Source organism: Cetorhinus maximus, chromosome 19 (assembly GCF_964194155.1).
Source record: "Cetorhinus maximus chromosome 19, sCetMax3.hap1.1, whole genome shotgun sequence".
NCBI classification, from domain to species: Eukaryota; Metazoa; Chordata; class Chondrichthyes; order Lamniformes; family Cetorhinidae; genus Cetorhinus; species Cetorhinus maximus.
The window spans coordinates 68,855,703-68,927,791 of record NC_135897.1 but is presented as its reverse complement, the minus strand read 5'-3'; the positions used below and the strand labels follow the sequence as shown (position 1 = coordinate 68,927,791).

Genomic DNA, 72,089 nt, shown 5'->3' with positions numbered 1-72,089 from the left:
GGTTGCATACTGAGCTCTCCACAATCTGGCACTGGCAAGGGGGGACCCACTGGAGGAAGAGGATCTTGACACAGCTGCACAGGCCACAGATGATGAGTCAGAAGAGGAGCACGGTGAGGAGACTGTTGAGGGCTTGGAGCCAGACCTTGGTAACCTGCAAGGAGGGAGGGACACCAGGGATGCCTTGATCCAACGCTCCTTCAACTAGGCTGCCAAAGATGAGTGTTAACCGTATGCCAGGGCTGCCGCCTCCATCCTGGATGTCTGAAAGGACTCTTTCATTTGAACACAAAGAACACTCAATGCCTGTGCAGTAAAGTTCAGAGCCACTTACAGCCAGCATTACATACTGGTGTACCCTGCACCAATAAAATAAAAAGGTGAAGCATACTCAGGCCATGACGACAAAAGCAAAATTTATCACATTTTGTCAATTCCAAACTATTTACATAAACTTCTCTGGTCTTCACCCCTAGACCAGTATAGATAAAGTAAACATAAATTAATTAAAAATCACCTGTCCCACTTGTGTTCATGGTGCCTTCAACTTACATTTATGAGTGCCATGTCTAGGTGCTCCCTGCTCGCTGACACTGACATTGGAGACAGCCTGCTGACTCTGCTGTCCTGTTGGCCTTGATGACCTTGGCGGGTGTCCTCTGGCCAGTGGGGCCTGTGCTGGCCCCACCTGGGAGGGAGTAGCCAGTGCCATGGTTGGCATGTCCCCATTTGCCGCATCCTCATCAGATGCCACAGTCACTGGCAGAGGGGTGGAGGAGCTGCTGCTGTCATTCAGAGTGCCCTGAGAGGAGCCCTCAGAGATGACAGGCAGCTTGTGTGCCTCCATGATGTCGCTGTGGACCCCCTTGTAAACCACTGATGGACGGACATCTAGCTGGGACACTGAGTGCCTCATCCATCTCCCACACCGACACTGACCACCTGAGGTCAGTGCCTGTGTGAGGGCTTGCAGATCTGAGCACAACTCCAGGAACCCCTCATTCTGTCCCTGGAGCTGCCTGTCCATGAGAGTCGCCACTCTCTCAATGGAGGAGGCAGTGTGCGCTCGACTATGACGGTCAACACAGTGCTCATTCTCTGCATGGACTCCTCCACTACAGAAACCATGGCACGCATACCCTCATGGATCTCTGGCAGATCCTCCCGCACATGTCACTGGACATCCAGTATCTGCTACCTAATGGACGACTCCAGAGGCTCATCATCAGCCTTCGAGTGAGCATTGTCCCGATCCCCAGCAGTCTTCTGACTGCCAGCGCCCTGGGCACTCTCTGCCTCCGCTTGCACCTCAAGCGACTGTGAAGTGCCCTCCCCAGTGTGCACTGAGATACTAGCCGCCGTTCAAATGCCCACCAAGGTGAAGGTATCTGCGCTGGTGCCTGCTTCAGAGAACGGGTGTGATGCAGGTGCACATAATGCCCGGTGGTCCTCCGGTGTCAAGGGTGGCCTTGGGGTCCGGAGAGCGAACGCCTGCTGGCGCACCTAAAAGGGAGAACCAGGACATGTCATTAGTTAAAATCATCACACTGTCACTGTGCATGCCAGGTACCCTGGTGAGACAATGGAGATCTGTATCACGGTGCCATTGTCATCCAATGATCAATGGGGACTCCAGGTTCGAGGCTCACATCAATGACTAGACTACACTAGGATGGTTGCACAAGCCGAAAGTGTCACCTCTGTGCACTGCACTCTTACCTTTGTCTGGCACCCCTGCCTCTCCACGCCCGGTTGCACATGGGACTCGTGAGTTCCAGGGCATCTTGCTCGTATCTCGAGAGGATTAGGACGCCAGTCCGCGACCTTTCTATTTTGTTGTGGGCCGTCTTCTTCTGAAAAACAGAGGAGCATTGATTAGTCCGCTCTGTACCTGCAGCACCATTGCAGCCTGGCCAACCCCAGCTGAGGAGCACCTGGCAGAGCACTTCCAAGTTGTGGCCCTCGCGCCACAAGGCACTCAGTCCAAGCAGCCAGGGCTCCGGTGTGATTGACAGTTGGCACTCAGACTCTAGCGCCCCTGAGATCCACGGGGGGGATGGTCAGACCTTAACACATCTGCACACTGACCCAACATGGTACTCACTCTTCCTGAGCGCAGTGGGTCATTGAAGCACTCATGGCACTGCACGCATGTGCGCCGCACCACGCTACGGCTGCTCACCATTGCTGCCACCTCCTCCTTCCCCTCCTGGTGAGATGTGGTGGCCTCCACCTCCCATCCCTAGGGACTAGGGCGTTCCTCCAGGTTGCCACCTCCTCCAGCAGGACAGCGAGGCGCTCATCGGAAAAGCGGGGGGCCGAGTGTCCACCCAACCTGCCCTCCCACCTGCTGTGTCCAGCTGCACTTGGGTCCATCACAAAGGTTCAGGGAATGTCCTCTGTGGCAGCCTTCCAAGGGCTGCCTGGGCTGCTTTTAAACCGGCTGCCGGGTCGCCATTGAGCCCAGCGGCCGACAGGCCCTCGCCCCCGCTCAGCCGCTCCCGGCCAGTATGGAGCCACTTTTCACGCCCGCCCAGCATGAAATCATGGTTGGCACCCGGTCAGTCTGTTTCGCAGCTGTTCCCAGGCCCACCCTCTGCGCCTGCCCGAGGAGAGGGAAATCCTACCCCTGATTTTCATTCCCACCAGGAATTCATCAAGAGTCAGGGACACAAGAGACCTGTGGACGGCAACCCCTCCACTATAGTTAGTGTCAGCAAGCATGCTGCAGCTGTAGATGTTGCAGGTTTTTGTGTGCTTTCTCAAAAAGGGGACACATCTTTATGTATCCTTTCTTGAAAGGTGTGCGAAAATTTAAACATCCTCTCTCCTTGCCAAACTTCTAACATCCTTATGAACTAAAATTTCTGTTGGAAAAAATGTTCCTGGTTAGTAGGTCAGTAAATTTGGGCTCTTACAGTTAATCAGTCATATGTCTTTGGCATTATGATATTATTGTATGGGTATTACATGCTATCATATTCATTATAAATACTGTTAAGCCTCCTACAGTGAAAAATACTGCAATTTGAGCAACCTCACATGCTAAGTATTGAGGAGATAGTGGCGTAATGATAATCTCACAGGACTAGAAATCCCAAAAGCCAAACTAATGCTCTGGGGCCATTGGTTCAAATCCCACTATGGTAGGTGATGGAATGACAACTCAATTAATAAAATCTGAATTGAAAGCTCGTCCCAGATATCATCAATTGTTGTAAAAACCCATCTGGTTCACTAATACCCTTTAGTGAAGGAAGACTGTCATCCTTATCTGCTCTGGCCTACATGTGACTCCAGACCCACAGCAATGTGGTTGGCCTTTAACTGCCCTCTTAAATGGCCTAGCAAGCCAGTTCAAGGACAATTAGGGAAGGGCAGCAAATGATGCCACATCCCATGAAAAAATAAATTAAAGCAGGGTAATGAAAGATTCATATAAAAATGTTCCATAATTACTAAAAGAAAAAAATGTTTTTATGGAAGTAAAATCCTTGTGCTTCTCTGGGTTATTGTTGCTGAAAGAAGGAGACTATTCAAGATAGTTAGTCCAGCTTTCATTCCATAATGTTATTCTGAAGGTTGTCTGGATCTTGTTATGTCTTGCAGAAAATATCCTTGAGTTCACTGAAAGAATCTAAACATCAGATAGCTAACTCCTTTCCTATCTGTCATAAAAAAGGACTGGTGCAAGGTTTTAACAACAAACTAAATGCAGTAATGTATATCTAGCTTTAGTGTATTAAAGCGGTGTGTGGATCATTTCATTCTATCGCAAAATGCGTTGAAAATTCCGATGTCAATCTTTCTATATGGTAGACATCATTTTAAAACTGTCCTCCAGATGGCCTTGTAATTGATGTTTTCAATATTAATAAAGTTGGCCTTTCACATTACTTGGCCCGGAACTTGTGTTAAAAATAATGGTGAGGCTAACGATGTTCACTGTTATTAAAGAGTTAATTGGACAGCAACTTCTGGAGACCACAGGTACATAGTTAAACGCATAAATCCAACCCATGTTCCTTTGTAGCCAGGTGAGGTGTCAGCCAGAGTCTTCAACATTTTCCCTATCCATGGGATTCTAGACTTAATTATATTTTTTTAAAGACAGCAGTGGCAAGGCGAGTCTACCTGGCTGGAGATAAATCCGGATTCAGTGGGTCACCAGCACGTCTTCTGCGTCTTGTCGAGCTCTACACGTTCTACAACACGGTGCTGATCTGCCTACCAAACCTTTGAACCTTAGACTGGTCTCATCCACCCTGTCCACAGGAACCAGTCCGTGTATGCCAGGAATAGACAAATCCCTAAGCAGGTGAGGTAGGAGATCCAATGGCTACCCGTCTGAGGTCACCACATTCACCACACTCAGCTGCTGCTGCTCCTCTGGCATCAGTCCTGCAGGAGAGGACATATCAGTTACTCACCCTCCTAACTCTTAGCAGCTGCTTCATTAGACATCTGGCAGCACATCAAATGAGAATGAATAGATATGGCTGCGCAAGTTAGGAAGTTGCTCCAAGGAGCATTGAATAAGCTTTCACTCTCTCTGTGCTGTAGACCCATCTTGCCATCACCAACCACCTCCACTGTGAGGGTAATGCTCTGGGAACCAGGGTTCGAATCCCACCTTGGCAGATGGTGGAATTTGAAATCAATAAAAATATGGAATTAAATGAAAGCATTGTTGAGTGTTGTGAAGACCCATCTGGTTCACTAAGGTCCTTTAGGGAAGGAGATCTGTCATCCTTACCTGGCCTACATGTGACTCTAGACCCACAGCGATGTGGTTGGCTCTTAAATGCCCTCTAAAATGGCCTAGCAAGCCACTCAGTTGTAACAAACCGCTACAAAGTCACAAAAAAGGAATGAAACTGGATGGACCACCTGGTTGCAACCTAGGCACCGGAAACAACACCGGCAATCTCAGCCCTGCCAACCCTGCTAAGTCCTCCTTACTAATATCTGGGGGCTAATGCTAAAATTGGGGAGCTGACTCACATACTAGTCAAACAACAGCCTGACATAGTCATCCTCACAGAATCATATCGTACAGATAATGCCCAAGACACCGCCATCACCAGCAGGACAGACCCAGCAGAGGTGGCGGCACAGTGCTAAACACTAGGGAGGGAGTTGCCTTGGGAGTCCTCAACATCGACTCCAGACCCCATCAAGTCTCATGGCATCAGGTCAAACATGAGCAAGGAACCTCCTGCTGATTACCATGTACTGCCCTCCCTCAGCTGATGAATCAGTGCTCCTCCATGTTGAACATCACTTGGAGGAAGTACTGAGGGTGGCAAGGGCACCGAATGTACTCTGGGTGGGGGACTTCAATGTCCATCACCAAGAGTGGCTAGGTAGCACCACTACTGATCTAATTAGCCCAGTCCTAAATGACATAGCTGTTAGACTAGGTCTGCGGCAGGTGGTGAGGAAACCAACAAGAGGGAAAAACATACTTGACCTCATCCTCACCAACCTGCCTGCTGCAGATGCAACTGTCCATGGTAGTATTGGTGGGAGTGACCACCTCACAGCCTCACAGTCATTGTGGAGATGAAGTCCTGCCTTCACATTGAGGATACCCTCCATTGTGTTGTGTGCTGCTACCATCATGCTAAATGGGATAGATTTTGAACTGATCTAGCAACTCAAGACTGGGTATCCATGATACACTATGGGCCATCAACAGCAGCAAAATTGTACTCGAACATTATCTGTAACCTCATGGTCCAGCATGTCCCCCGCCCTACCATTAACATCAAGCCAGAGGATCAACCCTGGTTCAATGAAGAGTGCAGGAGGGCATGCCAGGAGCAGCATCAGGCATACCTAAAAATGAGGCGGGTGTCAACCTGGTGAAGCTATAACACAGGACTACTTACGTGCCAAACAGCATAAGCAGCAAGTGATAGACAAAGCTAAGCGATCCCACAACCAACAGATCAGATCTAAGCTCTGCAGTCCTGTCCAATCGTGAATTGTGGTAGGCAATTAAACAACTCACTGGAGTAGGAGGCTCTACAAATATCTCCATTCTCAATGATGGAGGAGCCCAGCACATCAGTGCAAAAGATAAGGCTGAAGTATTTGCTACAATCTCCAGAAGTGCCAAGTGGATGATCCATCTTGGCCTCCTCCAGAGGTCCCCAGCATCACAGGTGCCAGTCTTCAGCCAATTCGATTTACTCCACGTGATATCAAGAAGGCACTGGATATTACAAAGGATATGGGCCCTGACAATATTCCGGCAATAGCACTAAAGACTTGTACTCCAGAACTTGCCGTGTCCCAGCCAAGCTGTTCCAGTACAGCTACAACACTGGCATCTACCTGGCTATGTGGAAAATTGCAACCCAGCCAATTACCACCCCATCAGTCTACTCTCAATCATCAGTAAAGTAATGGAAGGGGTCACCAACTGTGCTATCAAGCGGCACTTGCTTAGCAATAACCTGCTCACTGATGCCCAGTTTGTGTTCCACCAGGGCAACTCAGCTCCTGACCTCATTACAGCCTTGGTTCAATCATGGACAAAAGAGCTGAACTCCTGAGGTGAGGTGAGAGTGACTGCTCTTGACATCAAGGGCGCAGTTGACCCAGTGTGGCATCAAGGAGCCGTAGCCAAACTGGAGTCAATGGGAATCAAGGGGAAAACTGTCCGCTGGTTGGATTCATACCTAGCACAAAAGAAGATGATTGTGGTTGTTGGAGGTCAGTCATCTCAGCTCCAGGACATCACTGCAGGGGTTCCTCAGGGTAGTGTCCTCGGCCCAACCATCTTCAGCTGCTTCATCAATGACATTCCTTCCATCATAAGGTCAGAAGGGGGAATGTTTGCACAGTAGCAGCAGCATGTACCATCTACAAGATGCACTGCAGGAACTCACCAAGGCTCCTTCAACAGCATCTTCCAAAGCCACAACCACTACCATCTAGAAGGACAAAAGCAGCAGATAGATGGGAACACCACCACTTGGAAGTTCCCCTCCAAGTCACTCACCATTCTGACTTGGAAATAAATCGCCGTTCCTTTACTATTGCTGGGTCAAAATCCTGGAACTCCCTACCTAACAGCGCTGTGGGTGCACCTACGCCACAGGGACTGCAACGGTTCAAGAAGGCAGCTCACAACCACCTTCTCAGGGGCAACTAGGGATGGCAATAAATGCTAGCCCAGCCAGCAAAGCTTTCATCTTGCTAACGAATAAAAATAAAAGGAACAGGTCTGAACCTTGTGGATTTGTTTGGATAGTCAGGATACCCTTTTGGAGAGGACTTTGGATATTGTCCCAGGATACCTTTTGGAGAGGTCACATGCCCTTTGGTGGAGGTAAGGTATCCTTTGGGAGAGGTCATGAATGTACATTTAAAAAAGTGCATAAACCTATTAGAATTGTCAAGCTGTCAAAGACTGTCAAGCTGTCTAACAACCGTCAAACTTACTGGAGCTGTCAAAATTCATTGGAACTTTGAAAGCAGTTAAGGGATTTAACTCAGCTGGGTTTAAAGCTTTAAATTTTTTTTAAAAACTGTGGCAGTTAAAAAAATCAGTGCTGGCTATTTCACTCTGCCTGTTGACAGAAATCTGAGGGCTATCATTTTTGAATTTGTGCTGCAGGAGTGATTTTCATTGGCTGGAAATTGTGTGGGCAACTCACTAACTGGTCAACTCCTGCAAAATTCAGATGGACACCACAAAACGAACTTGTGCGGTGCGGGCACTGGTAATGGTCCTGACATATGGGATCTGGGGTGATCTCATCAAAAGTCAGCCCAAGTAAGTTAGAATATTTAATTCAATGAAAATTCATGTAAGAAAAGTGAAGTAAAGAGAGGTAAAGGAAAACAGAATTAAAAATTGAACAATAATTAAAATCTTAAGTTATGAGACTCCACGCTTGATTGACTAACAAATGCATTGCATTTGTTATGGCCAGAATTTTGATGTCGTCATGTGGGGACGGGCCCGGCACACCAACGTGTAAAATGATTATCAGAGAAGTATGACTTCGGGTGTGCGTCCCAACATCAGCGCGTGTCATTTAGATGTTATGTTCGGCAGGCGCGCGCCGGAGGTGGCTGCACGCCCGCCGAACTGTCAACGGCCTATTAAGGCCATTAAAAACCCAATTATATTAGTTATCAACGCTGCCTGTCCAACCTTAAGGTCTTCGTGTTTTTCTGGAAACCTCATCCACTGGCGGGATGAGGTTTCCTGAAGGTTTTATTAAATAAATAAATAAATAATGTTTTGCACAATTCATAAACATGTCCCAGTTCATGTGACACCGTCACATGAGGGGACATGTCTAAATAATTTTTAACTTTATTATTTCTGAACTATTATTATGTAATCTCCCTGAAGCAGCTCCATGCCTCAGGGAGGTTTCTGCACTCTTTCACGCACATGCACGGAAGAGCACAGGCCCTGACTCTCCCTCCTCCCCCTGCCCACACAGGTAGCGCTGAGCGCTACCAGCCGTGCCTCACGCTGGGTGGGCCTTAATTGGCCCGCCCATGTAAAATGGCGAAGCGCAGCTGATTGCGGGTGGTGCGCTCCTGACCGGCCCACCCAACATGCAGAAAATTCTCCCCCATGTGTTTGGGGCTGTCGCCATTTTAGCTGCTGGGTTTCTAGCACTGTCAGAGCTGTAGCTGCAGGCAGGCGGGGACATCAACAATATTTAAATGTTTGGGTCCAATTAAGTAATTCGTACCCAACATGTCTTTAACTGCCATTCATGGTACTGATGTGCACTGCTGGAGGCACCAGTGAACATAATAACATAAGAAATAAGAACTTATTCAGCCCCTTGAGTCTGCTCCAGTATTCAATAAGATCATGGCTGATCAAATCGTGGCCTCAACTCCACTTCCTTCCTCATTTACCCTTGACTCTCTTGTAGATCAAAAATATGTCTAAATTAGCCTTGAATACTCTCAATGATCCAGCCTTCAATTTTGAAGATTAACAACCCTCCAAGAGAAGAAATTCCTCCTCATCTCCATCTTATGCGAGACCCCTTATTCTGACACAATGTTCCCTAATTCTAAATTGCCCCACAAGTGGAAACATCTTCTCAGCCTCTACCCTGTCGAGCCCCCTCAGACTCTTATATATTTTAATAATATGGCAGTAAGTAGTATCGTAGCTGGAAGGGGCCCAGGTAGGTGTAAATGTAAAATGTATTTTTTGCTATTTCCTTGTAGATCTGGAAGAGCAGGATTCTCACCTGCTTATAGCACAATCCACAGGCACCCAGTGCCAAAAGTGTGTGTGTGCAGAAAGCAGAGGCCGCCCATCAAGCTCAAAGTAAGTTGATGATGGGAATTCCAGGGCAATCAGGCTGGTTAGTCTGGGATAGTGCAGTCCACATTTCCTTATTTTGTGGCACGAATGAACACTCCTGATCCTCCTAGCCCATGAAAGGAAAGTTTTAAACTTAATTTGCAGGCCCCGTTCAGTTATCAGACCAGGATCTTGCTGTAGCTGTTATTCTGGGTACATGGTGCGGGGTCCTGAGGTAAACAACGAATGAGGCTCCTTGCTGACTCAGGTTGACTCCCACGTGCCCTTAAAATCAGGTATGTTAACATTTGAACAGTGCAGAAACAGATAGTGTATATGTCATCTACTCCACTTTAACTGTCCACCCACTTTGTTTCTGCAACGCAGGCAGAGATTTTTTTTTGGTAAATTTATTCATGAAATATCTGAAATAACATTACAAAACATTTCAAAATGGCCATCACAAAAAGTGCAATCATATTCAACTTCTATACATGGATAACGAGGTGCAATCATGAGTATTACAGTCATTTCAATATGGCCATTACAGAGAGTCACAAAGTGCAATGGTATTGGAGTTATCGGCATGCATCATGTTGCACTCTGAGGTGCTTCAATACAATTATGGTACATTTAGTATTCACTACGTACAATCTTTGTGACTCATACAATACAATTCCCAGCCCCTCGGTGCACTGTGGCAGAAAGGTCTTAGACAGCAACCTTTCCCCATTTCGCCTTTGCGGCGGCTGCCACAAGCTTTAGTGCGTCCCTCAGCACGTAGTCCTGGACCTTGGAATGTGCCAGTCTGCAACACTCGGTCAGGGACAACTCTTTGCACTGGAAGACCAACAAATTTCAGGCAGACCAAAGAGAGTTTTTCACCAAGTTGATGATCCTCCAGCTGCAGTTGATGTTTGTCTCGGTGTGCTTCCCTGGGAACACAGAGATGAAGATTCCATAGCTGAGAAAAATGTTAGCACAGTCTAACAGCTTATGAAACTCTCCTGACAGCTTTTACGTCAAAACACTCTTTAGTACAGTTTGGCAATTCCCACATTTATTCAGATTTTTCTGTTCATTAAGTACAAACCAATCTGGTCATACTGACTGTGTTTCAATAAGGAAGAACTATTCAGCAGGTTAAAAGCTCATTTTATGAGATTAGAATTATGCTTTCCTCACAAACACAAATGGCATGCAGACATTTAAAAGCTGTACTGCCCTGTCAGATGGTGGGATATATCTCCTTATTTGCAGTTTAAACTCTTTTCAATGATGATAACGCGTACAGGATATCACCCATCAAGCTATGTATACAGCGAGTATTGCACAAATCTTATATGATTCTGTGTAAACTGGTGTTTGTGATATTTTTTGGGGGGATTTTTGTTGAAGTGTTTTAATTTGAAAGGTATTGGCTTCTTGTCAATCTGTCGCACACCCTCAGTTTGGCATTTCATGATAACGCGTGGGCTGACAACTTCACTTTTGCTGAGTCAGAAAACGAAAATGGCTCATTTTCAAAAAATGAATAATGGCGGGGAGTCCCTTCATCCATTAACATGGAATATAAATTTATCAATGTGCATGAGAACCATTGCAGTAACATTGTTCTTCTTGTAAAACTATTTTTATGAAAATGTGATTAAGCTTGCTTCAGGTCTTGAACTATTTATTTGTGTGATTAGGAATAAATACATTTTGAAAATAAGCCATGGCCCATTTGTCATGTTCAAAAGTGCTTGTGAAAACATTCTTTCAGGGATTGGTTTCTCCAGTTGCCTTCGTGATACACATAATACACTTAACTTCCTTTAAAATGCCATTTCTCTATGCTCAAGGTCTATTACTGTTTATTAGCTCAATAAATTCTATAGATTAGAATGTTCATTAAGTACAAACCAATCTGGTCATACTGACTGTGTTTCAATAAGGAAGAACTATTCAGCAGGTTAAAAGCTCATTTTATGAAATTAGAATTATGCTTTCCTCACAAACACAAATGGCATGCAGACCTTTAAAAGCTGTACTGCTCTGTCAGATGGTGGGATATATCTCCTTATTTGCAATTTAAACTCTTTTCAATGATGATAACGTGTACAGGACATCACCCTATGTATACAGCGAGTATTGCACAAGTCTTATATGATTCTGTGTAAACTGGCGTTTGTGATATTCTTTGGGGAATTTTTGTTGAAGTTAGAATTACATTATTATAACAATGTACATTCATAGTGTGCCTTTGATGTTGAAGATCAAATCAAGGCACATCACATAGGCAAAATTAAAAATAACACACTTTGACTCAACTACTGTGTTGCTGTTTATCCTCCATATTATACAGTAAGTCCTAATCACATGTTCCTGCTGTATTCTCATATCCCTGTGTTCCCTTTTCTTTCAGCTACCTTTCTAAATTATTCATAAATGTTAACATGGTCTCTGCTTCAATCACTAACTCCAGTTATGCACTCCACAGCCTCACAACCAACCGTTTAACTGTATATTCTACTCTCTATCCTAAATCTCCTGGATTTAATTTTATGGCTATGTTCTATTTTTCTAGAATGCTCAAAAACTGAAAACGAGGCATAGGCCAAAATCTTCGGGTCAGCGAGTGGGGGCGGGCCCCACTCGCTGACACATAAAATGATGCACGGTGACATCGGGTGTGCGTCTCGACATCACCGCGCATCATTCAGATCCTCAGTTCAGCGGGCACACAGCAGAGACAGATGCGCGCCCGCCGAACTGTCAAAGGCCTATTAAGGCCATTTAAGGTCCAATAAAATTGACTAACTGAGCTATCCATCCAACCTTAAGGTTGGCGAGCAGGCGAAGAGCCCAGGCAGCCTTCGCATTTATCATGAAACCTCATCCACGGGCGGGATGAGGTTTCATGAAGCCTTTTAAAGTTTACTAAAAATTTTTAATAAAATTCATTGACATGTCCCAGCTCAAGTGACACTGACACGTGAGGGGACATGTCTTAAAACATTTTTTTCTTTATTAAAATTTTTAAAAACCAAACTAATCTCCCTGAGGCAGCTCTACACAAAAGAGCGCAGGCCCCAACTCTCCCTCCTCGCCCTGCCCACACAAGGAGCGCTCAGCCTTAATTGGCCCGCCCACATAAAATGGTGGCACACAGCTGATCACGGGTGGCGATTGGCTGTGCGCCCACCCACGCCCGCTCCTGACCAAACCCCCCCCCTCCCCTCACCCCCACCACATGGAAAAATCCTCCCCATAATTTTGACTGTGCGAGTGTAAAACAAGTGATATTGGGTCAGTCACCCCTTCATTTCTTCCCTTTTCAAAAGGGAAGTTTAATGGGTGACTGAATCAACATTATCCACTTTACACTATAACACAAAGTCAAAGTGACCTCAAGTCTGGTCTATCTACCCTCTCCAATCCCATCATAATTTTAAACTATCTGGCATGACCTCACTACTTCCATCACGTCAATCACTGATAAGGCCATCTGTGATCACTTACTTGTATCACTCTCCATCCCCTTTTCCCCTTCCAATCCATCTTCTGACTATGCCCGCTGCTCCTCCCCACCACCCCGCCAAAGAAAAAGCTTATTTCCATGTCACATACAATGGCACTTTCAAATTCCCAACTATCTAGCATTTGGCTCTCCATTCGCTACAACATTTCTGCAGGTACTGGTCTGCTCACTCACACGCCCACCTCCATCTTTGATGTCTTTGCCCTCATTTAAACCATTACTGTCTCTCACTATTACTTCCCCTGGTACAGCCTCATCTATGCTTCCATAAGTCCAAGTGGTACAGACTTGAGTGTCTGTGATGGACAACTGATTTAGCCAGTTGTTGCCAGATCTCAGTGAGCCACAAAAAGCATAATTGGGTCTGCTGACTTCTGTAAGAGGTGCTCATTGTTTCCAGACAATCCTTGAATGCAAAGATAACCCAAGGCTTCTCTTTTCCACAACAAACCATCTTCTTTATTCCCTCCAGGGAAGAAAAGTAGGAGGAGCTCATGGACTTTTTTGACACTAAGGTTGAAACCATCAGCTCAGCTGCCTCTGTCATGTCCTTTCCTTCCCCTAGCCCACCTTGATCCCCATGTTATCTGATATTGTAGTACAGTTGTTTCTTTTTAATGGGTCATGACATATTTTCACCGTGTAATTGTGCCTAGTCGCTCAAATAAATAGTTGAAGACCTGATGCATGCTTAATCACATTGTTTTAAAAATAGTTTTACAAGGATACAAATGTTACTGCAATGGTTCTCATGCACATTGATAAACTTATATTCCACATTCATGAATATAGGGAGACCCTGACGTTTTCAGATTAAAAAATTTTTTTTTTTCATTTTCTGATTCAGCAAAATTGAAGCTGACAATCTACTCATTATCATGAATACCAAACTCAGGGTGTGAAATAGACTGGCAAGAAGCCATTAGTTTTCAAATTAACATGTTTACTTAACTTCTTTTAAGTAGCTTTTTTATTAATACAGTAGCCTCCCACCCTCAGGTAAAGCCCCCTTCCCCTTCACCACCATTTACCACCATTTCATCTCCCTTCCTCAAAAATTGCCCCCTTGTTGACCCCTCTGTCCTTGAATAATACCATCCTATACCAAAACTCCTTTTCCTCTTCAAAGTCCTTGAATGCATTGTTACCTCCAAAATCTGTGCCTATCTTTCCCACAATTCCATGTTTGAATCCCTCCAATCAAGTTTCTGTTTCTGCCATAGTGCTGAAACAGCCCTTATTATAATCGCAAATGACATCCTATGTGACTGTGACCATGTGACTATCCCGCCTCATCCTTCTCAACTTGTATGCAACCTTTGACATGGTTGAAAACACCATTCTCTTCCAATGCCTTTCCTCTGTCATCAAGCAGGGTGGGATTGCCCGTACCTGGTTCCATGCTTTTCTAATTTGTAGTCAGCGAATCATCTTCCCTTCCTGCTCCTGCTCGTTACTTCCAATGTCTCCCAAGGATCTATCTTTGGCCCCTTCCTACTTCTCATCTAAATGCTGGCTCACGGCCACATAATCCAAAAGCACAGCATCAATTTCCACATATATGCTGCTGCCACCCAGCCTCTTTACCCTGCCACAGTTTCTGATTTGTCACAGTTTATCTGACATCCATTCTTTAATGAGCAGAAATTTCCTCCAACTCAATACTGGGGAGGCCAAAGCCATTGTCTCCAGTACACACCACAAATTCCATTCTCTAGCCACTGACTCTATTTCTCTCCTTAGCAACTACCTAAGGCTGAAACAGACCATTTTCAGCCTTGATGTCACATTTATGTCATGAGATAGGTTTCTGACCACATATTCACTTGACCTCTAAGACAGTCTTCTTCCACCTCCACATCAGTGATCTCCACCCCTGCTTCATCTCATCTGCTGCTGAAACCTCATCCATGTCTTTCTTACCTTTAGACTTGACTATTCCAATGTTTTCACAAAACCAAAATAATGCAGATGCTAGAAATCTGAAATAAAAACAGAAAATGCTGGAAATACTCTGCAGGTCTGGCAGCATCTGTGGATAGCGAAAAAGAATTAATGTTTCAGACAATGACCTAACTCTGTTTCACTCTCCACAGATGCTACCTGACCTGCTGAGTATTTCCAACAATTTATTTTTTTATCCCAATGATCTCCTGGCTAGCCCCCATTTTCTACCCTCCATAAGTTTAAGCTCACCAAAACTCCACTGTCCATACCCTAACTTGCACCAAGTCCCGTTCAGCCATAACTCCTTTGCTCACTGACTGTATTGACACCTGGTCCAGCAACACATAGATTTTAAAAATTCTCACACCTGTTTTCAAGTTGCTCCATGGTCTCACTCCTTCCTATCTCTGTAACCACCTCCTGATCTACAACTAAAAGCTGGCCTTTTGCACATTCTGTCTTTCATTGCTCCACCATTAATGGTCATGCCTTCAGCTGCCTATCCCTAAGCTCTGGAATTCCTTCCCTAAACCTTTCCTCCTCTCTACCTCTCTCTTCTCCTTCTTCTACTCCTTAAAAACTAATTTTGATCAATTTTTTGTTCACTTGTCCTAATGTCTCTTTATGTGGTTTTCTGTCGAATTTTTGTTTGATAATTGCTCCTGTGAAGCGCTTACATTGAAGGCACTAAATGAATTCAAGTTGTTGTTAGAAACAGCTCTATTAAATCACTATTAATCTCTATTTTAGCAAAAAAACAGTCTCTGATATAACTTGAAAGGGTGGGGGGAGGTGTTAAGAAAAGTGGATAGGCAAAGACGAGTGCAGGCAGGATGAAACATTTTGAGAATTTTGTCCAAAAGTATCTGCAAATGTAATTAGCTAGCAAAAATTCATACAAGATTTATTGCATTTCAAATGATTTTAAAAATTGGCATACTTCATAATAAGTACTTTTATTTAGAGAAGTACCATTGAACACATGGTAATGCAATAGTCATGATAATTATGATGTAACAATTGATGTGCACAAATCATTGAATTTTGATGTAGATTACATTATTATAAATTGGCAAATAATCTTGGGGGGATCATATTCTCCCCTTTCATAAATGATGAATCATGCAGAAAACTATAAAATTTCCAGCAATCATTGCAAAAGAAAATCAAAAAGTACATTTTGCATTCAATAGCAAAAGTTCCATTTTTTGAGTTAATATATTGAGGTTTTGCTAGTTTGACTTGCTCCAAAAACACAATCAGATTTTAATAAAATGTTCAGTAGATTGGTTTCTCCATTAAATAGAAAATATATGAGTTACACCACTTTGCACATTTTCCATATGCTCTCCCCAATCGGGAAAACTGTAAATTTACTTTGAGTACGTGAAGTGCAATGCGTGGGTTATAATCAATAAAATTTTATTGCTGAGAAGGTCGAGACACAAAGTCTGAGGAAAAGCTTTCAATATTTACCGGCTCTTTTTAAATCTTCGATGAATTTAACAGACATAACATGATGATTCCTGGCTTATCTATTGTTCGTATTGGAATGTTTGTCAGTTTAGCTTTCTTAATTTCAAACAAGAAAACTGGTGGTTATGGGGTGTATTGAAAGCCTTGCTTTTTCATTTTGGTTCCATAATGTAAGTGTCTGAACTATAATGATAATGATATTGTTATTGATAGGAAGGGAGAACAGGAACAGTAGCACTTCATTATCATCAGAAAGATAGGGGATGTGCAAGCAGTACAATGTCGACACAATGCAATAGCATGTTTCAGTATGAATTATTCCAATGCATTGTGCATCTGTCCCATTGGAAATTGGTACAATTGTCATTAAAACACTTTTGTACAATAACTGTGCCTCCTAAACTATTTAAATTTCTTCCCATCCACCACTTCTTCACGCCCTTTCACTCTGCTGAAGCACCAATTGATGTTAAAGCACTGTTCCACGGGCAGCAGGACACGTTTCTATCTTGCTAAGTTCCCATTCTTTATGTATGAACCTAATCTGTACTATTGAAAGGCATTTCAACTGTAGAGGGCATCATTGTAAAAGTCCATTTTGTCCCCAACCAATGTCCCCATGCATACTTCCAACAAAGAGTCAATGGATCAGCAGAGAATACCACCAGATTTTCATTCATTCATCCAAGTGGAGTGGATCGTTGTATGCCTGCTGCCAACCCAATTGAGATCATTCAGTGTCGTACAGATATAACCTGGAATTTTTTGTAACAGTCAGTTCCAAATTGTATTTACAAGTTGACCCAACTGAACATTTTCCTGAATTTTAGTCCTTGACGTGAGAGGAATAAATGTTTACTCAACTTTAAAATCTACCATGACCCTGGTTAGCAAATATACCATTCAGTTGAACTAATTGTGGCATTCTGATAAGTGCTGATGTATGAGCCTGTGAGAAGGGATAAACATTTCTCCTCCAATGGATGTAGAATTCTTGGAGACTGCTTAAATAATCTTTTACAAAGAAAAACAGAATATCAGAACAGTCATTACAGATTGATACATGCTGAGTCATTATGGCCAAATTCCAAACCAGTGAGAGCTGCTGTTGATAAGCAACTAATGTATTATGCTTAATCCTGCTCCCACCCATTCATCTATCCAATAAGTGTTGGTAGAATCTCTAAATGGATGATTTTCTATTAAACTGTGGAATTGAATATGTTTCACCTAAATGGAGTATTGACTCTCTCCTCCCAGCCCCAAAAAGGCTTCCTTTGGGTGCCATAAACATGTTTGGGTTGTAGTTTGCAACAATTGTCTTTAACGTTCCTTCTTGATTTTCTGCTCTTGTTAAATCTAAATAATCTGAGGCAAGTATTTAAAAATAAAATGTAATCAATGTACAAACGGTTATCAGAACATTAGGCAGGAATTATGAAATGTAATTCTTATAAATAAATTAACTGAATATTTTGTTAAGCTTTTGAAAAGGCCTGGAGGTGACATAAATGTGTAAAAGTCAGTTTCTAAAGCTGTAATCTGCTTATTGAGTCCACCAAATTCAATCATGTGAGAAATTGATTCTGATGGTCCTGCATTAGTCTTTTAACTCTGAGAATTCTGTTAAGATTTTGAATTACATTTTTATTCTATTGTGTATTTGGTTCATAGAATGCGATACTAAGGAACAATTGCTTTTATTTAATAAAAAAACAAGTATCCTCTAGTTTCTATTGTGAATAAAATGTTATCTCAATAAGAAATGAAAGAAATCCAAACTGTACACATCAGACTTTATTCTTTTTTCTATTTTTAAATTGGACTTTCTGCTGAACCCAACAAGATGGCTGCTACAAGTCAAGTGACGACATGATTCGCTTGATTTGTTCTGGAAGTTACCAACAGGAGCTACAAGAACAAAAGAATCCTCCACTCATCATCGTGGAATCTCACAATTAATTGTAAAGGCATTATAACCACAAAACTAGGGGATTCACAGATCAAAACTCATTATTCCTGCAGTTGTTAACTGACCCACTCATCTCACACCTGGGACTGTCCAGGTCCATTTCAAAGGGCACCATTGAGTAAACAATGGATGTCATTTGCATCTTGATAAACTTAACCTCTCTAGGGGACTTAGAAGGTCAGCCCGGACAATGGCAAGCTGGACCTGGATTTGGATCCGGATTTGGATGAGCATCTGGACCTGGCTTTGGATAAAGATCTGGACATTGGTCCAGATTTGGATGAGGATCTGGACCTGGATCCGGATTTGGATTTAGATAAAGATCTGGACATGGGTCCAGATTTGGATGAGGATCCGGATTTTAATCCGGATTTGGATGAGGACCTGGATCCAGATCTAGATTCGGATGAGGACCTGGGACCCGGATCCGGATTTGCCGTCTCTCTGCCTCCAGCCCACGTGCTTCCGGTCGCGGGGCCGGAAGTGAGGTGTGGAGCCCGATACCCGCTGCTGTGAGCAGCTGAAGGACAGTCAGTCACTCAGTCACACTCGCTGGGAGAGGCCGGGGCGGTTGCACCGAGGTAAGGGAGGCGGCAGCGGGCACGGAGGGAGCAGGGAACGGGGTACGGCCCAGTCGCTGGGTCCCGGGGTGGGAGCGCGGTCCTGGCTTACCAGCTCCATGCCGTGGGGCGGCTCCTGTTAGGCCCTGGTCAACCTGCCCTAACGACATTCACTCCTGTTCTAACCGCATGGACAGCAGGAGGGAAGGTCAGCGTGCGTGAGGGTCACACTGGAGCCCCTCACACTCAGTTACTGAGAGTTAACATCATCCAACAGCCGCTCAAAATTCTGATGCCTAAAATCTCCATGTCTTGACCCAGCTAAGTCAAAGTGAAGAAATTATCTTTCCGTTTTATTTTTTTTCTCTCTCTGAGATAAACCTATAATTTTAAACTGATGTTGCGTTGCACGGTGCAGGGTAAAGACGGGACATGGAAAGGAGACTGCACCCTGTCAGCTCCTCGGTCAAACCAGTTGTTCAGAAATCGTGAGATGGATCTAAGTGGCAATGACTGGAGCATACGTTCTCTTCCAATGCAAAGCTTTTCTCCACTGCTAAAACTCAAGAGAATTGGTTCGAAATTGCATATATTTCAGATTCATATCATTCATTTGATTGAGGTCTGAAGAAGTCATACGGACTCGAAACGTTAACTCTCTCTTTCCACAAATGCTGCCAGATCTGCTGAGTTTTTCCAGCATTTTCTGTTTTTAATCTATTTGTGTTATGATTGCAAGAAAGCGCGCACTACATTGAATTAGTACATAAACCGTTCCCATGACCAATTTTACTGTTCTCCCCACCGCCCCCACCCCTGCCAACCATTTTATTGAAGCAATTTTTGGGATACTTCATTTTTCCTATGTTGTTTGAATTTTATAATCGATTTTCTCCACATTGGAATGTTCAGTACAGTTGATTCTCTATGCGGCTTCATTGGAACAAGGATATAAAAGAAGAATGCTCTGATGATAAAGAGTGTATATTTCACAACTACATGATGGTCCTGAGGCATGTCATAGCCGTATATTTTTTGAAGTGTTAAGAAATCAAGTAGCTAATTTGCACATAGTTAGGTTCCTCAAACAGCAGTACCATAAATAACTAGATAACCTGTTTTGCAAAGTGGTTGAAGAAAATGTTGTGGCCAGGACGTGTCCTTTACCCTTCAAATAGGCTCTTTTACATGCATGCGAGAAAGCAGATGGGGGCCCTGGCTTAACATCGCTGAAAGACTATGTCTTGTTGCACCAAAGAAGGTTTAAATTTTGATGTTTTAATACCAGTACTATAATGCACACACTGCTTTAAAATATAGAATTTAAAATAAAGAATGCTTTATTTGTCTAGTGTCTCCTCATAGCTAAATCTGTTAATTCTGCTAGAATTGTAGTAGTGAATTTCTTCTGCGTCCTCTCTATGGCATTGAATCCTTTCCAAATTAAGGTGCCCAGTGCTGAGCATTATATTGGAGCTGCAGCTTAATCACAGTGTGTGGATTTATCACTGCCTCTTTGCTTTAGTACTGTTTGTTTATGCAGCCAATGATTTTGTACATTTTTGAACAGCTTTATCAACTTCTGCTTTAAGGTTTGCTTATCTGAACCCCTAAGTTCTTTGCTCCTCTAATCTTTTAAAGTTCCACTATTTAGTATATATGTTGTATCCTTGTACCTCCTCCCAAAATATCCTTGTGTTTATAAATGCCATCTATATACCAAATCAACTAAAATGAGAGAACTTAAGCAATCTCATCAGTTAACCACAGCCCCTATTTTGGCATTTGTAAATTGATGCTGAATCTATATTGTCTTGATAGTGAACTTGAGTCAGGATCTTGTACATAAATAGATATCTATAAATATTGATTTCCTGTGGCATTGCACATTAGGAGTCAAAATCAAGCATAGTTTTCAGGTGAGTAGGGGTTAAAGAGTAGGGAATAATCCCATTTTATTCATATGAGTTCATACATTCTGTTGATTTCACATTCCCATTATAAATCCATATGGCCACATTTATAATGGAAAAAACCTCTGCAAAATTGCCACCCTTCCACTCTTGCCATAGGCAGTACCTCCGCTGTCAGGAAAGTATAAGTACAGCATAGGAAGTTTACATAGGCAGTTTCCATTGCAATTATGGAATTTTTTTTAATGGGATGTGAGCTGATTAAGGCCAACGTTTGTTGCCCATCCCTAATCTTCCTTGAGAATATGATGGCAAGCTGCTTTTCCTGAACCGCAGCAATCCATGTTATGTAGGTATACCTGCAGTGGTGTTACGAAAGAAGTTGCAGGATTTTGACCCAGCAACAGTGGCGGAACGGTGATAATGGTTCCAAGTCAGGATGGAGTATGGCCTGGAGGGAAACTTGCAAGCCGTAGTGTCCCCATGCATCTGCTTCCCTTGTCCTTCTGGGGGTTGCAGGTTTGGAAGGTGCTGTTGAAGGAGGCTTTACAAGTTGCTGCAGTGCATCTTGTTCATGGTGTACACTGCTGCCATTGTATGTCGATCGTGGGGGGAGTGAATATTTAAGTTAGTGCAAGGGGAACTGATCAAGTGAGCTGCTTTGTCCTGGATGGTGTTGAGCTTGTGTGGCTGGAGCTGCGCTCATCCAGGCAAGTGAAAAGTATTCCATCACGCTTCTAGCTTGTGCCTTGTGGATGACTCACTGCAGAATTCCTACCCTCTGACCTGTTCATGTAGCCGCAGTATTTTTTAGATGGCTGGTCCAATTCTTTTGTTGTCAGTGGTAACCCCCAGGATGTTAGTGGGGGATTCAGGGATGAAAATGCCATTGAATGTCAAGAGGAGTTAGTCAGATTCTCTTGTTGGAGATGGTCATTGCTGGCACTTGTGTGGCACATATATTTTTTCTTTAATGGGATGTGGACATTGCTGGCAAGGCTGATCACTAATTGCCCTTGAACTGAGTGGGTTTTTATGACAATTGAGGAGGGTTTCGTGATCACTATTACTGAAATGAGGCTTTTAATTCTAGATTTTATTTGAACCCATGTCCCTAGAGCAATAACCTGAAGGTCTGGATTACTAGTACAGTGACATTAACTCTACACCACCATCTACCTGTCCCCGGTGTTGCGAAGGATGGGTCTGGCCACGCTGCCGCGGAACGCTCCCAGTAGTTGGACCGTACCACCTGTCCCTCGTGGAAAAATTTATGCAGAAAAACACCTTTGACCACAAGTCCATCAGGCAGTGGTAGGCACGTAACGTCTTAGAGGCCCTGAGGGAAAAGGAGAGGGTGGATCCTGTGGGATGGTTCCCCGAGCAGACTGTCAGTCATTTGCCAGAATGCCTCATCACCAGAACTTTCCAACAAGCACCAAGACGTAGCTTGGCTGGTGGTGAGAAAGGCCCTCCCCATCAGATCCTTCCTACACGCCAGGAGTCTCACCCCCTCGGCACGTTGCCCTCGAGGTGGCTGTGGTGGGGAAGAGACCGTTGTTCACCTCCTTGTGGATTGTGCCTTTGCAAAGAAGGTCTGGAGAGAGATGCAGTGGTTTCTGTCGAGGTTCATCCCGAGCAGTTCTGTGACACAGGACTCTGTGCTCTACGGGCTGTTCCCAGGGACACACACCGAGACAAACATCAACTGCAGCTGGAGGATCATCAACTCGGTGAAAGACACTCTTTGGTCTGCCCGAAACTTGTTGGTCTTCCAGCGCAAAGAGTTGTCCCCAACCGAGTGTTGCAGACTGGCACATTCCAAAGTCCAGGACTACGTGCTGAGGGACGCACTAAAGCTTGGGGCAGCTGCCGCAAAGGCGCAATGGGGAAGGGTCGCTGCCTAAGACCTTTCTGCCACAGTGCACCGAGGGGCTGGGAACTGTTTAGAGCCCCTCGGGCTGTACAGCTCAAAATGAATGTCTGAAAATGATTGTAATATTCATTGTTTGTACTGATGCACCTTGTGATACATTTTGTAAAAGTTGAACCTGATTGTACTTTTGTTATGGTGATTTTGAAATGGTTTGGAATGTTGTTGAAGATGTTTTGTGAATAAAGTATATTTTTGCAAAAAAAAATTAACTCTACACCACCATCTCCCCATAATGTTAAATAGGAACTTGGAAAAGGTGACAGCATTCACAAATGTATACAACTTTTAAAATCTTAGTTAAATAGTGAGCAATTGTCTCCGTATTGATCCATGGGAAAATCAATGCTTACCATCGCTCCAGTGTGCAAAACATCATTAACCAGTATTTTCACTATTTTATTTCGGTCAACTTTTTAACCATGCTGACAATATTGCCATTATCACCCAGTGCATCAATTTTAAATCTTAAGCGGCACCGTTTCAACTGTCTTTGAGATTTTGGAAATGCATATACTCATTTTTGTTCCATTTTAATATGAAAAATATCACATCCAAGACACAATGAGGCTACATTCATGATTGGTTGAAGACTCAGGTTTTATTTCATTTTTTTTTTCTTATCGAATTGCTCCTCACCCACTATAATTAAAGATTTCTGATATGGTGTGTTGTGGGGATGGGATGGGGCGGGGGAGGGGTGGATCCCTTAATAGGACTCAATATCCAATGTGGGGGTTTTGCATTTTAGTGAGTGTAGCATTAATTCGATGTCATTTGAAGTGCTTCCCGGGTCACAGTTCCGGTCTCACTCCATGCTCCCTAGAAGGAAGCACGAGTTATTGTCCTAATTTGTGTATTTAACTTGGTAAGTGGCATGTGCTGTTATGGTCAATGCAAAGGTGTTATTAATAGATTTTATGCATTGTTTCGACTTGTATGGAATCATTGAGATGGAGAATTTTATTTCTAGCTGAATTAAACACGCACGTTCATTCGGCGTTTACGGAAACGTGGCTTTACCTCTCTTTCGATCTGTAGGTTTTAAAAGCGAAACTTGTTTGAAACTTCGCTATCAACTGTAAATCCGATTGTGGATAAAGACCTTGGACGATAGTTTCAATTATGTGAATGCATCTTAACGGGACATCCTTTCAGAGCCTGTTTTTTTTCAGATCAGCTTGAGAAGATCGGGGTTACAGTGCACAAAATGCGTACTGTAGGCACTCAAGTTTAACATCTTTGACAACCACAAATATCGCTAAAAGTAATTTATTATCCTTTCAGTTGGGTTTTGTGACGGGAGCATGAGAAATACCTCAATTCATTTCTGAATAGGGATATGAAATTTGTTACCCATTCATCAATGGGTTGTCAAATGCTTCGATGTTTGAGTGCTCCATTTATTTATCAGTCCCAATAAGAAAACTTCTGTTTTGAGGTATGGAGCGCATGGTCAGTGCCAACTGGGCAGATGCATTCTCCGAGAAATGGGGTTGGTACATTTTCTCAAAATGGCTATAATTCATTGTGTTTTAGTCTTGATCTTTAGGTTTGGGACCCTATCTCTGAGTGTTCCTATATATGTACACTCCAGTCAGAAAATGTCTTGATGTTGTACCTACTTGTATTTGGAGTTTCCAACTTCAGGTTTCCAGCTCAGCGACTCAAAACTCAGCCCTAAACTTATTGGTGCATGAATTAAATTTTATATGTTCCTATATTAGCTTGGTTCAGTTGGAAGCACTCATCATTCCTGGGTTAAATGTTGTATTCAAGTCATGCACCCCAACTCCGAGTTCCTGTGAAGCCCAATGCAAACTGGAGGAACAGCACCCCATTTTCCGATTAGGCACTTAACAGCCTTCTGGACTTAACATTGAGTTCGACAACTTCAGACCATGAACTCTTTCCTCTATCCTCACCCCTTTTTATTTCCCCTTTTTCTACATTCATTTTTATTTTTTATCCACTTATTTTAATTCATTTTTCCCTGGTTTTATCCCCTTCTATCCCATTTTCTATCTTCCCCTGCCCCCTGGAAGTGAGATGGTGATGGTGTGCCCTCTAGAGGTTATCTGGGATCTGAGTGAGCATGGTCTGAACAAGGAAGTATAATTTTGAATGTTGAATTCAATGTCAAATTAAGTAGCGCAAGAGAGAGAGAGATTGGGTTAAGAGAGAAGAAAGTTGCAAAATAATTTGCATTTAACACTTGTCATTAAAGGGGTATTTAGATTTGAAATGGCTTCACTTAACTTTCTGTGGCAAGTTTGCTTGTATCTGCAGTGCAAGTATAGGAACTTCACATTGCTTAATGCATTTGAATGGGAGGGCAGATGGCAAGATCCATTTTTGCAAAGTAGCAATAGAATGGCACATCTCTAACCATGACTTCACTTTTTCTCTAAATACCCATCTGCTCTCGCCTGTAGTTGCTGTGGCGGTAGCACTTGGCTAACAGCGAGTACTATTAGCCTTGTTCCAATGGCCCAGAACTTGCTTTCAAAGTATTTGAAGCATTTGGGTTATTTCTGTGAAGTATAAGACTCTATAAATACAAGTCTTTTGCTCTTGTGTTGTTCAAGCTCTTTAGCCCTCAATGTTTTCCTAATGCTTGCTACCCTGCTGTTTGCCACTTAAATCTGATTGATGGGGGTTACAATATGTTAATAAACTACTTTATTATATTTTGACATGGAAGCAGATGGTTTGTGGCCCTGCATTTATCAAATCTTTGTTTCCCATATAACTTTAATCCTTTGTCATGCAATGTCTATTGTCCTTAACATTCACCTGCTCCATAATAAAACACAAAAAAGTCTTTCCCATGTGTTCTTTTGCTGGGTTCAATCTCCTGAGCAACTTTATTTCAGGATGTCAATGAATTAAAGCTCAATCAGTCCATTAGAAAATACTTAGTGCTACAGCCCGTGGGAGTTGAATTTAAGTTGTGCCATCTGGTGTAGCTATCTTGTTCTAAATGTCTAGACACAATATGACTTCGTTTATTTTAGACCCTCCGTTTATTAGCATTTTATGGTAATAAAATGATGGGCATAAAGCTGAAATTCAGTTAGGAGCAACATGAAGACCAGTGCAAATCATGAGTCCTGTTGTGTAAACTTTGACTTCCACCTGTTCAAAATGCTTGGCTTTTCAGCCAGCTACTCAACTAAATTTTGGGTGCTATTTCATTCTTCATAACGTGATCCTTCTATTGTAGATGACAACTTGAATGGCAGGCCATTTTATGACACTGTATACTTGGTGCTTCTCCTGCTCCAAAATGTTCCTTGCTGTGTATTTAGTATATATAGTTCCCAGGTGTTCAAAAATGCAAACAGGATCCTGGTTGCAAACTTTGTACGTGTAGAATTTTGCTGCACAGAAGGAAGCCATTCACCCTGTCGTTTATAATGGCTTTCAGAGTTTATCCAGCTAGTACTGTTTTTTGCTCCCTTTTCCTTTTTTAAAAATGTTCTTTATCATGTGCATCCATTTGCCTTTTAAACACTATTATGGATTCTTTCACCACTGTCTGGTAGGGAATTTTGTGCCTTGTAGTAACAGTCCATATCAACATTCTCCAAACCTCCTTTGTTCTTTCTGTTGTAATCTTAAATTCATTACCTTTATTCGTCAATGGTAGTTGATCTTTCTGCTTCTGCTCAAGATTATGGCTCCAGTAAATTTTATAGCCAAATTATTGAAAAATCGGTGTTGAAAATAGTGTATCTTGAAAATGGATGAGTAGTTTTGTTAACGCAGAATCAATGGTTTCATTTTACTTGGCTGGATGTCAAGGACAGTTTGGAACGCTAAGAAAGTACAGTATTGCCTTCAGGAGCACAGTTATTTGATGGCCAAGTAAGAGTTTTGATAATGGATCACTGGGGACTAAACCATTCCAAGTTCTGCATACCATCCAGCAACAAAGATTCACAACTTTAATTTTAGTGTTGGCTAACTCGTATCTCTTGCTCTGTTTTCTAACCTTATCCATGGTTTCTGATATCTGTCCTGAATGTTGCCTTAATAATCATGCCTGGCAATAAAAGGTTTTTCTGTGCAAGTTGAAGGTCGAGTAAACTAAATCTTACCAAAGACAATGGCACTAATGGGATGGTATCAAAGTTTATCAGCTCATTTCCTTATTGCATTTTTAACTCTTTTTCCTCAAGTTAGTGTGTCCTGGAATGACATTACTTTAGTTGCATTGCTTGTTTGAACCATTCACTTTAAAGCTTTTATACATGCATTTTATACATTGTGTAGAACAAAAGCATGATGGGAATAAACAGAATCATTTGATATGGTAAATACTGAGCTACTTGACTGCTGTGGCATTCATAGTCAACAATATAATAGATACAGCATGAAAGTGCACTCTTTAAATAGACAGCCACTTGCACTATCTCTTTAAATAGACAGCCACTTGCACTATAATTATATTACTGCGCGAGAGTAATTACTGATGGTATGGCAGATTTATTGACAAAAATTAAACTCTCAACTTAAAGTAGTTTGAAAATAATCTGTTCATTTGACAACTGATTCAGAAACTCCTCCAGTTATTAATCAGATCCTGTTGGATACGTAAATGAGAACTGCGATTGCTAAGTATTTTCTTGGAGGGGAATCATGGGTAGCATCCATGCCTATGAGCTCCAGGTTCAAGTCCCGCTCCAGGCCTTGTTGGTCCTGAAAGGTGTAGTCATAACACGGCCGAACAGGTTGATTATCAACCTGCAAACCCTTTCAGCACCCAATAGGCACTAAGAATGGGAGAGACTCCTGGTCAGCTGTGCCTGATTGTGGAATGGTGGCCCTCAAGCTGTACCCTCTGGCTTCAGGTTAGCGACCTGTTCCAGGGAAAAACAAGGTATGGAAAACAGGCTGTGTCTGCCTCATCATCTCTGGACATGGGACGTTTTTTGAGTCTAATCTTACTGAGCCAGTCTTGCCCTGCAGGGACACCTAGTACCTAGAAAATTCACTGGGATTGAGTGCCTGTAGTGATGCTTGAGAGTTTCTTTTCTTGCCTTTATCTTTCTCCCTGCCCCCACATGTGGCATAGAATAAAACTTAGAAAACTCCTGAAGGTATTGCTGGTATTGCAGTACATTTGGATTATCGAAGATTTTCTTGAATTTCAAAACTGGAGACCAATTGAAACCCTTTTTGACCTTTTCAGCTCAGTTCTAGCTGAGGTTTGGGTATTTTGATTTAAATTAATTACTGTGGGGGTCAGGGGGGTAGTGGAAAAGAAGTTATTCAGGTCAAATAATAGGTGAAGAACATTAAACTTCATTGTAGAATAATAGATAGTAGAATGTTATTACTGACACTTGCTGCTGATCTAGTAATTTATTTTCCTCTTTTCAGCAATCTAAATTTCACCACATAATCCCACAATGGATCGTGCTAGAATGACCATTTCTAGTTTGGTAAGAAGATACTCTTTTAATGTCTTGTTTTATTGCATCATACAGTTGGATTATATTTTACTGGCATGGGAGTAGTGCAGTTTGATGCAGACAATCACTAATGCGTATTGATTTTTTTGAAAGGCAAGTATTATTCCATATTGGGATTTTGCTCTTGCAAATTGGACCATATCACAAACTTCTGTGTGTCATATGTAACCTGATTTAAGCTCATTAAAATGGTGAGGGTGGAGCACTGGTCTGCAACAATTTGTACTAAGGGCACCAAATAGATATAATAAAACATCCCAAGGCACTTCATAAGAGCATTATAAAATAAAATAGGAGATATTAAGTCAAATGATCAAAGGCTTGGTTAGAGATAGGTTTTAATGAGTGTCTTAAAAATGGAAAGCAAGGCAGAGGTGTAGGCTGGGAATTCAAGCTTGGGACCTAGACAACTGAAGGAGCAGCTGCCAGTGGTGGAGCACTTAAAATTGGGGATGTTCAAGAGGTCAGAATTGGATGAATGCTGATATGAGGGTTGTGGGGCTGGAGGAGATTACAGAGGGAGGGAGGGAGGAATTTGAAAATGAGGGTGAGAATTTTAAAATCAAGCACAGGGGCAATAGGTAAACGGAACTTAGTGCAAGTTAAGATACAGGCAGCTGTGTTTGAGATGACGTCAAGTTTATAGGGGGTAGTATGTGGGGTACCATCCAGGAATGCATTGGAACAGTGAAGTCTAGAGGTAACAAAGGCAGGGATGAGGGTTTCATCGGCAAATGAGCTGAGATGGGCAGGTTGGGCAATGTTATTGAGGTAGAAAAAGGCAATCTTATGGCGTGAATATGTGGCTAGAAGCTTATCTTGGGGTCAAATATGACACAGATTGCAAACAAATTTAGTCTCGGACTGTGCTGGAGATGCAGTCAGTAGCGAGGGAAGAGACTGTGGACTGAACTTTCTTCAATCTTCCTAATACTTAATTGAAAGACATTTCTGCTCACCTATTGTTGGACGTGGGTAAGCAGTCTGATAATTTAACAACAGATGAGTCGAGAGATAGTGATGAGATAGATCTGGTTACAAGTGAAAACTAAGGCTTTGCTTTTGGACGATGTCACTGAGGAACAACAACATGTAGATGGGAAGTAGGAGGGGATGGATTTTTGGTGGACACCAGAGATAACGGTTTGGGGGGTGAATCATAAAATCATAGAATGGCTACAGCATAAAAGGAGACCATTCAGCCTATCCTGTTCATACCAGCTGGGAAGACAAGCCATTGCAAGTAATACTCTGGCTTTGATTAAAAGATAAGAATGGAACCAGGTAAGAGCAGCCCCACCCAGCTGGATGACAGTGGAGAGTTATTAGAGGAGTATGATGTGGTCAACCCTGTCGAAGGCTGTGTGCAGGTTGAGGAGAGAAGGTTTGCCTTTGTCACACATACAATGCCATTTGTGACTTTCATAAGAACTGTTTTCATATCTTGGTGCGGGGGTGGGGGGGTAGAAACCTAATTGGAGGGATTCAGAGATGGGCTTCGATTTGGGAGATAAAAACACGTTCAAAGACTTAAGGGGAAGGGGAGATTTGGAGACGGGACAATCGTTTGCAAGGACAGTGGGGGCAACTACTGTTTTTTTTTTCGAGGAGAGGGCTGATGACAGAAAATTTAAAGGAGAGAAACAGTTCCTGAAGAGAGCATAGTTAACAATATCAGCTAATATGGGGACCAGAGGAGAAGTTGGGCGGTCAGTTTATTGCAAAAAGGACTGAGGGAACAGGAGGTGGGTCTTGTGGATAAGATGAGCTCAGAGATGGAATGAGGAGGGAGAGAGAGAAACTAGACACAGGTGAGTTTGGGACTAGGGTAGGGGGGAGCATTAAAGGATTTGACTGGGTGGGCCCGTGGAAAGGACATACATGATTGAAACAGCTGATGGATGGTCTTGACCTTAGTGACGAAGTCCATAAGCTCTTCACACATTGCTGAAGGTGAGGGTCTAGGGAAGAGGGGGTTAAGATGTTTTGCAGTAGATAAAAGAAACTGGGGCTATCGTTGCATCCCAGGATGTTTCTGGAATAATATGCAGTTTTAGCAGATGAAAGCAAGACTCAATAATCTGGTGGTTGATGACTTGTCTACAATACACTTGTGGGATTGGAGATGAGGGCCATATTAGGGGGAACGGCCAGGATGAGAGAGACTAAGGGTTCCATTGGGGACTCAGGCATCAAAGGTAGAGGTAAGTGTGTGGTGGAGCAAATCAGTAGCTGCACATATATGGTGAATGGAGAGACAAAGGCTAGACAGTTGGGATTTCTAAGTGCAATTATAAGTGAATTGGGGGATAGTGTTTTCCTGGGGTGGATACAAAAGGAGGTAAGGTTGGAGCATGGTATGGGGTGTGGGTGGAGAGTGATACAAGGAAGTGAGTTGGTCTTTTCTGTGATTGATACAATGGGGCTAGCAAGAAATGAGATGACAAGGTCAAGTGGGTTGACTATGAAAATGGGTTTGGGAGGTTTACATGAATGGACAGGTAAAGAGGGTGGCGAATGCAGAGGAGAAGGAGCATGATGAGTTGGGATGGAGATTGAAATCCTAATGAAAAGTCATTCAGTGTAGAGGCTGAAGGAGGAAAGCAGTGAAGATATCTCAGTGAGAAAGTTTTCATTGTACTTAGGAGGGTGGTAGAGAATGTTTTTGAACAAGAGGTGAGAGGGGTGGAACAAGGTGAGATGCTCAAAGGAGGAGAAAGTGTCAGTGGTTTAGGGGGTCAGGACAGGTGTAATCTGTTGATAAGTACCATTCTGCCACCACAATGGTCTTTGTAGGGCAAATGGTGTAAGATAGCCAAATGATGAGGCCTCCTCAAGTGTAAAGGTGTCATCACCCTAGAGCCTGGTTTCCTGGAAGCTATGTCAATGCAATCATCTTCAAAAAGTTCATAAAAGCAAAAAACTGCGAATGCTGGAAATCCAAAACAAAAACAAAAATACCTGGAAAAACTCAGCAGGTCTGGCAGCATCTGCTGAGAGGAGCACAGTTAACGTTTCGAGTCTGAATGACCCTTCAACAGAACTAAGTAAAAATAGAAGAGGGGTGAAATATAAGCTGGTTTAAGGGGGGGTGGGACAAGTAGAGCTGGATAGAGGGCCAGTGATAGGTGGAGATAACCAAAAGATGTCATAGACAAAGGAGGTGTTGAAGGTGGTGATATTATCTATGGAATGTGCTAATTAAGGGTAGAAAGGACAAGCAAGGTACAGATAGCCCTAGTGGGGATGGGGTGGGGTGAAGGAATCAAAAAAGGCTAAAAGGTAGAGATAAAACAATGGATGGAAATACATTTAAAAATAATGGAAGTAGGTGGGAAAAGAAAAATCTATATAAATTATTGGAAAAAAGGTGGGGGGGGAATCGGAAAGGGGATGGAGGAGAGAGTTCATGATCTAAAATTGTTGAACTCAATATTCAGTCCGGAAGGAGCTCCTTCCGGACTGAATATTGAGTTCAACAATTTTAGATCATGAACTCTCTCCTCCATCCCCACCCCCTTTCCAAATTCCCCCCCTTTTTTTCCCAATAATTTATGTAGATTTTTCTTTTCCCACCTACTTCCATTATTTTTAAATGTATTTCCATCCATTGTTTTATCTCTACCTTTTAGCCTTTTTTGATTCCTTCACCCCACCCCACCCCCACTCGGGCTATCTGTGCCTTGCTTATCCTGCTTTCTACCCTTAATTAGCACATTCCATAGATAATATCACCACCTTCAACACCTCCTTTGTCTATGACATCTTTTGGTTATCTCCACCTATCACTGGCCCTCTATCCAGCTCTACTTGTCCCACTCCCCCTTAAACCAGCTTGTATTTCACCTCTCTTCTATTTTTACTTAATTCTGTTGAAGGGTCATTTGGACTCGAAATGTTAACTGTGCTCCTCTCCGCAGATGCTGCCAGACCTGCTGAGTTTTTCCAGGTATTTTTGTTTCTCAAGAAGTTCATGTTTGGCAAGGGTCGTGTTCACAAGTTAACTGAGATTGTTTTGAAGTTGGAGGATCTCGTATTTGCACGTTATTCTTGTTAACTGGGTTATTCTTTCCTTAGTTGACCAAGGTTTCTTAAACAAGTTTCTGCTGAGCTAGCTAGTTTTAAAATCTACTTGCATGCAAATATTTTTTTTAACTCTCCATTACTGTTGAAAGATTTAGAAACTATTATCACATGTAACATTTCCTACTTTAGTTTGGAGTTGAGCCAAGATCATATACACGTTTCAGTCTAACACGCCGAACAGATGGGGATGGCAGCAGAGTCGAGATGAAATTAGCAGAGACTGAGAATGATGAGGAGATGGGAGATGCAATGGCAGATGGCATGGAGACTCAGATAGAGAAACCTCAGAATAACTATAAGCCCTTGTGCTATTTGATGGCTGCTGTGTTGCTTGTCCTAATAGGTAAGAATGATCTTCCCTGTCTGACTTTAGTAACATCAAACAATTTTCCTCCTTCCTCTGTCCATCAGAAAAAACTTGCTAGGGGAGGAGGAAACCGTTGTGCTTTGGTAATATAATAATGTTAGGTCAAAATTGACTTATATATCTACGCTGAAGTTTGTAATGGGTGATTTTGTACCAGCAGCAATTGAATTGATGGCAAATCTTATATGCTTATGTTTTGAATTACACTAACCATTTTTTCCTCTAGGCACTTAATGGCCAATTAAATTTCATTGAAGTGACTATGGCCAGCAAGCTTCTAAGATTTCAACTTTTGTACTGTTTTTCTGGGACTCTATTGTGTACTTCTAATTTTAAAAAAATGCCACTGTGTAGCCTCTGCAATGACCTTGTGATGAAGTTTCAAGCCATAACTCTATCCCCGGAGCCTTTACACAATTCCTAATTTGACCTTGCTATGCGATCAATTTACAAAGTGAAATTTATTGTATGCATTAGTCTGCAGTCTTCACTTTTTATTTCCCCAGAAGTGGTATCGGTGAGCTTGACAGTTTTTGGAGCAATTCTCCTGGTCGTTGTGCCTTTTGAATCCCTTCCTATCTCTGAATCTAGAATCATAGAATTCACATCACAGTTCAGCCCTTCACATCTCTCTCAGCAGTTCACTCAGTGTATACCATTCATTCTATTTTGGAATAAAATAACATATCTTTCTCCTCTTGAGAGAGTGGTAGTGGGGATTCCATGACTTTTTTTGTACCTGTGAGTAAGAGTCCTAGTTGGTGTGTTGAATTTTATTTTGGTGCCAGAATGGGTGGAAAACATTGGAAAAGGGAGAACGAGGGTCAAAGTGAATGAGGTCTTGCTGGGGAGTTTAAATAGTTAAGCAGCAGATTGACAAATAGCACCTGAAGCATGTCGTTTTTCAGATTTGCTTCTTGTGCCACACACTGGTTAAGGAAGGACAGTTTAGGAAACTCAATGCATTGCTGTCGAGCTAGTTTGGGGTCGAAGGTTTCATGTTCTTGAAGAATTGGAGTGAATTCTGAAGGAGGGGAAGGCCTTGTTTAAAGGCCAGCCTTAGTGTGAACTGAAACTGTGTCCTTGCAGAGGGTAAATAGGAAAGTGGGAGGGTTCTTCTTTAACTGGAGAAAAGAATCTAGGCTTAATACTAGTGAGGGCAGTGGGATTGCGTATGTTGGAACATGAGCAGAAACTAATTGGAAGAAAGTGACAGTGATAAATTCACTGTATAATAGGCAATGAGCATCAAAATTATTCAAAACGAAAAAGGAATAATGATTAACTTGTCAAAATGATTTGTGTGTGTGCATAGTAATGAACACAAAGGCATTTAGCACAAAATTGGAATGTTAAACCAGAGTTGTGATATAATTGCTAAATTGAGATGAACTTTGGCTTGGACAGGACTGGAGGACTTGCTTTTCTGATGATGGAGAATGCAATTTCTGGCAGCTCATTGTTTAGTTGCCAAGTGAGAAGAATGATTAGAAGTTTTGTTTCTGTGGAAGATTGTAACGTACAATGCTTTGACACAATGTGGTTGAGAGGTTACATCCTTTAATCAAAAAAGGATAAATATTTGTAGCAGAGAGAGCAGGGTCCTGGGATTAGTTCTGGATTGCAAAAAGCTTAAAGCATAAATGTGGTGTGTTGAACAGCCTTGTGTTGTAAATTTATGAAATAATTGACTAGTGAATTTTTAAATTTTTGTATAGGATTCAACATCTTAAACATCTGACTTTTATTCTTGCAAATGTTAGTTAATTTATTCTTTCTAATATGCATTTCAAAGAGTATTTATTGGTAAACTGCTTTGGGTGTTATATTGCTAAAGCATTAACTGCATATTTATCATTCCTTTGGCCTTCAGGGTTTCTAGTTGGTTACCTGGCATTTCGTGGTCAAACACCAAGGAAGTCCCTTTCTTTTCCTGTCCAAACTACAGGAACAAGTTGCACAGATAATGATAATGACGAAGATGACGTTATTAACTCTGAAAGTGAGACAGAATTTTCATCACTCTATTTCTCTGATCTTATGAAAATGCTACAGGATAGCCTGAGATCTTCAAATCTGGTATCTAAAATTCGGTAAGCGGACCATGATTGTACCCTATTTTTGTTACAGGAGAGTTAAACAAGTTGCTCAAGTCTGTCTGGCTAGAATGTCTGGCATTCCTCAATTTAAATATTGTGAACAAGTGGCTGCATGATCACAACAAATGAGCAGTACTAAATTCAATTAATGAAAGTTTCAGATATGCAGATAAAAGATCATTGACTTGAAATGTTAACTGTGTCTCTTCATTGACGCTGCCTGACCTGCTGAGTATTTCCAGCATTTCCTGTTATTTCAGATCTCTAGAATCTACAGTATTTTTGTTTTCATGTTTATTATCTATGACCAATTCTGATGACCAACCTCTCCTTTAACTTCAGGATATCCCTCCCTCATTTGTTGTCAATTCCTTTTGGTAATCTTCAGAATTGTGAATGGCTTCAGTTGACATGACTAATAATGCCCTTTTCTTAGGCACAACCCCTTTTTCTCAAAACCGCTTGTCACCACCATCACTCACCCCCAACCTGCCTCAAGAGCACTCGCACTTGACTTGTTTGTCCTTACCAACCACTGCATCATTTCCAACTTTGGACTTGCCTTTCACATTAAAGGTGCTACATAAATGCTATGTAATTTGTCTATAATGGCAGCTGCTGCTCACCAAATCTGTCTCTTGTCTTGTCAGCGAAGTTTCTGAGATTAGCGATCGTGAAACTGGAAACAGTGGAGATCGGACTATCACTCAGATGATCCGTCAAGAGCTTTTGAAGAACTTGGGCCAGCACAATGTCTGGTTTGACACTCACTATGTAATGCTGCAAGTTAACAGGTTAGTGCTGTGGAAATTGCACTTTGAGAAATTGAGAGTTTATCGCATAAGCGGAAGATGATACATGATAATTATGAACTTGTACAAGATTCAAGATATTGTGATGTACTTTCACTAAGTGGACAGTCACTTTCAACTGGATAGAATGCTTGGTTTACAACAATTTTAATTTCTGTTGCATTCAAATGTGAAGTTTTAGTACCATTTTGAACTTGAGTAGGAGTTTGTATTATGAAAAAAGCCTTCTTTTGCACCCTTGATTCTCATGGGAAAATTTCTCCTGGAAATGCAGATCTGTTTCAAATCATTTGCTGCTATAGTATGTAAAACTTACACACTTTGTCTGAAGCACAATGGATTGTTGCTTGTCTCACAAAATAGGCTTGCTGTTAAGTTCTCAACAGGGATCAGCATTTGCTTTGAAAAGGTTAACCCTTTAACACCAATAAAATGTTGCATCCATTTGCTAGTCTACATACTTATATCTGTGTGCACTTAAGCTTTGGAGTTTTGAGAGGGGGGGAAAAAATGCATTTGGGTTGTTTGTCAGTTGCAACTGAGGTTTATAAGCAACAGTTCATAGGAGGTGAAGAATCAAGAGAACTGAGCTTTGATAGTGGAAATTGGCTTCAGTTTCCCTATTTCGTGTCAGATTTTATGCATACAGCTGGAACAGAAGTTCTGAAAGTGAAAAATGAACAGCAGCTGAAAGAGTAAGAATGTTTTAGAGATGCTTCAGAAGAGGTAAATTGGCTAGACAGGTTATTTGTTCTTGTGCAAGGGCTGAAGAATGTGGAATTGACCCAATATAATGTTTTGGTTCCAAGTTGATTTTTGAAGAAGGTATGATTTCATTTGCCACCATCACTTGTTAAATAAGGTGTGCAATGTTGGTTTCCTGTCTGATTTGCTATTTGAGGCTCGCCATTGTCTTTTGCTCAATCCTCAACTGAAGCCTTGGAGGACTAGACTCTAGATTAGATATGCGTTCATTTAATTCCATTCATTAAGTTTTTGAGATGTATTGTTTGCAGACTAATGGGCGAAAACATTAACTCCACCCACCTTCAGTGGCAGAGGCAATAAAACAGCATGAATAGTGAGTCTTGCTGTTTCCATTTCCCATGACTATGGCAATGAGAGTTCCAATCCTTTGAAAGACAATTGGTGCAAAGCATTTTCCTTAAATGTGTTATGTAAGAAGTTTTTTTTTAATTTTAAAAGGCACATGGTTTCTAATTTATTGATTGTTTAATGCATAGTAATGAGCAGCTTTTTGAAATGGGGTTTACTGGTTTTAAAATTATACATTTAGAACACCGGTCAAACAATTTACTAAATCCTGCAATTTCGAGACGGTGTTCCTCATTCCTAGTTGGCCAATTTTTAGTCTCTGCTTTCTTTTATTAATCTCAGTAAGGTCCGAGCACTGTTGAGGTAGGTTTAAGCACCATACAGATTTTCATAAGCTGGAAGACTTTGGTTGTACGTTTGCTAATTATTTTGTGCTGTAACAAATGATGATGCCCTGAACTTAGCAATTACCTTCAGGAAGGGCCCTTGTAATTTGTTGACTGACCTGTTCAGATTGTTTTGAACTTAATTTTAATTTGGGCGCGTAAAAGTTGTCTGCAGTTTAATTTCTACATATTAAACCAATTTCTTTCACTGCTCTGGCTTGTCTCCTTCTAAATCCTTGTCCATCTTTTGTGGAACTCTATTTTTGAATCCTTCCAATCAGGTTTTTGCCCCTGCCACAGTACAGGAATAGCTCTTATTAAAGTCATAATTGACAACCTATATGATTGTGATAAAAGTAAACTATTCCTCTTCTGCCTGTCTGCAATCTTTGACTGACTGATTCTTGGGATGTCAGGATGGGATGTCGTATGAGGAGAGATTGGGTAGACTGTATTTGCTGGAGTTTATAAGAATACGAGAGGATCTCATTGAAATGTATAAAATTCTGATAGGGCTGGATAGATTAGATGCAGGGATGTTGTTTCTTCTGGGAGATCTAGAACAAGGGGCCACAGTCTCAATACGGGGTAGGCCATTTAGGATAGATGAGGAGAAACCTCTCCACTCAGAGGGTGGTGAACCTGTGAAATTGTCTCCAACAGAAGGTTGTGGAGGTCAAGTCACTGAATATATTTAAGAAGGAAATAGGTTTCTAGACTCTTAAAGGCGTTATGGGGAGAGATTGGGAGTATGGCATTGAGATAGAGGATCTGCCATCATATTAAATGGCAAAGCAGGCTTGAAGGGCTGAATGACCTACTCCTGCTTTCTATGTATTTATGACATTGTTGACTTCTCCATTCTACTCCAGCATTTCCACTGTTTTCCAACTGGATGAGACTGCATATGCCTGATTCCATTTTTATCTATCCAGCTGTAGCCAGAGAATCACTTGCCAATGGCTTCTCTTCCCTATACAATTATCTTTCGCGTTCCTCCAAGGATCTATCCTTAACTCCCTCCTATTTCTCCTCTGTACGCTGGCCCTTTAGTGATCTCATATAAAAACGTAGCATCAGTTTCCACTTATATGCTGACAATACCCAACTCTACCCCACCAGCACCTCTCTCGACAACTCCACTGTCCCTACTTTGTCAGGCTGCTTGTCGGACATTCAGTATTGGATGAGCAGAAATTTCCTCCAACTTAAATATTGAGAGGATAGAAGCCATCTGTTTAATCCCACCACTGAATCCTTTCCTCTTTCTGGCCACTGTCTGAGGCTAAACCAGATTGTTTACAAGTTCTATGTCATATTTGACTCCAGGATGGACTCCTGACCTCATCCATGCTATCACTGAAACAGCATATTTCCACCTTTGGCATCACCCAACTCCACCCCATTCTTAGCTCATCTGCTGAAACCCTCATCTACACCTATCTTTCCTCTCAACTTGATTGTTCCAATCCACTCCTGACCAACCTCCCTTGTTTTATCCCCTTTAAACTCCATCACCCAAAACTCTGCTTGTCCCAACTCGCTCCAAGTTCCATTAGTCCATTGCCCGTGTTCACTGGCCTACGCTGGCTAGTGGTTAAGCAGCAACTTGCTTTATAAGTTCATGTTTTCAAATCCCTCCATGGCCTCGCCCCTTCCTATCTTTACAATCTCCTCCGCGAGCCTCTTGAGATCCCAGCGCTGCTCTTGCATTCCTGATTTTTAGTTCTGCCATTGGTAGCTGTGCCTTCGGCTGCCAAGGTCCTTAACTCTCTCAAATTATTTCCCAAAATCCCACTTTGCCAAAGCATTGTCCCACATTACTGAGGGTAAATTTCCCTGAAGTTTTTGGTGCCATCATTCCTCACTTTTGAGTTCAGTTTCCCTAAGTTGTGATGACATTTTGTATTGCCTTCAAGCTACGAGTCCACCTACACCACAAGTTGGGACAGCAACACATGAAGCAAGTTCATTTTTTTTTTATTCGTTATGCATTTAATGCCCATCCCTAATTGCCCTTGTTCAGAGGGCAGTTAAGAGTCAACCACATTGCTGTGGGTCTGGAGTCACATGTAGGCCAAACCAGGCAGATTTCCTTCCCTAAAGGAACCAGAACAACAATTGACAATGATTTCATGGTCTTCATCAGACTTATAATTCGATTTTTTTTTTTTATTGAATTCAAATCTCACCATCTGCCATGGTGGGATTTGAACCTGGGTCCCCAGAGCATTACCTTGGGTCTCTGGAATACCAGTCCAGTGACAGTACCACTATGCCACCGCCTCCCCCTAGTCCAATTGCAGCAAGACTTGGACAATATCCAGGCTTGGGCTGACAAGTGGCAAGTAACATTCATGCCACATAAGTACCAGGCAATGACCATCTCCAACAAGAGAAAATCCAACCATCACCCCTTGACGTTCAATGACATTACAATCACTGAATCCCGCACTATCAACATCCTGGGAGTTACCATTGACCAGAAACTGAACTGGACTAGCCATATAAATACTGTGGCTACAAGAGCAGGTCAGAGGCTAGGAATCGTGCAACAAGTAACTCACCTCCTGACTCCCCAAAGCCTGTCAACCATCTACAAGGCACAAGTCAGGAGAGTGATGGAATACTCCCCACATGCCTGGATGAGCGCAGCACCCACAACACTCAATAAACTTGACACCACCCAGGACAAAGCAGTCCGCTTGATTGGCATCACATCCACAAACATTCACTCCCTTCACCACCGAAGCACAGTAGCAGCAGTGTGTCCCACCTGCAAGATGCACTGCAGGAATTCACCAAGGCTCCTTCGACAGCACCTTCCAAACCCACGACCACTATCATCTAGAAGGACAAGGGTAGCAGATAAATGGGAACACCACCGCCTGGAAGTTCCCCTCCATATCACTCACCATCCTGACTTGGAAATATATCACCGTTCAATCACTGTCGCTGGGTCAAAATCCTTGAACTCCTTTAATAGCACTGTGGGCGGTTCAAGAAGGTAGCTCCCCACCACCTTCTGAAGGGCAACTAGGGATGGGCAATAAATGCTGGCCCAGCCAGCGAAGTCCACATCCTGTGAATGAATAAAAAAAAGTTAGTATTAACTATATATTTTTAAATTATTTTTCATCTAGTAAAACTCCAAATAGAGTCTGGATTGTTGGAGGTAAAAACAAAGAGGTGGAGCTAGAACAGAGAAGTTCAAAGGTCTACTGTCCATACAGTGCAACTGGTAACTTCACGGTAAGAGTCAAACTTCTTTCAAACATTTTGTTATTCACTGCATTAGTGAATTTGCAGCTCATTCTAAACTAGCCAGCTTGAAAGCAGCATTTTATGAATGACAATGGAGTATCTTGTCCATAAGATGGAGTTCTAAAGGTTGCACTGGAGTATATTTACATTTCATTAAATTTTGTGTAGATTCCACACTGCATTGAAAATTTATGCTGGTGTTTCTTATAGGAACTTCAGTGTTGGCAGTCCCACACCCTCATGTTTCTGAGCCAGTAGGTGGCATTGCGAAAGAAATTCTATTTATTAACATTTCCGCTGACTTGTCATCGCTCTGAAATCAACCTCATTGTTCCACCTGTTGCTGATTGTAATTTGGTTTCAGTAAATGATTTTAAAAAATTTCCTCTGGAATTTCTTCCTTCCCTTTTGTATTGATGTTTAATTTTACGCACCAACTCTATCCTAGCAATTCTGATTTTCAGCAGAGATCCACTCTGGCCTGATCTGATGTTTTGAATAGGCACCTCACTTCTGTTTTCAAATGATTCACTTTCTAGGTTTGCTGAAGTTTTTTTTAACTAATTCTGTAGTGTAATCATAGAATAAAGTGGCACGAGAAAAAGGCCATTCTGCCCAACAAGTTTGTGCCAGCTCTTTCAATGAGCAACCCAGTTAGTCCCGCTCTGCCACTTTTTTTGAGGCGCCTGAAAATATGAATATTTTTTCTTACAAAGACTTAAAAGTTGTAATTTGAATTATAACTACATTTATTAAAGCTGTGCAGCTATTGATCCTTCACCACCAATATCTCAAACCAGTGATATGATGCTTTCTTTCTTGCTTTTTTTCCTGAGTTCTGCCAACATTGAGAATCATAATTCTTGGCAGCAAGGGTGGGTGCAGATTGAATACTGAACCTTCAATGCCTCATACCTCAACTAATGCATTCTGTGCTCTGTTTCAGGGCAAACTAGTATATGCCAACTATGGAACTAAAGAAGATTTTGACAGTTTGAGCAGCAACAACGTGGCAGTCAATGGCAGTGTTGTCATTGTTCGTGCGGGAAAGATTAATTTTGCTGAGAAGGTACATGTTCTGAAGAATGTTAATTAAACACAGTTAACTTAACCTTTTTGCCTGTGTTACTGGACCACATGCACCATATTTATTAGTAACTTAGATGATGGGATAAAAAGCTAAATATCTAAGTTTGCTGGTGAGACAGATAGGTGGCATTGTAAGCAGTGTATTGAGACATATTAAACTGTGGCAAATGGATTTTGATGTGAAGTCATCTGCTTCCTACCTTAAAAGGACAGAGTGCACTTTAAATGTGGAAAAGCTAGAAGCAGTGGAGGTCCAAAGAGACTTGGGCATCTAGGTCCATCAATCATTAAAATGTCATGAACAGGTACAGAAAATAATCCAAAAAGCAAACGGAATGTTATCCTTTATACTGAGATAATAGAATACAAGGGGTGGAAGTCGTGGTTCAGCTATGCAAAGCCCTACTTCCACTACACCATGAATAATGTGAGCAGTTCTGCTCACCACGTCTTAAGACTGATATATTGATGTTGGGAGGAAGTGTAGCATAGGTTCATCAGAATGATAGCTGGATTAAATTATGAGAAGAGATTACACAACCTATTTCATCCAGCTCCAGTGCAGAAATTCCCCTTGTTCCTTTTTAACTGGATTGCATTATAAATTCATCCATTTTATTAAACTTGACTTATATATGAAATGAAATCCTCATGCAAGATCATTAGGAAGTTGAAAGTTATAATTTAAACAGCAAGTGAAGCAGAACAGTTTACAGAGTCCATCTTATTCAATAAGTATTTTCATGGATACAATTCTATCTTGTAAGAGTAATGAATATGAATGACACTGTGAAGACCTCATACCACATAGGCATCATTTTCCTTCTATGAAGACTGGCTACATATCTAAAATTACTGTGTTTTAACTATTCTGTACAACACAGAACTTTATACATCATTGAAAAATAAGCCTGCCTAGTCTAAAAATTACAGCCAGACTTTTCAGGAATGAAATTAAGAAACACTTTCACCCTGCATGTGTAGGAGAAGTTTGGAACTCTATTCTGCAAGCAGCAATTGATGCAAGATGAAATAGTTTCAAATTTGAGGTTGATGGATTTTTATTATCCAAAGATGTTTGGCTTTATGGGGCTATGATAGGGTTAGGTCACAGATCAGCCATGACCTTGCAGTTGAATCCTTACCATATATCCTGCCAATTGTAAGATTCTGAATGAAATTTCAGTGAAATTCTGAATGCGTTGCATTTCTTTGGATAAATTTTTCTGGAGGCCTCTGATTTCCCCATGATGTATGAATACTGTGTTGTAAAGAACAGTGAAAATAATAATTTTTGATATGTAACCAGCCTTCAAAGGGTTGGGTGGGAGGAGAAAGAAAATTATGCCGATGTGGTATGCGGTTTTTGCATTGTCGTTCATGTTCATGAATTTTGGGAAGTATAATTGTATCCAAGAATACACGAATTGAATATGCAGATGGACCCTGTAAAATTTTCTGCTTCACTTCTCTTTTAACTTCCTATTGATCTTGTGCTAGAGTTTAATTTTATATATAACTCAAGCTTAAGAAACAGACCAACTTATGGTGCAATCTCCTTCAAAAGAACAAGCAGTATCTGTGAACCAGGGTTGGCTGAAACACAAGGAGTTTCCCTGTAACAAATATGAAGTCGGGTGATGCGGAGTAAGGTGCATCAGCACTGGGGATAGAATGTACAATAGTGTAAGAAATTTATAGACTTTATAACTGGTTGAGGAATTTATAAGGAATAAACTGGCACATTAAGATGACAAAGGTAGGTTTTACATATTTTTAGTATTGACATAATGTTTAAGGAAACTTATTTACAGTCAGTAAAGTCATTAATGATGCTCTAAAATCTCTTCTTCATTCCTTGCATCCAGGGAATGTACATCAGGAAATTGAATCCCAATCTGCTTTTTTCCCTATCCATTTAATCTTGAGCAGATAAACAGCACTTAACTGTTGGATACATACAGATAAGAACCAATTGACAGCAGGTGGGCTGTCCTTAGGGCACAAAAGTATTGTGGATAGATAAGGAAGGAAACTGATGTTCATAAACTGGGAGAGGGAGGATTTTGGGCATTGAGAGTTGCAAAGAACCAAAGGTAATTTGGATTCTAATCTCTGGGTCCCTTTGCCTATTAGACTTGCCCTGCACCCACATACCCAAGAACACCACCTTGGAAGATCTTTCAGTAGTAAATTAATATTCCACGTGATCAAAAGTTGCAAATTGATTACCTGGTGGTAGTGAAGCTATTAATAACTTTTATTTCCTTTTTTAGGTTTCTAATGCTGAGAAGATGAAAGCTGGAGGTGTTCTAATCTATCCTGATCCCAAAGATTATGATCTGAATGGAGAAACAGCTATGTTTGGACATGTAAGTATATACAGGGAAGGTAGCATGATGATAATGGTCCTGAACTAGTAATCCTGAACTAATGCTCTGGAGAAATTAGTTCAAATCCCATCAGGGCATCTGGTGGGATTTGAATTTGATTAATTAAAAAGTTTGGAATAAAAAGATACTATCAGTAATAGTGACCATGAAACATCTGGATTGTCGTTTAAAAAACCATTTGGTTCACTAATATCCTTTTAGGGAAAGAAATCTGAGCCTGCGTGTGACTCCAGATCCACAGCACTGTGGTTGATTCTTAACAGCCCTCTGAATAAGGGCAATTAGGAATGGGCAATAAATGCTGGTCTAGCCAGCGGCACCCACACCCAATGAACAAATTTTTAAAAATCAACCTGAAAGGCCAAAAAAAAAATTCATCCACAAATCGAAGTTCATTACGGTCTTTCATGTACAATCCAATACACTTCCTTGTAAAATGTTTATTTTCGCTGTCCTTAAGTAGCCAATCATTTTGGTGGCTGTGTATCGTTAATAAGTATACTTTTTTTTCCCCCCAAAAGGTTCACTTGGGCTTGGGTGATCCCCGAACTCCTGGATTTCCATCCTTCAATCACACACAGTTTCCCCCAACTAAATCATCAGGACTTCCTGGAATCTTAGCTCACTCAATTAGTGCAAATGCTGCCATTAATCTTCTCAGGTAAATATACAATTTAGCCCAAGAAATTAGTTGCTTTTAGAAGTATTGGAAATCTAGGCGGGATAACATGCACCAAGTTACTTGCATTCCTGCGGTCTTCATTTTCATTTTGACTTGATTTTCTCCTCAACTTCATTCAGTAGCTGTTGCAGCCTCTCTTTGTTAAACACGGGTGACTAGAATGATCTCTGATAATGCATTCAAGAATGTTTTAGAATTCTCTGTCCCCATTCAATCAGCTTCTTCAAGCAAGGTTGCTGGGACTTTGTTGTTTTTCTTGACAATGATCAGCTAACCTGGCACTGAGGAGGGCTGAACTTCAGAGCTTTCTGGTCTGCATGGTTCAGCAACATACTGCCTACTGATCTGTCAGGAGCCAGCTTTACTTATGTGACAGATATTTACAGCTTTAAACATGTTAGTGCAGTGGTTTGCTTAAAAACCTGTTCTTTTTGCTCTCTCTATTTGTGCTGTGTATTCACAATTCTTAACCTCCTTATCAAAACTGACATTGGTTGCATTTCAGAAACGATCAGCCCTGCAGGCTTTCTGTACCCAATAGGCCCATCTAGATTTATCTACTTTTGATTATGCAAAAAATGTTTTAAATTGAAGCCTATGTTCTCTTAGTAACCTGTAGGGCGTCTTTTGTTTTTAGTAAAATGGGTGGTGTTGATGCTTCAATTTGGGATAGCTCGGCATCCAAACTTGGGCCAGGGTTTGCTAATGATGATGAAGAAGTAATGATGGAAGTGAATAATGTTGAACAAGTGAGAGAAATGCACAATGTCTTTGGCGTTATTAAGGGTTTGGAAGAATCAGGTAAGATGCCACTTAAATTTATATAATGCTAATATCTAGCAATACCTTGCTTGTGACTTTAGTTTGGCAATTTTCCAATAACCAGTGCAGATTTAGATGTGACTGTGATCTGGGGTAACTTTTACTTCATGAATATGTAGGTTTCCCAACATAATGCACCTGCCTTCTTTAAAATCTTAGGTTTTTTTCCTTTCACTTAGATCATTATGTTGTGATTGGCGCTCAGCGTGACTCCTATGGACCTGGTGCAGCAGAGTCTGGAGTGGGAACTGCCTTGCTATTGGAGCTGTCTAGAGTCTTCTCCACAATGGTTGTAGGTGAGAATAGAGATCATTCCTGGGACATGAAAATCCAGTGGATCGTACAAGCTGTATAGGGACAAGGGTGAAATACCATGCCTGCATAAAACAATCCATACAGAAACAGAAAATGTGTACATTATTACTAAATGTCTTGAAGGTTAAAATACTGATCCAGATGATGAGGGCATGCTTTGTTGTCAAACGGTTGTCAAATAGTTAGTGTCCACTTTGAAAATGTTGTCTTATAAGCATAGATGTATGGCATAGATGATTTGAATAAATAGGAATTATAAAATCAAAACTTCTGTTGGATCAAAAATACTTTCCCTTTTGGAAAATCAGTTAAATTTAGCATACATCTTAAGGTATAACTCCAAAATTTAAGCAAACTGCATTTGTATCCACTTTCTTCTTCAGTTTAGCAGAATAAACATCACATGACTGCTCGTGGGTGGAGTTAGAGAGAGAGTCCGCAAGTCTAGTTGCTCAATTTTCTGTCTCCGTACATTTTGCCTATGAGGAGGCTCGGTTCCATGAATGGCAGTATTACTCCCATTTGTGAGTAGGAGAAGAGGAGCTTGGCATTGTAGCCAGATTTCACTTGGTGCTCATGTGTACTTTTCGGCAACAACCACCTGGATTGCTACTGGGACTGGGAACTGCCTTCATTTTCTGCCCCCTTTCACTGTTCAGTTCCATTGCTGCAGTTGCAGACTTGACTTGAATCTGTTTACTCTGCTCATATTGAAACCAGTGTGATACATACTTCAGTACAATGTTATTTGCATCTGTTCAGGCTACTGAGAGCCGAGTTACATGTGCATTGCAAGACACCAGATGTTTTGATGTTAACTGGTAAATTTCCTGTGGTTGTTTAATGCTGTCTGTTTTGCTACATAGATGGTTTCAGACCTAGAAGAAGCATTATCTTTGCAAGCTGGAGTGGTGGTGATTTTGGAACAATTGGAGCAACAGAGTGGCTAGAGGTAGGAAAGTTTTGAAGAATTGCTTGACCATACTGATCTTTGTGAATAGGTTACTTCAAATCCACAACTGTTTGAGATGGACACCGGGTCACTCAAAACTTCTTTGTTTTATATATAAAAATATATTTTGAAATAGCTTGGTCTTTTTTTTTTCCCAATATGTTTTAAAGGAGCATTATTCCTAGCAAGTCACTCAGTTGTAACGCAATTGCTTTATGAAGAAAGCTGACTACCACTTCTCAGTACTAAAGGATAGTACTGTTGATCTGCTAATGTCATCCTTATCGCAAGAACAAATACAAAAGTCAAATCTTCATTTTGAAAATATTAAAAACATTGCAAAAATGTCATGGTAATGCTTTTCTTGCTCCAAAAAAATTTCCTCCATATGTTAAACATCCCCGTGCATTCTATCTAGTCTTTCTCATTTGGGTGAACACAAAAAAATTTAATTTCTACTGGGTTTGTGCATTATGTTTGTAAAACAGCAGTAAAATGAGCATTTCTGTTTAATTCACCAATGCCCAAGTGCTTGCCCTTGCTCTCGTTGAAAAATTGCTTTTGAGTCTCGTTTGCTTTTAGGAACTTCAGTGTAACAAAGTTAAGGGGAGACAGTGAGATAGTAATAATGCTACTGAACTAGTAAATCAGAGGCTCAAGCTAATGCCCTGGGGACATGGATTCAAATCTCACCACAGCAGCTGGTGGAATTTGAATTCAATTAACAAAATCTGGAATATAAAGCTAATCTCAGTAATAGTGACCATGAAGCTATCATCAATCGTTGTAAAAACCCATCTGCCACCCTTATCCGGTCTGGCCAATGTGGTTGACTCTTTACTACCCTCTGAACTGAAATGCCCTAGCAAGCCGCTCGGTTCGAGGGCAACTAGGGATGGGCAACAAATACTGGCATTGCCAGTGATGCCCACACCCCATGAAAGGATAAAGAAAAAAATAAAAGCTTTATTTATTGGAATCTTCTGAGCTCACGTTAATAGATAGGCAAGTGGAGAGTAACCCATCACACTCCTGACTTATGGCTTGTAGATGGTGGGCAGGCTTTGGGGAGTCAGGAGGTGAGTTACTCACCGCAGGATTCCTACCCTCTGACCTGCTCTTGTAGCCGCAGTATTTATATGACTAGTCCAGTTCAGTTTCTGGTCAATGGTAACCCCCAGGCTGTTGATAGTGGGGGATTCAGTGATGGTAATGCCATTGATTGTCAAGGGCGGATGGTTAGATTCTCACTTGTGTGGCATGAATGTTATTTGCCACTTGTCAGACCAAGCCTGGATGTTATCCAGGCCTTGCTGCATTTGGACATGTACTGCTTCAGTATCTGAAGAGTCACGAATGGTGCTGAACATTGTGCAATCATCAGCGAACATCCCCTCTTCTGGCCTTATGATGGAAGGAAAGTCATTGAAGCAGCTGAAGATTGTTGAGCCTAGGACAGTACCCTGAGCAATTCCTGTTGTAATGTCCTGGAACTTAATCTTTGGACTATGACTAGCAGACCTGGCCCAAAGTTTTCATTTTAAGCTGCCATTTCCAGTACATCATCTAGGAAATGGGGATAGGGGAGCACTTGGCATCTGGAGGGATGGTAAGATATTAACTTTTGAAAGGTATCTAATCCCCATAATAATACTTATGGAGATCTCTGCCATTTATATTGTCCGTTTTGTGATTAGGGTGGTGAGGGATGTAAACAAGAAAGCAGGCTTTGCCTTGGGATGTCACCATAAGTCAGTATAACTGATCTCCTTTCCCTTCAGGGATACATGTCTGTGTTGCATCTGAAGGTCTGTGCCTACTTTAGCCTTGACAGAGCAGTGCTGGGTAAGTCAATAATGTTGTTTCATTCTTGAGAGTAAATAAATGGGTAAGCTTTGTTGAAAAATTGGTTCCTCAGCATTTGAACCTGCCTGGTGGTGAGCTGGATTGTTGGATGAAAGGAATTTCATTGCAATCTGTTAGTTAATCCTAGGGTAGCATGTATTGTGTAGAGGGCATGTCCCAAACACATTTTGGAAGTGAATTAATTGTGTTGTTTGACCTGCAAAGAGCAAAGTACATTTATAATGACTTCATTAATTGGCTCAGTAGGCAGAACATCAGTAATCTCTGCTCATTCACATTTAAAACTGGATGGCGAATGTTCTCATCCTCTTGACTTTGAAGTACCACAGACGTGACTGGTCTTGTGTTTGCTTGACATGCACTGTAGTGACGAAGAGTAGTTGCGGCTGAAACCTGATAACTCAAATGATGAATCATATATAGCCTTCTGTGTGCTTCTGTACCATGCTGTGTCAGACCACATCATGTATTTGTTAATAAGCTTTAAACGCAGCTAGTAAATTTTTTTATTCCCAATTTTTATAGCAGGGGAGCAGAAGGTAAGATGTTGACTTATGCAGTATATACAAATATTGACCAGGGTTGTAGTAATACTCCCTGGGAATCTCAATACCTTCACATTAGGAAGACATATTTGAGTACTTGGTAGTAAAAAGGCGGGAGGGTAGAAACCGGATTAGAACTAAATCTTAACGGTGCCAGTTGCCTGATGGAAATAACATCCTCTCATTTATCTGATATTTTCCTCCTCCTCCTCCCCCTCTTTCCCCATCCAAATCTACATTTGAGCAACTTTCTAAGCTCCTGTGTTCTGTTGAAATGTTTTAATTGAAAATTTGAGATAGTCATCACCTGCATTAAGCCAGCCACCATTTGACATTTTAATGGGTTAAGGTGATCAATACAGAAATCTACATGTTTATATTTTCATCTCTTTCTGCAGCCAACTCCAAAATATATTTATAGTCTTGCTTAGGTTTTTTGTTCTAGTTCCGATTGAACATGGTTCCACAGCACAAAATGATGTGACAACCATTCCCAGTTTCCTTTAGAGCATAAGAGTAAAATTGACCATTTTCGTTCACAAGACAATTAATGCTGAGGAAGGCCATGGAGGACCAATCAGCCCATCTTAATTCATTCTTCAAAAAGTTCTTTTGGATGCGACAAGGGGCATCTTAAATAGTTCCTCACATGGTGCCTGACTTTTTGCTCCCACTACTTCATCTAGTCGCACATTTCATACCCTGAACACTGGAAAATGTACTAACATTGGTCATTAACTTTTTAATGTTCTATATCTTTATTTCCCTGTCTTGTTCTTGCAATTTAATTGGAAATAATACTGTAAACTGACCCTGTTTCTATTCTCCTATGGGCCTTGTATACCATTAGCAATTCTGATTCTTTTCCTGGGTGAAGTCCAAGTCCCTCCTGTCTTTCCACAGGACACAAACCTGTGACCTCTGGTTAGGTTTGAAGCTCTCCTTTGCACTTGCCTTTGCCTCCAGTGACCAAAATTTGATGTAGAATTCATAAGTGCGGTCTGGCCATAAAAACACAGTTTGATTATGACTTCCTTCTACTGTTTTGGTTCAGTTCTATTGACTTTGTTTATTGCAGCTCTGCATTGATTGGACATGTTGAGTGTCTGATTTGGTTATAATCTAGTAAAATTTATAACTCATTCAAATTAATCTTTTCTCAGTGCCATTCCTGGTCTCCCATTTTTCTTGCATTATTTTAACCCTTGTCTACCGTTGCTATGTGCACACAAGTATTTTGTCTAGCATTAACTATCCCAGTTGCCTCCTTTGAATTCACTGCAGCTCCTAGTCTGGAATCAGTCTATAGATTTAATCCATTTGCATTGAGATTGAGTCCAGCTCAATGATATAAATCGAAACTGGTGAATCACACAGCAAGCCCTGGGCACCTCGAGCAATACTTCTTCCCACCCTGACATAACTCCTGTAGCCATTTTGCATTTATTTTCTACCTTCAGCCAATTTCATATCTATTTCCACAAAATACATGAATCTTTGGTTAATTTAAAGTCTTTCATGTAAGATTTGCTTATATTTTTCCCACCTTCTCTTTTAGTCCCAAAAGTTTTGTTGCTATGGCTTTTATATTATGGATTTGGCTAGTTTGAAAGAATCGGCTTTCCCTGGGCTTTTGACTTCAATGTATGGGATCTTTAGAATTGTAATATGTATGAAAAGGCACACTACCTTCTACTGAAATTGATACAGAATTGATGTTTGGGATCTCTGTACTGGATGTGAGTCTTTTCATAATCAAAGTGCTAAGTTAATGGTTCAATTTTTTAATAAGTGCAGTTACTTCCTCATTTGATTCAGCCAGCAGCAGGTAAAGAGGAGGGACGATTTTATTGAAATGTGTTCGCAGTTTTTCAGTCGGGAGCTCGGAATTTTTTTAGTGAGAATCTAAACTCTGTTCAAGAAGCTTCTTGGGTAAAATTTTTGCCAGCGGCTCTGAATTGATTTTGAAGGAAAATCTTAAGTGGATTTGAGCACAAGCTGAGAGATTTGTCTGAAGTGAATTAATCATGGTCTATGTTCTGTTCCAGGAGATGATAACTTCAAAATGTTTGGCAGTTCCATGTTGCACAATCTAATTCAAAAAACGATTTCAATGGTAAGAATTCAGTTTAATGTGGATTTAATGTAGTCTTTTTAATGTTTTCAAGACTGCATCTGCTGCCTTTAATTTCAAGGGGCCTGAACTATGACTGTTGAATTTGACAGTAATGCTGCTTAGGATGGTGCCAAGCAAGTACAAGGCACTCAAAGACCCCGACTGCCTCTTTGATTGATTTAATAAAAACGTTTGGGGTTTTTGAGCATACTATATTTTTTTAATAAAAGCTAATATTGACTGCCACAAAGATGTTGCATGAATACGTCTTAAAGATGATCCTATTTAAATCAATGTTGCTCAATCTGAAGTCTTTGCACTTTTGATGGAACAGTACACTAAAGTAAAGATATGTAACATCTCTCTTGGCCATTCTTGAATGAAACTGCCCATTTCACTTGAAATGAGTTTGTCAGAGTTTTCATGCTAAATGATAAGATCATAAGAAATAGGAGCAGGAGTAGACCATTCAGCCCTTCGATCTTCCTCTACCATTTGATAAGATCATGACTGATATGATTGTGGCCTTAATTTCACTTTCTTGCCTGTCCCCCACAACTCTTAACTCCCTTGTTGATCAAAAGTCTGTCTAACTCAGCCTTGAATATATTCAATGGCCCAGTCTCCACTGCTCTTTGTGGAAGAGAATTCCAAAGTTTAACAACCTTCAGAAGAAATTCCTCCTCGTTTAATTTTTAAACTATTCCCCCTAGGTCTCGATTTCCCCATGAGAGGAAACATCCTCCCAGGATCTACCCTGTCAGGCCCCCTCAGAATTTTGTATGTTTCAATAAGATCACCCCGCATTCTTCTAAGCTCCAATGATTATAGGCCCAACTTGCTCAACCTTTTCTCAAAAGACAACCTTTTTATCTTGGGAATCAGCCTAGTGAACCTTCTGAACTGCTTCCAATGCAAGTATATCCCTCCTTAAGTAATGAGATGAAATCTAAACATAGTACTCCAGGTTTGGTTTCACCAATGCCCTATACAGTTGTCGTAACACTTCCCTACTTTTATACTCCATCCCCCTTGCAATAAAGGCCAAAGTTTCATTTGCCTTCCTAATTACTAGATGTATCTGCATGCTAACTTTTTGTGATTCATACACAAGGACACCCAGATGCTTCTGTACCACCAAGCTCTGCAGGCGCTCTCCATTTAACTAGTATGCTGTGTTTCTATTTCTGCCGGAGTTGACAAGTTCGCATTCCCTCACAATATTCCCTGTCTGCCAGTATTTTTCCCACTCACTCAAGCTATCTATATCCCTTTGCAAAGTATTTGTATTCTCCTCACCACTTGCTTTCCTGCCTACCTTTGTATCTTCAGATTTGACTACATTACAGTCTGTTCCTTCATCCAAATCAGTAACATAGATTGTAAGTAGTTGAGGCCCCAGTTTTGATCCCTGTGACACTCCACTAGTTAGAGCTTGCCAACCTGAAAACAACAAGTTTACCCCTATCAATGCTAACGTATCACCATGAGCACTTATCTTGTGCAGTAACCTTTCATGTGGCACCTTATTGAATGCCCTTTGGAAATCCAAAGATTTCTGGTTCGGGCTGGATTTTGGTGTGGGCGGGGTGGGGGTTCTGTTTTTAAAAAAAAAAGGCGGGCGGCTAGCTCACCGCCTTCCCGTTGTGAAGATGGGTGGGTTTTAAAATATTTTTGGGAATATGATGGTATTCTGGAAAGAAGGCTGTGAGTATGTGTGTCCATAATTAATTAAACTGGGGGAAGGTTAGTAAAGACTGGTCTGGGACCTGAGCGATGAAAGATAAAGGTGCTAGATACATGCATTTGTAATGAGACTCTCCGGTGGGGTGGATTTACAAGTAAATTAGTTGGGTTTTAAATTTGTATTGGTTGATAGATAGGAACTTTTTTTTTTGGTTTCTGGCAAATTCACATTTCTTTGGCATATTACTGACACCTGCTGCAGGGAGTTTACGGACTTTTACAACTTAAAAGGTTTCATAACTAAACAAGGGAAAGTTATTCAATTTAATTTGACCCAAAAGTGGAGGCAATAGGAAAATCTGAAAGATTTTTATATTTTGGAAAAGTTGTGTTCAAAGAAGTGCTTAGAACGATGGAGTTTGAGATGAAAGGGGGAAAAGGATATTTAAGGAAAGGTGTTTAACTGAGTTGTGGTAGCTGTGTGGATAAGATGTCCTGAGACCAGCTCTGTGCTGAGAAAAGTTGTGAATTTGAAGCAGCCACCCAGTCTCAAGTCACAAAAGTCTTTGTTTTCAGAAAGCAGCCTATTTCTGAACCTCCTTGGGTTTCTACAGCAGAGTGGAAGAGAGTGAGAAGTTACCTTTTACTAAAGTGACAGTTTTTGTCTTGGCTAATATTACTGGGTTTTTATGGTTAAATTCTATCAGGGAGCTGTTGCCAAGTAGTTTACTTGTATGTTCTGACCAAGCATTTTCTTCTTGGGCGGTGGGAGGAATGTTTTGTAAAGCTGTTTGAACTGAGAGACTTTAATCTTGAGTGCTTTAGTTTTTTTTCCTTTCATTAATCTTTTAATTTTAAAATCCTAAACTTGCTACTGGGATTCTATGCTTCTGGGATCAGTAGTGTTTCTCCCTCATTCTCAAAATACAAAAAAAGGCTTATGATCAGTAAGACAGGTTACCCTCTGGGATTTGGCTTGTTCAGCAAATAACATCGGCTGTGGTTGTAACACCCCCTGACCCAGTCCCCATAAAACAGTAGGTGGGCAGGTGCTGAAATTGACAGCTTGCCCACAGTTTTTTAATATTAACAGACAATTGAACTTGTTAACAAGTCAGTTGACCTGAATGTTACTCAGCCCACACCATAATATGGTTGGTGTGGGCAGGCAGTAGTGAGAGCCACTTTGAAAACAGCTTTTTGAAAAAGCTGTGAAGGAAGGGGTATGGTGGGGATGGGTGGGTCACATTAGGGTCAGAGCAGGGGTGTTGGCTTGTTGCTACCTTTTTGGGGGTGGGGGAGGTGAGCCCCAGGTCTGATGCTGCTGGCTTGGACCCGCCCCCCTCCCCCAATCATCCCCCGATACTTCCTGACACCAACCTGCCTCACCTGCTGCTTGCGCAAAACTCGGAGCCTTTGGAGGCATCAGAAATCCAGGACAAACTGCATCTTGGGAAGGTCTGACCCAGGACAGGATGAAAGGCAAAATTATGGGGCAGTTGGCCACCCTGCCCGGGAATTAGCTGGGTCCAGATGCTATGGCTGCCTTCATCCTGGGGCCTACTCGAAGTCCCAGCAACGTCCACTACTCAGTTCTGGTGCTGCTAGGGCTGCCAGCCAATCAGATTGGTCGGCAACTCTTGGGGGTGGGACTTCATTGAGAGGCAAAAGTTCCACTCACTACTCGTTTAGCCCGCTGGCAGCATGTTATCACTGCAGAGAGACTGAAGTCGCTTGGTTGGCATCCAAATTTTGCAATGTGAGGTTGGGCAATATGGCCCACACCCCATACCCCCTGTAAAATTCAGCCCTGCTAATCTAGTGGTACCCCTTTATCCACCCTGTTTGTTACATCCTTAAAGCACTCCTAAATTTGTCAAACATGATTTCCCTTTCACAAAACCATGTTGACTTTGCCAGATTGTATTATGATTTTCTAAATGTCCTTCTACCATCTCCTTAATAATGGATTCCAGCATTTCCCTGATTAAACTAACTGGCCTATAGCTGCTTGCTTCCTGTCTCCCTCCTCTCTTGTATACTAGTGTTACATTTTCTTTTTTCCAATATGCTGGGACCTTTCTAGAACCTAGGGAATTTTAGAAGATTACAACCAATGCATCCACTATCTCTGCTGCTACTTCCTTTAAGACCCAGGATGCAAGCCATCGGGTTCCCAGGACTTTATCAGCCTTTGGACCCATTAGTTTTCCTAGACTTTTTTACTCTAATGGTAGTATTTGTTTTAAATTCTTCCCTCCCTTTTGCCTCTCAATTTCCTAATATTCTTGGGATGCTTTCTGTGATTTCTGCTGTGAACACTAATACTAAATACTTGTTTCAAGTCTCTGCCATTTCCTTGTTTTCCGTTATTAATTCCCTGAATCACCCTCTAAGGGATCAATGCTTATTTTAGCTACTCTGTTCCTTTTCGTATCTTTGTAAAAGCTTTTACTGTCTGTTTTTAGATTTGCTTGTTTTTCTCGCATACTCAATTTCTGCCTCTTATTGTTTTTGTTATCCTTTGCTGGTTTCTAAAATATTCCCAATCTTCTGGCCAACACTAATTTTTACAGCATTTTACATCTTTCAATTTGATATCATCGTTAACTTTAGTTGGCTGCAGATAGTGCATCCTTTTCATAGCAGCTCTTTTTCAGTGGAGTATATGTTTGAGAGTTATGAAATCTCTCCTTAAATGTCTGCCACTGCTTCTCTACTGTCCTACCAATTATTCTTGTAGTTGTCTTAATTAAACCCAGACCGTAGTTTCAAACCCAAATTTCTCACCATCAGACTGAATGTGAAATTCTGTCATATTATGATCACCCTTACCTAGAGGATCATTCATTTTGAGGTCATTCGTTAATCCTGTCACATTACACCTTACTAGGTCTGAAATAGCCTATTTTCTGATTGCGCCCAGACGTATTGTTCAAAGAAACTGCCTGGAATACACTTTATGAACTAGCCCTCAAGCTACTTTTGCCAATTTCATTTGTCCAATCTAAATAAAGGCTAAAATCTTCCATGAATTATTGCAGTAGCTTTCTTACAAGCCCCCATTATTGCTTAATTTATATTCTGTCCTACGGTGTGGCTACTGTCATGGGGCCCATAAACCACTCCCACCAGTGACTTTCCTTTGCTTTTTCTTTTCTCCACCCAATTGATTCTACATTTTGATCCTTCAGACTTAAGATCGTTTCTGACTATTCACTAAATGGGGAATGAAAGACTGCTATGTATTATGCTCGTTGTTTTGTTGACTCGATTTTTAAATATACAATATTTGGCAAGAGTGAGAGTCTGAATTGGCTATGCTGTTGCACTAGTTTTGAAGCTGTTTTCATGAAGTCAAGTGCAGATTTTAAGTAACAAATTTGTATTTAGAAATATCTTGATATTAAACTTCAGTTTTTTTTTTATATCTCAAACCCAATCTTTTGCTTCCAACAGGTAAATAGCCCTTCATCACCTGGACAAACTATCTATGAAAGGGCAGGTGGCGACAACTGGTTGAAAGCAGCGTAAGTTATTCTGCATATCATCTGCTCAGTTTAGCAGTGATTTTTGTTTCTCTTGGTCATATTTTTTCTTTCCCACTGGGAAACCTTAAACTCTGGTCCAGTTAATCTACTTGCCTCCAAATGGTAAAGCGGAGTTATTTAAAAATCCCAGAGGGAAACTTTAAACAAGTGTCATAACCCATAATTTTAAGTGTTATGTTTGAGATGCAATGCTTAAGTTCAGGAACCAGACCATCAGTTCTTATTGAAACATTTTATTTATTTACGTAGTTTAAAATATACATATATATACACATGGCTACAAATTACTACTATCATAACTTTTAACTTCTCAAACTCCTCTCCATTAAGGCAACAGCAACCCATAGGCTTAACCAGACACCAGGCAAAACATTTTCACCTTATGGATTCAAAATGAGGTTCTTTCCACTATGGAGCCAGTTGGAGGCTTACAGCTGCCTTTTGATCTTACATTGCCTCTGCTCTGCACACCTGAAAACTGCTGAAGTTATACCTACCACCACTGAAATCAAATTCTCATTGTCTCTCCAGCCTCTTTGAACTTCACCTTTTAACAATGAAACCCCTTTCATAGTACCAATTTTATTAGTAATATAAACTTATGGCGTGGCATCTGCTAGATAGGCGTCAAGTTTTCACCCCACTTCTTGAACACTGTATTCAAAAAATGTAAATACACTCTACCTCTCTGTTTACATTTCAAAGCACCCAGACTAGCTGACATTAATCCAATTAAGAGAGATCCGCAGACTAAACATCAATTTTAAAATAAAAATATTTTCCAAAATATTATATGCATTAATAGCTTCATAACATGTAGTAAAAGTAATTAAAGTACCAATTAAAGTGTTGCTTCTTGCAGTTCTCAGCCAATACCTATGGATACTAGTGTTTATGCATTCTTGGCAATTGGTGGGATCCCAGCTATTGGACTGAGTTTTACTGAGGTAAGTGGACTCTGAAATTACTGCTGAGAGATAGATCTAGTTTGCGTTACAACTCCAATGATGCCAAGTGAAAGTTTGTTAATATATATATTTTGGGTAGACACTTACTGCCCCACCAATCCTAGAAGTGGGGGAAAATTGTGCTGAGGGGTTTTGTCAGTGTTGAGAGAACCATGGGCTCTGGGAGGCAGTAAAACATTTTTTTTTAAATTACCTCGTGGGACTGTCATTTTTGGCAGGGCAGTCTATCTCTGCAAACAGTCTTAGCAAAGCCAAATAAGTAGAGGTGCCCAATATTAAGGGCATTGATGAGGCGACTGCATTGTATATGTTGTATTTCCTTCACTTGTTGTAAAGTGGGTGCTTATTTGAGGGTAGGCTTATTATGCATCCACCCCTGAAAGTGCTAGAACTTGATGAGCAGAGCCCTGCCAGTTTGAGATTCCACCCCAAATTTTCCTTCCCTCTTGCCAGAATGCTGGCACCCCCAGGAATTTTGAGGCTCTGGTGGTTCTCTATCCAATTTGCAAATTAATTGCAGGGAAGACATTTGTCTTTACTTGCTTTTGGGGACATGAAGGAAAGCTTTTTTATGCAGTGAGTGTTTAGGATCCGGTATGCACCACCTTAGAGTATGGTGGGGTCAGATTCAACCAGATCTTTCAAAAGGGAATTGGATAATAATCTGAAGAGGAGATTTACAGGACACAGGGGGAAAAGGCAGGGGAGTGGCACGAACGGAGTTGTTTTTGCAGAGAGCTTGTGTGCATATGGTGGGCTGAATGACAGCATTCTGTGCTGTAACCATTCGATTATTCTATTCTGTTTCTTTTTGAGATTGTGAATCTTTTGCACTGTTAAATGTGACTTTGTGAAACAAATTACACTGACCATGTTGGTTCAGAACCCTGAGAAACATTTCAGTCTGCCAAATGTTTTCTAGGGAGTCCCAAGTAAGAAATTGCAGTAATTTGCTACACCCAATGAGATTTTACAAAATCAGGCCAAATTAATAATGGTGAAATCAGATTTCCAATGTTGAAGAACTCGGTTGACAGTTATTTTCAGTAATCTTGTGGGTATCTGCTACTATTTTCTATCAACTGAAACCAGAGCCTTAGAAGTGTATTTATACATCCAGTATTTCTAATTGGTCATTTTGGTTGCAGAATAAAAATTACCCATTAAATACTGAAGAGGACACAATGAACACACTCTCCAGGTTTACTAATGATAAACTAGAGGCTGTCAGTCGTACCATGGCAGAAGTCATCGGAATTGCTATGATAAAGCTAATCCATCACCATCAACTTCCACTTGATTACCAGAAATATGCTAGTGACTTGTTGACCTACACTACTGATATTCAAAACTATGCATCAGAGCTGCAGGTAAACAAAAATTATATAAAATCTTTCCTGTCTGTTGGTGTCTGGTAGAAATATGAAGAAGTACATGAAGATGTCTATTTCGAAAGAAGCTATTTGGCTAATTGTGGGCTGGAGTTTTGCTAGAAAAATCAAAAATAGTTTTATAGTATCAGCTTTGTTCAGTTGGTAACCTTTACTTTCCAGTTAGAGCTTGTGCGTACCAGCCCTATTATAAATAAACACATAATTTGTGCTGGAACTTGAGTCCAGCTACTGAATGTGTTGCATTGCCAGAGATGCAATCCTTCTAATGAAGCACCAATTTGGGCGGAAAAAGGAGCTGGCCTATGGCACTAACGGAAAAGTGCAAGGGGTTCTTCCTGGCCAATATTTTATCACTTAACCAATAGAACTAAAAATAGCTTATCTGGTAATTAATTGTTTTATTATTCTTTCATGGGATGTGGTCATCACTGGCAAGGCAGAATTTGTGGCCCCATCCCTAATTGCCCTGGAGCTGAGTGGCTTGCTAGGCTGTTGGAGAGGGCACTTAAGAGTCATTGCTGTGGGTCTGGAGTTACATGTAGGCCAGACCTGGTAAGAATGGCAGATTTCCTTACGTAAAGGATTTTAGTGAACCAGACAGTTTCGTGGTCACTATTACTGAGACTCGCTTTCAATTCCAGATTTTATTTATTGAATTTAAATTCCACCAGCTGTCGTGATGGGATTTGAACCTGTGTCCTCAGAGCATTAGCCTGGGCCAGTGATATCACCAATATACCACTGTCTCCCCTTGAATTCATTCATTTGAAGTCTGTGTGACATTGCTGTGGACAAATTGGATGCCATGTTCTGCTGCGTTTAAACAGCGTAATTGATTGGAAATCACTTAGGCCCAAGGACATAAGCTGTTAAATAAATGGAAGTTGTTCATTTCCCCTATTGATGTTCCTGTCTACATTAGGATAATTCAGTGACAATCCGTTTGGATTCCTGAATGTCCTTCTTGGCACTAGCCTGTTAGACGTTGCCCACCAAACTTCAGTCATTTTGACACTTTCTTGGTGTTTTTAGTTTTGCATAGGTTGTGCATGCAGTGTCATTCTATATTACAGACTAGTTAATACGAAGATATCTTTTTAAATCCATGGGCCAAAAATCTATTAAAAATTAAATCTTGATTTTCCAAGCAAATGTTTTCTGGGAAGATGCGGCTTACAAATCATTAAACATGTATGATAAACTATTCTTATGTTCAGCAAACTGTCACGTTTGTTGGTCATGCTCTTGCTCATCTTCCCACCCCACTGCCCCACCACACTTTTTTTTACATTAAGGAGAGGGCCTAGAACTTCCATGGCGTGGCAATCGCTGTCTGATTGCCACTCCACTCCTTTTTACCTTCCCAGGTTAGGAGCTGCACATTTCTCACCTGCTGTTCCGACCCTAGCCTGATGAGAAATGTGCAATGCAGCACCTCTGTTGTCCTACCCATGAAGACCAGCAGGGTCAGGGGACATGAAGCCATGCCCCCTTTTTACAGCACTAGCTGCCATAAAGTGGGTAAGTTTAAAGGTCCCAACCTCTTTGAGAAACCAGGGCGAAGGCGAGTGAGGAGTTAGGGGTAGTCAGGGGTGTGAGGTAAGTGGGGGTAGTTGGTTGGTCAGTGGGGAGTGGGAAGGTAATTGGGTGGTAGGGGCATAGTTCAGGGGGGTAATTTGGTGGGGGGGCAAGAGGGTAGTCAAGTAGTGTGGGGGTGATCGGAGCATTTAGTGGGAGGTGTCGATGGGGGAGGGATGTGGGGTGTCAGCACCATAGTCACCAAGGAGTTGGAAGTAGTTTTACTCCTAACTTTTTCTGAGTAACTATTCTGCTAAGAGAGTCGGAACCATTCAAAGCCTCCAATTTAAATCAGAGTACAGTTGGTTCCTGGTTCAGGGCAAGTGCCCATTAGAAGTTGAAACTTCCCAAGCATTCCTGTATGGCCCTTGCATGGGACTTCCGGGAAGGGATTCCCCAGCACATCTTCCCCAGGGAACAGAAGTTCTGGGCCATTGTCAGTTCTCCGACTAAACAATCAAATTCATGCTTCATCTAACATGAGTAGAAAACTGGTTATACCTTTTCAAGCAATGCAGTGTGAATTAGACTTGAAGCCAAAGTAAAACTTCTTTTGCAGGATCGTGGACTGACTACACAGTGGCTGTTTTCAGCACGTGGTGACTTAATACGTGCTGCCAATGATCTGTCCACCAAAATCGACAGCTCTGATATGACTAATGTATTGCTCTGCAGGACTTACAACAACCGAATTATGAGGGTAGGTTTCTGTGCTTTGTTACCTTACTGTGCTGCAGTTTATGCAGTGTAAATGCAATTTTGATCTGTTCCAGCTTTGTTTTGCTAAGGGTTGAGTTGATAAACCATGAGTACACTTGTGGTTAGCCAGATGTTGATCAGACCTGAAACATAAGAGTTTCCAAACCAGAGTATTGCTGAAAATAGAGACATTTTTTGCCAAAGCTTGTACTCTTCAGGACAATTCACAAGAATACCAATGTAAGGGAAACAACAAATTTATACTGTATGTGAAGAGACTGCTGATTGGTTGGCTAGTAGAGGCGTGGCCATGGGGACTGCACCAGTTGATGGTGACTGGCAGTTAACAGCCAAGCAATGTTTGGCAGTGAGCTGTCAGTCACCATCAACTAGCGCATTCTCCGTCGCAGTGCCTCCGCCAATCAGAATCCGCTTGCCAACAATCAGCACACTCTTCTGATACAGTATAAATTTGTTGTTTCCTTTACATTGGTATCCCTGTGAATTGTGCTGATGAGTGCAAGATGAAAAGCTTCGACAAAAAAATGTTTGTTTCAGGAATACTCAAGTTCAGTTTCCAAACTATGATATTGAAAAACATCTTTATCTTTATGGATGTATGTGTACTGGTGGCTGGGAACACAACACTTCTTGGACACCTTACTTACCTGTCATTCCTCTAGTGATCCTCATGGTTTCCAGTGCAGGAACACTTGCCAATAATATTTGAGGCAAAAAGTCTTAACAGTGTTCACAAACTTGGCTGATAACACCAATAAAAGTAAAAACACAAGAAAAACGTGCTGTATGTCATTAAATAAACAAAATTCTTAAGGGTCTTAACTGTTTAGATGCTGGAAGGATGTTTCTCCTGGATGTGTCTAGAACTATGGGTCACTGTTTCAATAAGGGGTTGACCATTTAGCATTGATATGAGGGAACATTTCTTCAATAAGGGTTATGGATCTTGGAATTGTCTACCCCAGATGATTGTTGATGCTCAGTTGTTGAACATATTCAAGAGGGATTGATAGATTTTTGAATGCTACGGGAATCGAGGAATAACGGGTGAGGCAGGAAAATGGATTGACATAGAAGATCGGGCATGATCGTATTGGATGGCAGAGCAGGCTTGTTGGGCCAAATGGCCCATAGTTCCTATAATGTTCTTATATTGCTTTAAAAAAGTCTTTCTTGGCTCTTCATACAATTCAGTGCCTAGCCATCATGGACACCCATCTAAATGAATGCGATTTGGAAACAGCATTGACCCAATGTAAATGTGGGAAGGAGGAAGACATTGTCACTATATTTTTAAATATAATAAGCTCCTGTTCACTTCAGACAGAAGTTTAACTGCCTGCTGGAACTAGTGCTTTGCACAAAGAGTGGAAGAATGGTATAATGGATTTCAGCCCACTTCTCCGCTCCATGAAGCCCCATGTTCACTAGTTTGCAGTATGCTTTAGACAAGATAATAGGTCTTATAATCTGTCAAAATCACTCTGCTAAAAGGGGTTGTTCCCAACAAACATAATGTACCAGTTCTAAGCTTGATTAAAGAATTAATTAAAATTAATGTCATATTTGTTCCAACAGATGGAGTACAATTTTCTTTCTCCTTATGTGTCTATAAAGAGTTGCCCATATAGACACCTGTTATATGGCAAAGGAAACCACACCCTTGCTGGCATTGTGGAGCAGCTAAAACTTCTGAGAACAAACCCTGACCTCGTTGATTTCAACATGACCCGCAACGACTTGGCTTTTGCTACCTGGACCATCCAGGGAGCAGCCAATGCACTTGGTGGAGAAGTGTGGACCAGCAGCAATGATTTCTGATCATGTGACTTCTATAGGCATTCACGCTGGTTTGACTGCAGGCATTGCTTTACCTTTCAAAACGCTGAGATATATTAATGCCTTAGCACTTGTCACTTAAACTTAACCATTCTCATATGGGATTAATTGATATTTGTATTTAAATCATAAAAGGCACCTGTTTTGTGAAGTGCAAACTTTTTTGTTGTACAAAATCTGGGAACTGAAATTGCTTATCAGACATATATTCAGGTGTCTCAAAAGAACAGATATTCTATTCCAGTAGTGCAAGTGAGAGGACAATAATATCTCAGCTATATTTAAGTCATCTATAATCTTTTGCATTCTATAATGCTACCACTTAAGCTGTTTATACAGTAGCCTTAGAGAGGTGTTTGCATTGCTTGTTCCCAGTGAACAGACTTTGTGCACCTGGCAGAAGCCCTCTTGTCAACAACTGCAGTTCAAATTTACTAAATTTACTCCTTGTTAAAGAACAGCTCCTGAGAAGACCTGCTTTCACGAGGTCTTTCGGGAGCTGATCTTGGCAAGTTAACAAATTTCATTAGCATTCAAGAACTGCACATTGTTAACCTAGTGGTGCAAGTACCTCCTTAGACCAATGGAGAAGCAGCTGTGCAATATCTGCTTTCATAGGTGACTGACCTTGTGTTCTTGCATTGTATAGTGGTGAGCAAAGGAGTACATTTAAACTTGGAAACATTTAGAGGGAAAGGAATATGTATGGGAAAACAGGAGGTGGTTAAATGGCAGAAGTGATAATCACGAGAAATCAAAGAAATACAAAACTAATATGAAACGTGAATATTTGGGTGCTGAATACTGTAATCTGACAACCCAAGTTGGGAATTCACCATTCTTCATGTGCTGCACTACAATTGATGGATAATTGTAGCTTAGTTAAATGCTGCAAAATACTGATGAAGCTGTTGACCTGGCCTCTGGTTTCTCCTCAAAACATTTTGTGTGAGGAGTTGAGCTCTTGGGCATTGCACTTGGGGCGCAAGGATTTATGCAATGTTAAATATCTCCGTATTCTGAAAGAATATAATGACATCACTCCTTGGAGCAGTGAAGCATAGAAGCCTCTAGAAATATTATGTGGGTACCAACAAGAAACTGAGGAGCACTGCAAATTAGTTCAGTGTAATATGGAAATTAAATTGGCTACGTAACAGGCAAAATTTCTATAATTGTGCTGGTTTCTAAAGGGAGAAGTTTTCAAAATTAAATCTGATTATGATGCCAGCAGAATTGAGATGATCTGGGAAGATTGAATAATGTGGGTTAACAGTGATTCAGTGGCACCAGTGAAAATGTAATATAAAATAAACGTTCTCATTAATAGCAACAACACTTTCAAATCTAGTGGGTAGATCTGAAAAATAATGAGGCATAAAGCATGGTGTAGTTTAAGCTAAGTGTAGCTTAAAAGAATTACATTCAATCCATTGGTCAAGCTTGTGTTTCTATGTCTCATGAGACAGCATCATTTTGGAAAAGTGAAAGGCATGAAGTAGAGCAAGGTTTCCTGCAGAATAGGGAGAATGACTTCAACAGCATTACAGTAAGCAAATGTTAAGATTTTCCAAATAAAATTGAGGTCAGGACAAAAAATGTAGGTATACAAAATTAATTTGCATAAAATACTTTCAAACCTCTACTGCATGGGAAAAGTTAAATATAGTGAAGGTAGCTGGGAGAAGCAAGTTACAAATATTAATAATGTTACCTATTGGTTGGGAGATGCTAATAAGTACAAGTAATATGGATAAATAGGTTTTACCCATTGAAAAGTATAAGGGCATGAGCTGCTTATATTGATTATAATAATGCCATGTCACTAAATGAATCAAACTCATGAGAAATTGAAAACAAAGTGTATAATTAATCTCTGGCCTTACTTGTAGGTCTTTACTTGATTTTAAATGGGAGTGAAAGCAACTATTTTTGAAGAATTCATTGCACTTTTTTCTGGATGAAGAATAGTAAGCATAACTGTTAATCGAATGTTACCCAATGTCACAAGAATGACAAACTCAAACAAAAACGCACACAATGATCTCTAACTCAATTGGCTTCTTTGTCCTGGAATTTTTACTGTTCTCAAAAGAACAGTTGTGTTTTATAAAGCTCAAAGTAATGGTACATTCATGTTTTCTGAGTTCATTGTATATTTAGGTGGGATGGGGCTGCTGCATACTTGGTGCCTTCACTTTACCCCAGATTGTGTTGATGTGCTAATTGGGTAACTTTTATGTTGTGCCCAAGAACAGGCCCAATTTTAACTCTGACTTTAAAATACAATCTAGATAGTAGATAGTAAATAGTTGGTATAGTTTGCATTTGGCATCTATTTTAGAATCTTTAAAACATGAATAATTTTTCTGTCTCCCATTTCAGTGCTATTCGGCTGTCTTGAAATTGACATGCTTGGCAACTATACAATAACTGTATTTCTGAGTACTTTATTACAATTATCTAAACTTCCAATTTATGGGTAAACCTTTGCTCATCACCTCTTTTTCCATTAATTGAGTTTAAAGTGAAGTTATGCTGTGAAAGATGGCTTGTCAAATGGCATGTTCCTTGATAAAAATGCAGGCTGCTCTCTTTTCAGCAGATAGTTTGATGGGTCAGTTATTGTGCAAAGTACAATAATCCCATTTTGAGTAAGGGATAATTTGTTAAATTACAAGTTGCCTTGAAGAGCTAAAGAAAATTAAATTAGCACAGCCAGCCTATCCCTTGGTAATTTTCTGAATTTTACTGGTGTAGGGGCTTACAAATGCCTTCAAAGCCCAGAACTAGTGGCACGAAAAGAAACGTCATACTTGGCTTAGTTATCTTAATCCATTTAACACCTGTTCAAGTACTTTACTGCTGCCTGCCTATTAATCTAGAATATTGGCCAAAGTGACAGGGCTCAGTGCTTACCAAATATCATCTATCTTTTCAAAATAATGCATCTAAATTATTATCTGGTTAAGGAACTTCTAAGGATGCTGAAATTGACACTAAAGTGGCTGTATAACAGGAACTATTTAATAATACAGCTTCTATATGCTTGTCACTTAAGCATCTGTCAAGCCCAGTTATCATGTCACGAACTTTCCACCAGTCACCAGTGAGATATTTATTTTTTTTATTTATCAGTGACAGAGTTCACTATAAATAGTGTTTTATCTTTTTTAAAATAAGATAATTATCGGAAGCAGTGTCTTCCATAATTATGACGGTTATACTGTCGACAATCAGAAAGCAGCATCTGCTACTAAGAAATGAAAGCCTATGACATTTCTACAAGTTTAATAATAAAACTCATTATCGGGAGCAGTGTCTTCCATAATGTCATGAAATAAGGTAGTTTTTGCCTACCAAGGTGTATATCGGAAGCAGTGCCTTCCATATGTTCCACCTAAGGTGTATAAAAATTATCGGGAACAGCGATTCCCATAATTTATCTATTTTATTTGAATAGCAGTTGCAGGGGTTGGGGGGTTGCTAATTGCATGCTTATGATCAACTACAATCATGTTTTATTTGCTTAAATATGTGTAAAAGTAGCTTAACTTGTGGTTTATGTCCCCATGTATAAGGACCTTATGTGCCTTGTGTTGATATATGTTCACAATTACTTTAAAATTTATGTGTCCCATTTTAATTGTTACTTGGGTATGTGGAATAGGGAGAAGAAATCCAGGGACCAGTGGTAATAAAAGTGGGTAATAAAACATTGCTAAGTTCCAAGATATTCTCTCATCCATATGGAGTTATTAATATAATTGATTCTGTCAAATGATTTGCTACTGTTTTTTGAGAAAAAACTTGCTGACCTGTTTTGATGCTCTTTGCCTTTAGTTCCCTGAATTACTCAGGGTAGTGTCCTAGGCCCAGCCATCTTCAGCTGCTTTTATCAATGACCTTCCTTCCATCATCAGGTCAGAAGTGAGGATGTCTGCTGATGATTGCACAATCTTCAACACCATTCGCAACTTCTTAGACACTGAAGCAGTCCATGTGCTGTAGGTACATCCACAGTGCTGTTAGGGAGGGTCCTGGGATTTTGACCCAGCAACAGTGAAGGAACGGCGGTATGTTTCCAAGTCAGGATGGTGAGTGGCTTGGGGATGAACTTCCAGGTGGTGGTGTTCCCATGTGTCTGTTGCCCTTGTCCTTCTAGAAGGTAGCAGTTGTAGATTTGGAAGCTGTTGTCTAAGGAGCCTTAATGAGTCCCTGCAGTGCATCTTTTAGATGTTAACACACTGCTGCCACTCTGCATCTGTGGTGGAGGGCGTGGATGTTTGTGTATGGAGTGCCAATCAAGTGGACTGCTTTGTCCTGGATGGTGTTACGCTTCTTAGTGTTGATGGAGCTGAACTCACCCAGGCAAGTGGAGAGTATTCCATCATTTGTGCCTTGTAGATGGTGGGTGCATGACCGCCATCACCTAGAAAAGCGAGGGCAGCAAACGCATGGGAACGCCACTACTTAGAGGTTCCTCTCCAAGCCACTCACCATCCTGACTTGAAATATATGCTGTTCCTTCACTGTCACTGGGTCAAAATCCCAGAACTCCCTCCATAACAGCAATATGGGTGTACCTACAGCATATGGACTGCAGCAGTTCAAGGAGGCAACTCACCACCACCTTCTAAAGGGCAATTAGGGATGGGCAATAAATGCTGGTCTGGCCAGTGCTGCCCACATCCCATGAATGAATAAGGAAAAACATTGGTGGAAGTGCTGTATGTTGGCCCACAGTAAGCTCTCCTGTGGTGAGGAGGATGGTGGCAAAGCACTTCTTGTGAGGAGCTTCTGGTGCCATCTGGTATTGGCTCAGTCTCATGCTTGTCAGTTGTCCTGCGATCATTTTGGGGCTGGAAGAGGTAGAGTCTTTCCTGTTCAGTTGGTTCCAAGATAGCATGCCTAGTATTGGAAGTTTGGAACTGAGCCAACATTGTGCGCTAGGCTTCATCATCCAGGTCTCCAGTAAATCAGTTGCTTGACCAACCAGTTTGTTATACGATTGGAACCATGAAGTAGACCTGTCTCTGGAAACTGGAATTCTTCTAACTGTTCCAACTTGCCCCAAGACCACTGCCCTAATTGTTCAACCCTATAAGGTTACCTTTGATCTGTGCTAGTGAACCATGTGTCTTTAGATGCTAACGGTCCAGTAGTATCCATACACACGCTTCGGATTCCCTAAGGTTTGGTTTTGATAATCTGCACCTTAGCACTTTGGCTTTGGTAAGTGGGTTGTGTTCTTATGTATGGCATTATAATCTGATGGTGTGTGCACTCCATCCTTGAGAGGCAGCACCATTGCAGGGTAACAACGGAAAATTATAAACCAATATTAGCAGTCCATCCACTGGATAAAAAGAGTAGAAATCTTGTGCGTTAGTAGTCTTTAATCAATGTTTATAGCTTTCCCAATTACTATGCCATTTTTTTCTGAATTGATTCTGCAGTTCACATTGTTATGAGATTGGATTAGGGTATTGTAAAATGCATTACTGGGTTGTCAGGGTGAGAATGACACCATCCAATTTATCCAGTTCAATTTAAGTCCAGGCTCAATGGAAGAGATGTTGCTTCAGTTTTTAAAATATTTGCAATATGTACTTGTTGTAATTGTTTCTGTTTGAAACAAAATGTTCAGCTAAGGAAAAGGAATCTTAAACTAAATCGGGCTGACCGGAAATGTGGAATAATAAGTGACTCCAGGAAACGAGTAATTTAAAGGGCTAATGAGACAACCTATATCCATAACCCAATTTGAGTGTTCTTTGGTCCTCCTTATATTTATCTTGGTGCTTATTCTATCCTCTCCCCCAAAACACCAATTTTAAATGCTGGTTGTTCCCAGTTATTTTGATTATGGTACCTGGTGCTTAATACTTTTAAATATTCCATTTGGATTGTTTTTTCCACACAGCCATCTGATACCATTTGGGCCTGGCTTTAATTATTTTGCTCTTTTTGCTACTGCAGAATATTCTGAAAACTATTAACAGTTATCTCTGTTTTCTGTTAAGCATAGCACTTTTTTGCCATAGTTTTAAGCAGTGATAATTGTATTAATTAATAATTGATCTAAAATGTTAGTTGGTAAAAGATTAAAATTTGTTCTGTCTTGCATATGTGCTTCAAATAAATCTTAAACAACATAGTCTTCGGATTGCTTGGTACTTTCAGCAAAGAAGCACACTATTTGACTCCAACAAGTCTTCACTGTTGTCTCCTTACTTTTCCTGCCAAAACATCCAAATGCACAACTACCTACATTGAAGTTCAGTTGCTAATTCCATTCTGCAAATGTATTAATGTCTTCTGGTATTTTTTCACAGATCTAAAGTGAACTGCAAAATCTGGCCAGTATGTGTGACTTTTTCCAGGAAGATGCAGAACTGCCCTTTTTAAATTAGCACAAGTCAGTAGAAGAAACAATAGTTCTAGCAACTATACAAAGCTATTTGTAAAGTTATAACATTTGCCTGGATCTTAAATAATTATTAACTCTCTACTGTTTAATTTTAGTCCTTGTCTGCTGAAGATTTTAATAGAAAAGGGATATGAGGTGTAACATGGGTTTGGAATGTCCTCCCAGCTGCCACACTGGACCACAAATCTGTCCAACGGCAAGCAAAATGAGCATATTTGGAACCTCCAAGCCCGAATACTAGAGAGAACCTGTTCTATCTACAGAAACACTCATGCATACTAAAACATAGTTGGACACAACATAAGGAATAGAGGCATAAGTAGCTTATTTGGCTCCTCAAGCTTTGCCATTAGGCAAGATTGAACATGGGTAAGGAAATCTCCTGCTGATTACCACATACCGCCCTCCCTTAGTTGATGAATCAGTGCTCCTCCATGAAAACCATTTGGAGGAAGCACTGAGGGGGCAGAATGTATTCTGGTTGGGGGGAATTCAATGTCCATCACTAAGACTGGCTTGGTAGCACCACTACTGACCGAGCTGGCTGAGTCCAAAAGGGGACAGCTGCTAGACTGGGTCTGTGACAGGTGAAGAGAGAAAAACATACTTGACCTCACCCTCCCCAAATTGCCTGCTGCAAATGCATCTGTCCATGACAGTATCGATAGGAGTGACCACTGTACAGACATTGTGGAAGCGAAGTATCACCTTTGCATTGAGGACACCCTCCATCGTATTGCGTGGCACTACCACCGCACTAAATGGGATAGATTTTGAACAGATATAGCAACTCAAGACTGGGCATCCATGAGGCACTGTGGACCATCAGCAGCAGCAGAATTGTACTCAAACACAATCTGTAACCTCATGGCTTGGCATATCCCCCACTCTACCATTACCATCAAGCCAGGGGATCAACTCTGGTTCAATGAAGAGTGCAGACTGGCATGCCAGGAGCAGCACCAGGCATAGTTAAAAATGAGGTGTCAACCCGGTGAAGCTATGACATGGCAACTTGCGTGCCAAACAGCATAAGCAGCATGTGATAGACAGAGCTAAGCAATCTCACAACCCAATGGATCAGTTCTAAGTTCTGCAGTCCTGCCACATCCAGTCATGAATGGTAGTGGACAATTCAAGAACTCATTGGAGGAGGAGGCTCCACAAATATCCCCATCCTGAATGATGGGGGAGCCCAACACATCAGTGCAAAAGATAAGGCTGAAATATTTGCTACAATCTTTAGCCAGAAGGGCCGAGTGGATGACCCATCTCAACCTCCACCAGTATTACAGGTGCCAGTCTTCAGCCAATTCAATTCACTCCACGTGATATAAAGAAACGGCTGAAGGCATTGGATACTGCAAAGACTATTGGCCCTGACAATATTCCGGCAATCATACTGAAGACTTGTCATCCAGAACTTGCCACGCTCCTAGCCAAGCTGTTCCAGTACAGCTACAACAGTTGGCATCTAGCTGGCTATGTGAAAAATTGCCTAGGTATATCCTGTGTACACAAAGCAAGACAATTCCAACCCAGCCAATTACTGCCCCATCAGTCTACTCTCCATCATCAGGAAAGTAATAGAGAGGTCATCAACAGTGCTATCAAGTGGCACTTGCTGAGCAAAAACCTGCTCATTGACATCCAGTTTGGGTTCCGCTAGAGCCACTCGGCTCCTGACCTCATTACAGCCTTGGTTCAAACATGGACAAAAGTCCTGAACTCCCGAGGTGAGGTGAAAGTGACTGCATTTGACCGAATGTGGCATCAAGGAGCCCTAGCAAATGGGAATCAGGGGGGAAACTCTGCTGGTTGCAGCCATACCTAGCAGAAAGGAAGGTAGTTGTTGGAGGTCAGTTATCTCAGTTCCAGAACATCACTGCAGGAGTTCCTCAGGGTAGTGTCCTCGGTCTAACCATCTTCAGCTGCTTCATCAATGACCTTCCCCACATCTGACCTTATGATGGAAGAATGTTTGCTGATGATTGTACAATGTTCAGCAATATTCGTGACTACTCAGGTACTGAAGCAGTCTATGTCCAAATGCAGCAAGACCTAGACAATAGCCAGGCTTGGGCTGACAAGTGGCAAATAACATTCATGCCACACAAGTGCCAGACATTGACCTCCAACAAGAGAGAATCTAACCATTGCCCCTTGATGTTCAGTGACATTACCATCACAGAATCTCCTCTCTTTCCTCCCCCCACCCGCCCGGTGAACATCCTGGGGGGTTACCATTGACCAGAAACTGAACTGGACTAGCCATATAAATACTGCGGCTACAAGAGCAGGTCAGAGGCTAGGAATCGTGCGACGAGTAACTCACCTCCTGAGTCCCCAATGCCTATCCACCATCTACAACACACAAGTCAGGAATGTGATGGAATACTCCTCACTTGCCTGGACGAGTGCAACTCCCACAAAACTCAAAGCTTGACACTGTCCAGGAAAAGCAGCCCGCTTGAATGGCACCACATCCACAAACATTCACTCCACGACCAATGCACAGTAGCAGCAGTGTATACCATCTACAAGATGCACTGCAGGAATTCACCAAGGCTTGTCAGACAGCACCTTCCAAACCCACCTAGAAGGACAAGGGCAGAAGAGAAGGAAACGCCACCATCTAGAAGTTCCCCTCCAAGTCACTCACCATCCTTACTTGGAAATATATTGCCATTCCTTCACTATTGCTGAGTCAAAATCCTGGAACTTCCTTCCTAACAGCACTGTGGGTGTACCTACACCATCACCTTCTCAAGGCCGACTAGGGATGGGCAATAAATGCTGGCCCAGCCAGCAAAGCCCACATCATGTGAATGAATGAAAAAAAATCATGGTTGACCTTTGACTGCAACCCCTCTTTCTCATCTGATCCTCATACCCCTTGGTCCAAAAGTCTATTGATCTCAGCCTTGAATATACTGTCAACTGGGCTTTCAAACCCTCTCGGGTA

General features: G+C 41.3%; 1 protein-coding gene across 3 annotated transcripts; it reads left to right on the top strand.

Annotated features, from left to right (window-relative positions):
- The first annotated feature begins 19,207 nt into the window (after positions 1-19,207).
- Positions 19,208-68,851, top strand: LOC144693883 (transferrin receptor protein 1-like). Of its 3 annotated transcripts, none has more exons than XM_078564029.1 (19): positions 19,208-19,285; positions 28,014-28,075; positions 32,321-32,534; positions 34,432-34,651; positions 35,308-35,451; positions 40,055-40,163; positions 41,122-41,244; positions 43,541-43,636; positions 44,179-44,318; positions 44,977-45,140; positions 45,341-45,457; positions 46,343-46,428; positions 48,210-48,273; positions 50,888-50,955; positions 56,101-56,171; positions 57,055-57,139; positions 58,309-58,530; positions 60,692-60,832; positions 62,431-68,851. In XM_078564029.1, exons 2-19 carry the CDS (start codon positions 28,043-28,045, stop codon positions 62,671-62,673), a joined length of 2,340 nt encoding a protein of 779 aa, XP_078420155.1. In that variant the 5' UTR covers positions 19,208-19,285; positions 28,014-28,042; the 3' UTR covers positions 62,674-68,851. The 3 variants fall into 3 exon arrangements, with proteins under 3 accessions (XP_078420155.1, XP_078420154.1, XP_078420156.1); XM_078564028.1 differs by lacking the exon at positions 19,208-19,285 and adding an exon at positions 23,371-23,493; XM_078564030.1 differs by lacking the exon at positions 19,208-19,285 and adding an exon at positions 23,813-23,837.
- Positions 68,852-72,089: the final 3,238 nt, after the last annotated feature.

Coding starts and splice junctions, on each gene's coding strand:
- LOC144693883 (XM_078564029.1), top strand. CDS start 28,043: ATGGATCGTGCTAGAATGACCATTTCTAGTTTG. Junction 32,535..34,431: donor TGTGTTGCTTGTCCTAATAG/GTAAGAATGATC, acceptor TTTGGCCTTCAG/GGTTTCTAGTTGGTTACCTG. Junction 43,637..44,178: donor AAACAGCTATGTTTGGACAT/GTAAGTATATAC, acceptor TCCCCCCAAAAG/GTTCACTTGGGCTTGGGTGA.